The sequence below is a fragment of the Haliotis rubra genome, unplaced genomic scaffold (assembly GCF_003918875.1).
Source record: "Haliotis rubra isolate DU_JTF1 unplaced genomic scaffold, ASM391887v1 Scf160, whole genome shotgun sequence".
Taxonomy (NCBI): domain Eukaryota; kingdom Metazoa; phylum Mollusca; class Gastropoda; order Lepetellida; family Haliotidae; genus Haliotis; species Haliotis rubra.
The window spans coordinates 1263444-1324939 of record NW_025765559.1 but is presented as its reverse complement, the minus strand read 5'-3'; the positions used below and the strand labels follow the sequence as shown (position 1 = coordinate 1324939).

Here is a 61496-nt window from a genome sequence, read left to right as displayed (position 1 = left end):
TTATGATTTCAATGTACAGCTGTTTTTATTTAATGCTTTAACTTATGTTTATGTTTACACTGGTGGTGTATATGTATTGTACATACTCATGGACAAAATTAAGGGAACAGCTAGCAGTTTGGTGGAAAGGTGTGAGTGATGGGTTTACTGTCAGTTGGCGGTCTTCCAGGCATATCAATGAAGGGGACAATGAGAGCAGGATTCACATAGTGTACCCATTGGGGATTGAACCATGTCCTTGTGTGATGAGCAAATGCTTCAACCACTGGGATAACTCACCACCCACTGAAGTTTTCCTACCTGTTACATGTAACTAATATCAGGTTCTCAAGGCAACCACTTACCGTCACATAATGGTGCAGTCACAATACTCCAGCTGTGACAAGGTCAAGGCCAGGCAACCTGGTGGTTGATAGCATGACCATCAACCTATGCTGTTGAGGTTATCTGATACTCAAACACACAGGTCAAATCTCTCAAATCTTTATTGATCAGAATCTTACATGAGATTAAATCTACTTTCAGATTCATATGTTCCCTTATTTAGTTCCATGAGTATATGTTACTTGCTTGAAGGTTACTATTATTTGCTTGAAGAGAAAGCGGCTTGTATGTTTGCATTAATTCCTTGTGTACATTATTGTTTGCATGTCAAAGTTTCAATGAAAACATCTACACATGTATTTTGACCATATTAATCAATTTTCTCCCAGGAAAAAAAAGAAAAATACAAACAGATTTTTTAAAATACAGTGGTATTTTCATTTTCAGTTATTAACCTTTGCTAAACTCACTCCCTCACTCAAACTTCAGTGTAGTTTGACACTGATTCTTGAAGAAGCACTATTTAGGAAGTGAGGTTTGTAGGAAAATATATTTTTGTCACGAAGTATAAACTGGATTTCTTAATAAGAAGTCAACTTCATATCATTTGCGTTTTTTAAATATGGACATGTTTGTTGATAAAGGCAAAGACTCATGACAGTCAATGTCTGTTCTCAGCTTAGGATAAGTTTTTGAATTGTTTTAATTTCGATTTGATTTATTTTATCTTGATTTTCAACACAAAGGCAGAGTCAAGTTTATGAAGCAATATATACCAGATGTGAGAAATCTGGCAGTGGTTATCATCGCAGGGAGGGATACTGAAACATATGGCACTGGAAGCATGGCCTGACAGCCAATGAGAATTGAGCTTTACTGATATTGTTGTGCTAAACCATCTTTCAGGGATGGCAATTTTCCTCTGATCCACAGATTTTTCCGATTTTATTTCAGATTGATCAATTCAACCCCCCATTCAATGACACAATACCAAGTTTTCAGCTGAAAATAGATTTTCCTGTTGCCATCCCTGATCTTTGAATATTGGTTTAGAACCAGATGTAGTACTCAGAAGAAGTTAAGGAACACCCTCTTTTCATGTCACAAGCTAATCAGTCAAGACTTCTGGGTATTGCAGCCTCCCTAGGTATTCTTAACTTGTTTTGAGCAGTATATACATCTGTGTTTGCTCATTCATCACTGGACACAAAAATATTCATGGCAGCATATATTTTATTTAGTATATCTCAAACGTTTTATGCAAGCAGCTTCGGAAAATAAATGTTTGTGGAAGCTTACAGAAATCCAAGAAAGGTCTCACTCAACTCTTTAATAACTCAACGTTTTGTTGTTTTTGAACCAGAAGGAAATGTTTCTTATGGTTCCAGTACAATTTTTTCATTGCCTCTTTGCATGTTGTGATTTATAAAATATGTGAGACAATATATCAAATGACAAGAACTAATAATTTGATGACTGCCCTGATGTGCTGCAGAATGTCTTCTCTTGCCTCTACAGCTGGTGTACATGTCGTAGTGATGGAAGTACTACCAGTTGTTACATCGATCACGTGTCCTAATATATCCCATGGTGCACTAGGACTCTAGATTTCACCAATTCTAGCAGGCCGTGGCATTTTGAACTGTCAGGCTATTCTCTCGAATGATAGCACGAATACCAGACTGTATATTGTGTATTTATGTATCTGTTAGTTCTTTGTCCATGGTCAGATAGACGTGAAGTTCCTATAATCCCTCTCACTAAGCGTGACACAGACAATATTCACTTTATCAATAACCATAATCCTCTCCCAGCTGTATCTCCTCTGCTGCTGGCTTCGCTCAACCCTTGCAATGAGATCTCTGTGCCTGTGACCGCTAAGCGTACCTACGTGTTGAATATCGTTCTCATGTCACAGCCAGCAAGGATACTCAAGGGAAGTAACTCTGTATTGTCATCACTGAGTAAAACATCACCTCAAGGGTGTAGAGTGTGTAGTCTGTACGAAAGTGATGCAAACATATTCACCAAACATGGTGCAACAAACATGAATTGTTCTTTACAGCTTGTTTGTTAGAGGATAGTTCTGACTGGTTCACATTTGGACAAAAAAATATGCTTAACACGGGAGTAAGCAGTATTTTTTTCAGATTATTTATTCAAAATTAACAATTTGAAAATGTATTGAACCTATTTAGTTCCATAAAAACTGTATTGCTGTCCACATGTGCTCATTACCAAGATGCAGGAATTATTTTCTTAATCAGATCAACATACACTTTCTTCATTTTCATACACAAAGTGACGTGTTTTTCTTCTGTGAACCAGAATGATTTTTTGGGGTAGTAAACCAGAACAATACATTACTTCCTTAATATCTTTGGAGCAAGGCTAGATTGCAGTCAGTAGCAGGACTATGGCATGTACGGTGAACTTCTGAGAATCACCCTACCTTAGCACTGTGGTTTGTATTATTGGTGAGGGGCAGTGGGGTAGCTTAGTGGTTAAAGCGTTGGCTCGTCACGCCGAAGACCTGGGTTCGAATCCCCACATGGGCACAATGTGTGAAGCCCATTTCTGGTGTCCCCCGCCGTGATGTTGCTGGAATATTGCTAAAAGCAGCGTAAAACCAAACTCAGTCAGTCAGTGTATTATTGGTGTAGGCGTCACCAGACAATGGCAGACCTCTGCAGAAAGCAAGCTTAAAATACCACTGTGAACAGTACCAATTCTATTGATATATGAATATTGTTGATTGTAACAAACAGCATCCCTTATTCTTCCTCTTGGACTCTAATCATTTAGGCTCAAGGATGTGTTGATCACTGCTAGTAAACTGAATCAGAGAATGGTGCGTGATGATCAGTTAGTCAGTCACACTGTCTGGTTTTATCTAGACTAATACTTACATGTATAATTTTGTTGGAAACAAATACTTTCTTTGAAATTGGAAAGGAGCCCCAGTGAGATGGGAGATCGAGAACCTGAGCAAATCATTTAATGCTTCATTTAATGCTTTAGCATTGCAGAAAGGGCTGGGCAGAAGGAAAATACTGCAGTTCAGAGACTGTAAGACAGATTCGGTCTACCAGACATCTCTTCCCATGGTCGCTGTAAACAGTGGGTAGTCCTACCACCCTTAGCTCTCAAACAAGGCTAGATAATGCTGCAAAACTGCTTTGGGGATCACAGCCATTTAATAGTGTTGGAAGTTAATGCAAGACACAGAGTGGAGTAGTTGATGGCAGGGAGCCCTCCGGACTTGTATGAATATTTGGATTAAACCACTTCTTTAAACTCCTATTTACCACAAAGATAAAGCAGTGTGTCAAAAAGTAATGTTGATTCGGTTTACTCTCTACTTTCCACAAATTTCATGTTTTATTGTTATATGTGCTATCACATTTCCAAAATGTAATGAATCTATGATTGTCATTTTTACAAACTTTTCGAACCTACTTGTTACTTTCATATCTTGGACTCATGTGTTCTTATTTCACTTTTTTCAACCATACATAAGAGATCATTTTAGATGAAACCAGAGCATTAACTGTTAAAGACAAGTATCTTTAAACCAAATAAGGCCGTCCTGTTTTACCACATTTATTGTAAAATATCCAGGTTGTAAACAATCCTTTGTAAGATCTTCAGTCTGATAACAAATGAAATGTTCTCCCAGTACAGAGTTAAAGCCCCTAGTCATGCCAGGATCTGCAGGCATTGGCGTTGTATCCAAGATTTCATCTTTAATACAGAGAATGGCTGGTTTGACCAACCTTGTGCAGCCTGACCTCTGGGACTTGTGGCTCAGGTCTGTCAAAAAGCTGACTGATGTAACTAGAATGGAAAAACATTTAAATCACATTAAACAAACCTACATACTCTAGAAAAGGAGGAAGGACATGTCAGTGTATTCCAAGTCTGCCACATTTTGTGACTTGTGTGTTAACTTCCAACACTGGTTGAGTAGCGGCCTGTAGAGGGCTGGGTTTGCAGCTTCAGATTGCCACAAGGTGTTGGTGTATGTATGACTGTGTTTATATGTTTGTTACCTTGTGTGGAAGTGCTCTGTATGGTCTGTAAATAAACCTCTCACACATTGCTAACATGCTCTTCTGTGCTGTTTTGGAAAGAATAGGACTTTATTCTAGACAAATCTCACCTAGGGAATATCGAATGAATACCTCCCTATACCAATGCTGGCGTTATTAAATATGTGACCTTGAAGATGGTCCTTGGCCAAAACGACTCGTGAAGATCCTCGTTAGAATTGGTCTTCAGTATCCCATGCTTGTTGTAAGAGGTGACTTACAGGATCATGTGGTAAGGCTCGCTGAATTGGTTGACACATGTCATAGTATCCCAATTGCATAGATCAATGCTCATGCTGATGATCCCTGGATTAATCCAGACTTGATTATTTACAGACCGACGCCATATAGCTGGAATATTGCTGAGTTGGGTGTTAAACAACAACCAACCAACCAATGTTGGTCATCGGAAATAAGGATCACGTCATTAACTATGTAACCTGGATGATGGTCCTTGGCCCCAACAGGTGCTCATCAACTTCTGTTCGCAGGACAACCTGATGTCCACAGCTGATATTTTGCTGATCCATAATGTGTTTACTTAATGTCAGTCTGCCAAAAAAAATAATATTTTTTTTATCACCAATGCAGCCAGATTACATACAGGCTGATGTGATATGTTCAGCTGTATTTTTTTTTATCAGATGGGGTCATTTACAGGCTGGCCTATTTAACATCAGGTGTGTTCGTTCCTCAATCAGCACAAACGGACTGGGTCATCCTGCACCAAATCCTATGCACCATTGCAGCATATTATCAGATGATGGATTATATCAACTATGTGATAAACCAATCTAGTATCATGACCCTATAAAAACACATGGGTTCACCTAGCAGAAACTAAATTGAGTGAACTCTGCGCGGGTCTCTGCTTGTTCAAGTCAACAGTATATATGTCCCATAATGTTTAGATAGGGGTTTCCACAGGTGAGATTGCTTATATGAACAAACATTAGTGCAAATCATTTAACAGTCTGCATTCTTAAGAGACTACAATGAATAGAAATTTAGATTAAACTTCAAATATTTTTCATCACCCTGGTCTGTTTTATAATATGTGGTGGTGGGGTAGCTTAGTGGTTAAAGTGTTCGCTCATCGCTCTGAAGACCCAGTTTCGATTCCCCACATAGGTACAATGTGTGAAGCCCATTTCTGGTGCCGCCTATAGTGATATTGCTGGAATATTGCTAAACGTCATGTAAAACCAAACTCACTTCTTATATATTGGGAATAAAACTCACTCAACAACAGCTTCCATAACCCAAGTTTTATTTCTTATACAGTATACTAGTGATACATAAACACACTTGACTAATAATCTCTGTTTGTGTTCAATATGGTGCAATAAGTCTAAAGGAGAGGTTTGTTTACTTAATCTCATAAATCAGCAGGACTTAAGTACACTCAGAAACACCTGCTTGGACCTTAAGCAAGGGAATTTACAATGTTTACACAACTGTCTGAGCCTTTTTAACTGCTGTGTTCACATGGTGAAAGATGTTCACTATGATTGTAGGCAATGTTCAACATTGTAATGGTTAGGAAAAGCATTATTTGGTAGTGTTTCCACATCAACTAAGGTGTGGTTGTGCAATGAATCCTATTTGTGGCCGATTGATGGGTTCGTAGGACCATGAAGACAGCATATAGGTTGGTTAGTTAGTTGTTCAATGCCGCACTCTGCAATATTCCAGCTATATGACGGCGGTCTGTAAATAATAGAGTCTGGACCAGACAATCCAGTGATCAACAGCACAAGCATCGATCTACATTTTTTGATATGATGACGTGTCAACCAAGTCAGTGAGCCTGACAACCCAATCCGTTTAATAGTGGCCTCTTACAACAAGCATGGGTTGCTGACGACCAATTCTAACCCGGATCTTCACGGGTCAACAACATACAGGAGGAAATGCACCAGTTACCCTACTCTGAAAGGAAACATAAGCAGTTTGCCCTTTCAGATTCAGCATTACTACCTCCCTCTGTCCAGACATTTCCTTACCAAATTTTGCAGATGTTGATGCAGAAACTTCTGGCTTTAATCTACTTTTATATTTGTGGTTGATAAAATCTACCTGGGTTACTTTCCACTGAGATGATGAGCTTGAAGCAGGCATCTATGATGTATGAAATGTATTTTCATACACCACAAGGCATGGTCCCCAACAACCCTATGTGTGTCCTCAAATGGATGGGTGATGGATGGGGTGGTCTTGAGGGGCTTATTGAGTGTTACCTGGAACCTTTCACACTGCCGTGTGTTACACCAGATTCACTCATTCACTACATTATCAGATTTAAGTCTCATCAATATGGTTCTGACAGACTGTTGGATTCGAACCCAGGACCATCCTGGTGGAAGGTTACTTTGTACATTCAGTTTTTGACTCATGGAAGACACTGTCCCCAACTATTATTGCAGAATGTGGCTAGCACCCAGATACTGTTAGCCTTTGATCATTAAACATTTGAGGTGGTTGGGTAGCTAAACTTTCTCCATGTCCATGGCAATACACTGAAAAGAAATAAATCATGAAATAATTGTGATGTCCGCAAGTATCTGTGCAGAAACAGGAGGTGAGCTACAGTACCGATGCCATGTTCCACAACGGCCTTTATCACTGGGAACTCCACACACTGCGGGGCTGAACACAGGTCTCGGTCTGCACCATACATTGCCAGACAGCTCGCCCGATATAAGCTGATCTTTAATCCGACACCGCTGACCGTTATGTTGGATAACACAGTCAGGGTGAAGCCAGTGTGATGTCTATCCAGCCTCTATATGTTCTATTGTGTCCGCCCTTATACAAGGGTTGTATTACTGTCTCAAGCAGTAAGAACGTTGACCCTGTTTTCTTCTCGCTTCGTTGGTTACATATTCTGAAGAATATATTTTTTATTACATTCTTTCCTGTTCCCATTATTTGATTTATACTTGGTAAATGTATACATCTCGCTGACGATGGAATGGAGATGGGTTTGTTTCAGCGTAGAAAACAAAGACTATACTTGTAACCGTACCACTCGCTGAAGAAGTAGGACACGTTTCCAGACATTTTCATCATCGATTAGGTTTGAACTGAGTGACCGATTAATAAATAATTCATGTCATATGGTTGATTTTGCATCGGAACAAAACAGAAAATTGTTAAAAATAATGTTAATCTATGTTGTATGTTAGATAAGAAATACTTTCTGTTGCAGTAGAGAAGGAATTATTAGGACTCCTTCGCCAATGTTTTACTACGACAGTTTACTGGGAGCAAACAGATTGAGGTTGTGACGCTCTAAGCATTTTGTGGAAGCTAAAAAGTCACGTGCTTATTCATCGGTAGCCCTGGTAGGCACGTTAGACCCTCTGGTAGTCAATATGTGCATTAGCGTTTCGAGACAAGGGTGTTATTTACCCCTGTACAGCTGTATCCCGTTCTTAATAATAATCGCTTGGTGGCTGAGTTCTGGTTTATCGAGGTCCACACTAACAGCTAGGAAGCATTACATCTTCACAAAACAAACTCATGCAATCAAGACGTGTGGCAGACATACTGCCTCTATTGATCTATATTTGGACTTACGCCAACAAATCAACGCCGTGTAGCATATGTTATACTCACGGGGATTATACCACTAGGGAAAGTTATGTCCATTGTTCTTGGAAGTGTTTTATTATCATAACTGAATAACTGCCCTAGGGCAATTATTTCTGTTTAAAAACAATAAAATTGTACTTATTTTGATAATCTTCATCATGTCTAAAACATTACACGCGTATTAAATAAGTATGTCCTCGTGGTGTAAGCCGTTTAATCACCCTCACTAGGGTAGTTATTTAAGTAAACTCTGCTCGGGCTAAAGCCAATCGCAGAGTTTATTTAAATACTTAACTCTGAGAGAGTAAGCTGGGACTCCCCTCAAACAGTACTGGAATCTGTACTTTACTGAGAAAGTGTAATCCCAAGTATAACATATGCTACATTTGAATGTCATTGCGTTTTCGAATCAAAGCTAGTTTCCGAAAGTAAGGGGCGGTACATGAGGGGTGATGATGATTTTAGGGAGGCACCCATTTTGTTCGTGTGTGTGTCTGGGGGTGTGTGTGTGTGTGTGTGTGTGTGTCATCAGGTTTGTACACATGTACTAGGGGGGTCGTCATTGATTTTGTACATGACATGCAGGGGGCGGAGGGGGTCGCTTTGTACATAAATTTTAGGGAGGGGCTCATCACATTGTACATACTTCTCCATTAAAATCATCATCACACCAAATTCACATTTTCGAAACGATTCCTCTCACGAGTCGGTAGATGATGCTGAGGAATTCAATAAGAAAAAACAATGCTTCCTGGGATACAGCCATTTCAAGCACCTTGCAAAGTTACAGGACAATATTCCCATGTAGATCCGGATTAGAATTTGTCTTCAGCAACCCATGCTTCTTGTAGGAGATGACTCCGGGATCGGGTGGTCAGGTTCTCTTCCAGACTCGATTATTTACAGGCCGCCGCTACATAGTTGGAATATTGCTGAGTGGGGCGTTAAACAACAAACAACACAATGGCAGGACACTGAAATACGTTACCCGTAAAGATCCGGGTTAGAATTGATCTTCAGTTATCCATGCTTGTCGTAAGAGGCGACTAACGGGATCGGGTGGTCAGGCTCGCTGACTTGGTTGACATATGTCATTGGTTCTCAATTGCACAGATCGATGCTCATGCTGTCGATCACTTGATTGTCTGGTTCAGACTCGATTATTTACAGACCATATATCTGAAATATTGCTGAGTGCGGCGTAAAACAATAAACAAACCAACCAACCAGCATCGGCTTCCAGTCATGCGAGTCCCCCTAATGCCTGCAGTTATATTTTGGACGTGATATGGGAAAGTAAATGATAGACACCTTTACGCGAAGTAGAAAAGTTTCCTGTCAATACGTAGGTGCAACTAGATTTAGTGATAACAGAATGCACTACCTACCGACAACTCTTTGCAGCGTGTCAATAACTAGGTTAGAGCATGGTGTCCTTGGGCTGATTACTTGTCCGAGTTCATTGTGTAAACATTGTTTCCAAGTGGCCATAAGCACTGTGACGTCATATTTCAATGCATTCTCTTAAATCGAGAAAACCTTTATTATCCTTCGCCATGTCACAGGTATTAGATATGACGTCAATTCGAAAATAAATGCTTTGAGTCGGTCTACGTATATCATACAAAATGGCATGGGTAATCGATACACCAATCCGATCAACTTGTAATAGCGATCCGACAAAATATGCACATCAGGTCACTCCCTACTCGAAACAAATTCTATCATAAATGGACACAATGCCTGCTTTCTTGCATGGTCAGTAAGTTTGAAAAGGCGTTTCATTAAGTATGTTGCTGGGATTTTTTTGTGCAGAAGTAGTATAGTAGTGGGGAGAAAAGGTAGCATAGGTGCACCCTGCCTAGAAGCTTCCATACTGGCTAATTCCGCTCCCACAGCCACCCAAAATGAGTGTTTTGCACAAAACTTCGATAAGACCACTTTTCGTCTCCCGACGCAAGTGCACTCCAATTAGAGGTATGCGGGTGCATGGATATAGAAGAAATATGCCAGGAACCAAGCTCTCGCGCGAAGCCTATACCGAGATCCGATCGGGTCGTTTGTCCCTTCTGGAAGCGAAGTGGAAGTACCACATATCGCAAGCCAGATATACACGAATCCGAGATGGAATAGACCCCGAGCCACAGACGACGATAACTCCCAACATGGCAGAAGTCTTCGAGACCTTCCTCGAGACCCTGCTGGAGAAATGTCGCCCTATGTTGCTTTCCGACCGAGAGAAACAAATCCTGGAGCAATCGGGACACACCTTCTACGAGCGCTACCAGATCCCTCGCCAGTTTCTCGAACTCTATTTGCTGTGCTTTCGCCCACTCGTAGAAGACGGCAAAATAGTCGATATCGTCTACATCCACCCACCCCACCAATTTCGACCCGCAGCAGGCAAACTCCGAATAGTTCTCGCCGACGACTACTACCCGGAACCCAAGGACAGACACAACCGATGCACCGACTGCCTCGCCACTCTATCGGAACTCCCCGCTCTCTTCGGACCAAACATCTCTACATGCAAGTGTGGCGCCATCGACCACTACGTCGACAGCAAGAAATGCATTCTCTGGAAAAAGAAAGCGATAGACTACACACCCCAGGAGCGACTCCCACTCGAGGTTCCGGAAGGAATCGCGATCGATGGCTGTTTCTCGAACATAGAGAACCTGTACGACGACGCCTGCGCTTTCTGGAGCATACGGTACACACTCCTCCTCGACAAATTGGTGGACCATTGTCCGTGCAAGAAGAAAGAATCTTGTGTCTTCCGACAGCCATTGGGAAAAGCAGAGCAAGGATATGGAAGTGGAAGTCCCTCCGTGCAGCGAACACCGAAAAGCCGCAGACGTTCCGGAAGGAATCTACACGTGCAAAAAGTTTGCCGTAGCGAAATACGAATGGAAGAACCGACTGTTGCTGCTTCTCGATTCGCCGACTGGGGAAACGATTCCAGTCTATGGCTACAAGATACGAGAAACAATTCGAGACGCCGGCGGAATAGAACGCCTACGGTTGGTGGGGGGACCGTTTCTGTGCAGGCTCGGCAAAATCTGCCACTCGCCCATATCGAAAAGGAAAGACGATCGAGAAGTCGAGTTGCTGCTCCCAGACCTCGGGCGGGAATAGCTTCTATCGCAAACCTCGATCTTCCCCAGACGATCGTAGAAGTCCTGGACAGTTGGATTTGAACTGTCTCCTAGCGGGCAAGATGGTCGACGGTTCTGCAGCAGACAATACGGCTGTGCTGGAGGGCGGAGATATCTCGTCGGCAGGCAAGAGGGTCGAAGGTTCTGCAGCAGGATCTCGCCATAGCTCGTACAGCCTTGTGGACCCAATACCAAAGCGCTTTTTGACCTCGTTTGCTGGGAGCAAACCGCAAAGGGAGCGTATTTCTTGGATCTGGTCCGAAGACAAATCTCTTTTTGGTTGCATGGTTGTTTTTCCCTTGGTATGTATATCCCGTACTTCCCATATGTCTATATGGAAATCCCAATCCTCTCCCCTCTCCCAGGAAAAATGGAATTGTTCACTCATTAAGTCACCTGTTACAGTGCTGTTGCTCTATATTTGGAAGATATACGTCTATAAACCTCTAGACATGTCCTTAATAATGCCGCACTGAACTCACATACAGTGTATACATTATCAGTTAATACAATCCATTTTTATGTATTTACAATATTTGGTACACCTACAGAATACCGGATACCTACCAGCCATATTGTTTAGTGTCACATCACCCGAACCCAAACGCTAACCCTAACCCTAAACCTTACCCTAACCCTTTTACCCCTTACCCTAACCCTAAGCAAACTCGCCTGCTTTCAAAGATGGCGGAAGGTATCCGGTATTCTGTAGTCTTACCCAATATTTAATATTTGTGTAATATGGTAACACACGATGGAAACAATTGCTTAATCAAATCGTGTTATTCTCACATTGTCCCGTGAAGATCCGGGTTAGAACTGGTCTTAGGCAATCCGTACTTGTCAGAAGCGGCGACTAAACTGGATGAGGCGGTCAGGCGAGATGGTGAATCGGTCATTGTATCCTGACAGCGTAGTTCGTCGATCTGCTCATGATGTCAGCCCATTTTAATGTAGCAGCAGTACACATCTGTGTAAAACATAAGAACTGATATTTGTATCTCCTTTGTATTTAAACATAACTCCACAGTTTCGGTTTACCCACTAAAGCAGGACAGTCTGCGTTACCAGCATCATTCATTGCACGTTTCCGACATCCTCGCGCGATTTTATAAATGCTTATTCTTCAACACATAAACATTAATAAGCAAATTCAGTACATTCAGTGTATTTCCACCATCGAAGTTTATCAGTGTGCTGAATAATGTTGATTGAATACACGTGGAAGGCTGCTAATTCGAGGGGAATAATCGCCAAGCGATCTTACCTGCCGCCATGTTGGTAGTGATTTTGCAAGGTGTTGCCCACGAAAATTAAAACGACCGCGTTGTGTAGGTTGATAACGTCAGCGTTTCAGCAACCACACGTTTCGCATTGAAATCACGTGCAGCACGGATCCCTTTCAATAGAGACGACGTCTCCCATTGGCCAAGTGACACCAGACATACACGTTCTGATTGCCTGCTGCACGTGCACTTCGTGCAGGGTGTGACGTACCACCTGTTACAAGTCATACGATATAGCACATAATATTGGCGCTCGAACACATAACATCAATACTGTTGTTGGACCACCATTCGGCCCAGGTTATAATATATCATTAAAATAGTCTGTAATCGTTACCCGTGGTCAATCTTATGACCCAGACAGCCAGACATAGATAATCTGGAAATACGCTGACTTTATGTGAAGCATGCCCATAAATGTTGTCTGGTTGACAGGTCAGGGAAACAAGGGTATATTTCTCAAGTTTGTTTGTTATTTAACACCGCACTCAGCAATATCCCAGCTATATGGCGGTGGTCTCTAAATAATAGTCCAGCTATATGGCGGTGGTCTGTAAATAATTGAGTCTGGACCATACATATTTTTCAAGTACCGACAAGCATTTATACGAAATAGCTAAGAAGCAAACCTAGTTTCAACCAAGCCAGATCCAAAAATGAGCTACTTGAGGGATTATGTTTGGTGCATGGCCGTAAAATTGGGCACACTCTTAACATGTACCCTCCGGTTATGAGATCACATTTTTTAACTGGCGTGTTTGTATGGCATGGAGAAATAACGACTGAGTGGATATTTGCAATGAAATACTTGTTGCCTGACATTGCGATTGTTTCGCTGCAGTCAGCAAAAATCAAGCTCGACCCAGACGGTATGCGAGAAATTGATAACTGTCAGCTCCAGTGAGTAGGCCTAATTATTCCCTTGTTCCCAATCACATTGGTTATTTATAGTTCTCTTTGAATATTAAATATATTTCTACTAACCTGATCCGTTCTGTTGGGTAATAATAAACCAATAACACATTTTAAAACTATTTTGATTAAAACGCCGTTTGAGCATCATTCACAGTGGCAGAAATCATGAAGAGTGAGTATGGTATAACGCCGCTTTTAGCAATATTCCAGCAATATCATGCACGGCGGGGATTCATAAAGATATGATGCCAGCGTTCGATCGACACATTAATATGAGTTCAGAAATCATTAGCACGCAAACAGAAAAGGCTACTTTAAATACATACACACAATAGTAAAATAATTCTAATTCAACTTAGTATGTAACACGAGTTCTGATTGGTCAATGCTATAAATTTCAGCATATAATAATCAGCATTTTTAAAACCGATTCACCAAAACATTTGAATGTATCCCTACACTATAGGGGCAACGCTGTTTTCAGGACATTGTCATTTGCAGAAGCCCTAGGTCAATTAACTCCCCTATTTTAGCGAAATGGATGGAATTTGTGCTATAAAAGTCAAAACAGTATCACTGCGACTCTGAGGGTGTGGGTTCGAACCCCAGATGGGACTCAACCCACTTTTAAAATGGCATTGTGTAATCATAGCTTTCGGCCGTGGGAGCCGTGCCAATTTACATTTATCAGAGGGGTACACAAAGTCCACAGTCTAGACTATCAGTTGTCCGACTTCCATTTTTGTGGAAGCCGCGGTGGCTGAGCGGGTAGCTGACTTTGTGTGCTGGCGATTTGGTGCCTGACTCTGAGGATGTGGGTTCGAAACCCGGATGGGACTTAACCCCAAAAGAATTCTAGGATTTGTACTTTACTAAGAAATTGTAATCCCAAATATAACGTATGTCACATTTGACCACTTTCTTCATGGCATTGTGTAATCATTATTTAAGTGGTTAAATAAAACTGAACGATTATCACAGTATACAGGGCAGTGAAGTAAAACATGTGACTCATCCTCGACGGCAGTCGACGCAGTGCGGGCAGTTGAAACACGTCCTCTCTTCTACCGGTGTGTTGGTGTATCGATCAGTCTCAATACGTAGAGGGGCGGTGCCGCAGCAGAATCTACCAAGTGCTCTCCGGGGACTCCTAGGTACATTCTCAGTGATGTATTTCTCTGTTTTAAAAGTCCATCACGTTCGATAAAATTTAAGTTCATTGCCGCCATCCCCTCGTTTGCTGTGTTGCCGTGATAAGTCACTCGTTCAGTCCATGATGTACTTGTCCATCACTTTGGTTCGAATCCCCCTGGATATAATACTGGCATGAAAGGCATTCTCAATATGGATAACATGTTGCGGGGTAAGAGTGTTGACACTTCTGTTATGGACTCTCCTGTTCCAATTGTTCTTTTTTCTTTCCGCTTTTGTGTTTGCCCACTTAAAAACCTTGAATAAAAATCTGTCCGGGTTAATACACATGCGTTTATAAAATCTGCCGATGGTGTCCCACTGTCGTCCAGCCCATGTCCCCGGCTACAGCTGAGTTTCGAGAATATTTATATAGTCCAATAAACAAGCCCATAGCTCTATTCTGAAGCGTGTTGACAGCCGGAAGTGCATACGGTCCTCAGATTGCTGCTCCATATGAAATAGTTGGCGAAACCACGCAGTCGTGTAATTTAGTGAAAATTTCACAGCCCATTCCTCCGAGGATCTTGAACTTGGCGATGAGTACTCCTAGAGCCCGACTAGCAGAGTTAGCAGCAGCTTTCCCATTCTGGTGTAGTCGAGCGACTCTGTGAGTAGAAGTCCAAGATATGTGTACGAGTCTACTATATCAAGCTCCATGTCTTCCAACTTGAAACTACTGATTGTCTGATCTCCACTAGTCTTCCGAAAATGCACTATTTTGGATTTGGTTGGGTTTACCGACATCTTATTAGCTGGACACCAACAGTTCAAAGTCTCCAATAAAATATTCAAATCTTCTTCCGTGTCAGCCAGAAGTATATATAAAGGACAACGTCGTCGGCATATGCAAGGATGCTTATCTTCAGATCGTCTACTTGAACGCCGATGTTGAGGGCATTTACTCCCCGCATAAGGTCGTTTAAGAATAAGTTAAAAAGAAGGGGTGATAAAAGACATCCTTGTTTCAAACCACAATTCACGTCAAACCATTCTGTTGTGAGACCATTAAGTCGAACACAGCACCGCACAGAGTGATACAGAGACATCAAAGCCCTGAACATGTTAACACTAACGCCAATATCTTCAAGCTTGTTCCACATAATCCCTCTGTCGATACAATCATAGGCTTTTTTAAAATCGATAAAAGCAGTAAAAGTCCCCTTGCCTATAATGTTCCCGGTCTTAATAACAGAAGTAAGGGTGCAAATATGTTCTGTTGTTGATCTTTTCTTTCGGAAGCCATTCTGTTCGTCCGCTAAGAGATTGTTAAGTTCAGCATAATAACTAAGCCTGGCGTACACTGCAATACAACTTGTAAGTGGAATTTGTAAGTGTTATTCCTCTAGTGTGTAAGTCGGAGCGTCTCTTGGGTCATCATTGGATGTAAGCCCTGGTGTGGACTTAACAGTCATAAAAAGGACTGTAAATGAAATGACAAATCTAACGAATGAAAAACTTAGATACAAATTCATGTTAATAAATCGCTTAATATATTAATATATTAAATACTGTTATTAATATAGCGATTAAAAAAATCAGTGAACGCGCTTTCGTGTCATAGGCCGCCCTCCTGTAGCAGGAGTGCTAGAAATACGATCAATGGAATCTGTTTGGACAGGGACCCTTTTCCACCTCTGTTCTGACCAGTACGATCAATGGAATCTGTTTGGACAGGGACCCATTTCCACCTCTATTTGACCAGTACGATCAATAGAATCTGTTTGGACAGGGACCCATTTCCATCTCTATTTGACCAGTACTATCAATAGAATCTGTTTGGGCAGGGACCCATTTCCACCTCTGTTCTGACCAGTACGATCAATAGAATCTGTTTGGACAGGGACCCATTTCCACCTCTGTTCTGACCATTACGATCAATGGAATCTGTTTGGACAGGGACCCATTTCCACCTCTATTTGACCAGTACGATCAATGGAATCTGTTTGGACAGGGACCCATTTCCACCTCTATTTTGACTATACGACCATTACGATCAATAGAATCTGTTTGGACAGGGACCCATTTCCACCTCTATTTGACCAGTACGATCAATGGAATCTGTTTGGACAGGGACCCATTTCCACCTCTATTTGACCAGTACGATCAATGGAATCTGTTTGGACAGGGACCCATTTCCACCTCTGTTCTGACCATTACGATCAATGGAATCTGTTTGGACAGGGACCCATTTCCACCTCTATTTGACCATTACGATCAATGGAATCTGTTTGGACAGGGACCCATTTCCACCTCTATTTTGACCAGTACGATCAATGGAATCTGTTTGGACAGGGACCCATTTCCACCTCTATTCTGACCAGTACGATCAATAGAATCTGTTTGGACAGGGACCCATTTCCACCTCTATTTGACCAGTACGATCAATGGAATCTGTTTGGACAGGGACCCATTTCCACCTCTATTTGACCAGTTTGGACGATCAATAGAATCTGTTTGGACAGGGACCCATTTCCACCTCTATTTGACCATTACGATCAATAGAATCTGTTTGGACAGGGACCCATTTCCACCTCTATTTGACCATTACGATCAATGGAATCTGTTTGGACAGGGACCCATTTCCACCTCTGTTCTGACCATTACGATCAATGGAATCTGTTTGGACAGGGACCCATTTCCACCTCTATTTGACCAGTACGATCAATAGAATCTGTTTGGACAGGGACCCATTTCCACCTCTATTTGACCAGTACGATCAATAGAATCTGTTTGGACAGGGACCCATTTCCACCTCTATTTGACCAGTACTATCAATAGAATCTGTTTGGACAGGGACCCATTTCCACCTCTGTTCTGACCAGTACGATCAATAGAATCTGTTTGGACAGGGACCCATTTCCACCTCTGTTCTGACCATTACGATCGATGGAATCTGTTTGGACAGGGACCCATTTCCACCTCTATTTGACCATTACGATCCATAGAATCTGTTTGGACAGGGACCCATTTCCACCTCTGTTCTGACCAGTACGATCAATAGAATCTGTTTGGACAGGGACCCATTTCCACCTCTATTTTGACTATTATACGATCAATAGAATCTGTTTGGACAGGGACCCATTTCCACCTCTGTTCTGACCATTACGATCAATGGAATCTGTTTGGACAGGGGCCCATTTCCACCTCTATTTGACCAGTACTATCAATGGAATCTGTTTGGACAGGGACCCATTTCCATCTCTATTTTGACTATTATGCGATCACTGGAATCTGTTTGGGCAGGGACCCATTTCCACCTCTATTTTGACTATTATACGATCAATGGAATCTGTTTGGGCAGGGACCCATTTCCACCTCTATTTTGACTATTATACGATCAATAGAATCTGTTTGGACAGGGACCCATTTCCACCTCTATTTTGACTATTATACGATCAATAGAATCTGTTTGGACAGGGACCCATTTCCACCTCTGTTCTGACCAGTACGATCAATGGAATCTGTTTGGACAGGGGCCCATTTCCACCTCTATTTGACCAGTACTATCAATGGAATCTGTTTGGACAGGGACCCATTTCCATCTCTATTTTGACTATTATGCGATCACTGGAATCTGTTTGGGCAGGGACCCATTTCCACCTCTATTTTGACTATTATACGATCAATGGAATCTGTTTGGACAGGGACCCATTTCCATCTCTATTTTGACTATTATACGATCAATGGAATCTGTTTGGGCAGGGACCCATTTCCACCTCTATTTGACCAGTACGATCAATGGAATCTGTTTGGACAGGGACCCATTTCCATCTCTATTTTGACTATTATGCGATCACTGGAATCTGTTTGGGCAGGGACCCATTTCCATCTCTATTTTGACTATTATACGATCAATAGAATCTGTTTGGGCAGGGACCCATTTCTACCTCTATTTGACCATTACGATCAATGGAATCTGTTTGGACAGGGACCCATTTCCATCTCTATTTTGACTATTATACAATCACTGGAATCTGTTTGGGCAGGGACCCATTTCCATCTCTATTTTGACTATTATACGATCAATGGAATCTGTTTGGGCAGGGACCCATTTCCACCTCTATTTGACCATTACGATCAATGGAATCTGTTTGGACAGGGACCTATTTCCACCTCTATTTGACCGTTACTATCACTGGAATCTGTTTTGACAGGGACCCATTTCCACCTCTATTTTGACTATTACGATCAATAGAATCTGTTTGGGCAGGGACCAATTTCCACCTCTATTTTGACTATTACGATCAATGGAATCTGTATGGGCAGGTTATCGAGATAATTCGTTATCGTCGGCGTTCTATATTTACATGGTGAGCTAACAAAATAGGCCAGATAGTTAATGCCAGTTAACGACCTTGCGTTACGAGCCTGGCACCTGTCAACACAGTCCTGTCGTGACGCTGACAAACAGAGTCGGGGAAAACTATGTAAAACAATCATCTGTAGTCTGCAGTGGAATGTGTCGTCTCGCGTGTCGGTACTAGGTGTTTGTGTTCAGCCATTCTACCATGTGTCCACGCTCTGGGAATAACGTTTAGGGACCGTTCATAATTTATGGCGGGCAGGAGGAAGGGGGTGGAGGTGGGGTTGGTTTGATGATTTTAAAGGGGTGTCACCCATTTTGTTCTGGGGAGGTGGGGGGTCATCAATTTTGTACACGTTTCTAGCTAAGGGGTGTGTGTGTCAGCATTTCTGTATATACAAATAGTTTAAAATTATGCTTAAAATATTGGAAGGGGAGTCATTGGTTTTGTACATGACATGCAGGGGGGGCACTTACTTTGTACATTTTTTTTTTGGGGGGGGGGTAATTCACATTGTACATGCTTTTCCATCAAAATCATCATCATCCCCCCCCCACTTCTTGGCCATAAATTATGAACGGTCCCTCAGCACCTAATCTCCTTTTGATGTTTCACACGTTGAAACAGTTTTGGGTTTAATTTTCAATATCATTTACATATAATGCATACGGATAGGCCCCGACATAATATGAATGGCCACAGAGCTTAATTTAGGGTAATGGTGCCAACACGCATCACATAAAGAGTGAGTGAGTGAGTTTAGTTTTACGCCCCTTTTAGCAATATTCCAGCAATATCACGGCGGGGAACACCAGAAATGGGCTTCACACATTATACCCATATGAGGAATCGAACCCGGGTCTTCGGTCTGACGAGCGAACACTTTAACCATTAGGCCTCTCCGCCGCCCCATCACTTAAAGAGACGTTGATTCATAAAGTGATTAAGGCAGACGTGAATACAGACACGTGAATTCGGGAAAATATATACATACACAATATACTAGTATACTTATATAGACGAATCGTCTGAAAAGCAACGACATCGGAGTTGGCAATGTGAGTTCGGATAGCCTCTCATCTCAAATGGAGAGCCAAGGCTGTTGATATCTCTTTTAAACAAATTTTAACCCCATAACACGGATTAGCATTTAAACTAACAAACATGTATTTCGTTATATTTAACACAGTATTCAGCAATATTAAGTCCTTGAAATATTATTTTCCGCCAATAGTGTTACGAATTCCATCGTCACTGATTGCTTGTTGACTACAGAACAATATTAAAACACCTAATATAGCCTTGCTGACGTATGCTGGTTGAAACTTTGCCAAGCCATGACTCCAACCTGTTTCACTTCAGATCAACCTTAGACTAGTGTATCGCTGTTGACAGTTCGGGTCTGTGTTCACACACAAGTCGACGCGGTCCACGGGCATATATACATAGATTGTAATAGTCTGTCTCACAGTCCCTGAACCACATTATTTTCCCTACTGCCTAGCCTAGTCTCTCGTACAGACCCTGAAGCAAATATATCCAAGAAAGCCCACACAAGTCTAGAAAATGTGGCAAGTCTAGATTTCCTCAGTCTCAGGGCTCCTTTTCATTATGTTTTATATTTTTTTACTATGAACTTTTTTCACTAAAATATGTTCATTTCAGAGACTAGTTGTTAGTCTATGCCTAGCCCTGCAATGCTAAAGCCCTAAATGAGGCAAGTCTAGATTTCCTCAGGTCTGAATCTCTCATCTCACTGGGGCTCCTTTTCAATATAAATGGGTTTGTTTGTTACTATGAGAGTTATATATATTCAGAGACTAGGCGTTAGTCTAAGATTGTGACTTTGTGTCCGGTTTTTGCTAATTAATTCTCGAAACTGAGACTAAAAAACATCTGCCCTGTGAGATGAAATGCCGATTTCTATGTCCAGTTACGCAGTGCTGTACTTGTCAACGAGGTCACAGTTTATAGATGTGGACCACATCTATCACTGTGGACAAAAAGAATTTGTATATGCTGTTAGACTTTAGGTTGTTTTGTTTGTTGTTTAACGCCAATATCAGGAATATTCCAGCTATATGGTTGTCAACCAAGTTTCTGACCACTCGATTCCGTCGATTCTTATAACAAGCATGGGTTACTGAAGACCAATTCTAACCCGGATCTTCACGGGTAGACGTTGGGTTGATGACATAAAGATGAAGATGATGATCAGGAAAATGCTGAAGAGATGACATTACAGTGTTCATGTCGGGTATAAAAGACACAGTGTGTGGCAGTAACACTGTCATTTCACCAAGGATGTGTGTATACATGATATCATAGTACCTGTGAAGATCCGGGTTAGAATATTGATCTTCAGTAACCCATGCTTGTCGTAAAAGGCGACTAACGGCATCGGGTGGTCAGGCTCGCTGACTTGGTTGACACATGTCATCGGTTCCCAATTGCGCAGATCGATGCTCATGCTGTTGATCACTGGATTGTCTGGTCCAGACTCGATTGTTTACAGACCGCCGCCATATAGCTAGAATATTGCTGAGTGCAGCGTAAATCTAAACTCACTCACTCATGATATCACAGTGGCACGACATTTAGTTCATCTGTTCAGCACATGCTGTATCGCACACACACAGGCGACCCAGGTGAGCTATGGTACCCAAGGAGACGTCCCACCTCTAGGGTCATGAGAAGTACCTCTGGTATGGTCTCACTTGAAACACCGTGAATGACCTACACAGGTATACGATACCGACACTTATATATTGTTACACTCGTGGGACGCGACTGGAGGATGAGACGGTTTCAGTGAATGAATGTATTGTGTTACACGATAAAACACTCCCATAGTTCTCGACAGCGATGACTTGCATATCGTCACTGAGCGTGTCAGCAATTTACATCTGGTGCTAGACTAATGCTTAGGTTCTGAATATATATAATTTTGATAGTAACAAACAAGCCAATTTAAATTGAAAAGGAGCCCCGGGGAGACCAGAGATTCAGAACCTGAGGAAATCTAGACTTGCTTTATTTAGGGCTTTAGCACTGCAGAGAGGGCTTGACAGTAGGGAAAATAATGTGGTTCATGGACTGGGAGACAGACTAATCTGGTGCCTGCTGCAGGTTGGGTGGGTAGCAGAGTAGAGAGGAAAAAAGTGTGGCAGTGCACTGAAATAGATGGATGGATCTATCAATGGATGGGGATAGATGCAGACAGACCTGGGCCCCGTTTCACAAAGCTATTGTAGCGCTACGACTGTCGTACCTCTTATACTGTAACATAGACTTACTACAGTCGTAGTGCTACGATAGCTTTGTGAAACGGGGCTCAGGGGCGTAGCAAGTCATATTTTTTCGTGTAAGCCCGATAGGTTGCAAAGCATTATATTTAGATAGTATTGAGGGCTTGTTTAACTTTCACAGTAAAAATCATGTGTAAGCCAGGGTGTTTTTGATAATGGCAGCTACGCCCCTGCAGGCGGACAGGGTGGGAAACGAAGGAGACAAGTTGGCGTTGAGGGTGATATGTTTACAAGGAGAGCTGCTGACCCTCTATGTTTTCTAATATCTAGAACTGGACGCGACCAAACGTTATGTGACAGGACACTATATCTCGGACAGCATGTGTTCTTTAGCTGAACTCACGCGATTTGTTGTAGAATCAGCGTTCGAAATAAACGTTGATCCTTAGGCCCAGGCCGACTGAAAACCAATCGGACCCACAGCTTTTGTTTTCTGCAGGTCCTTATGGCCGATAGCTTTTTCAACCCCAATGACTAAGATTATTTTTTCCATATTAAAATATAGGGCCTACACATTCTGATCAGGACCCCCTACTGTATATGGTTCTGGGTCTTAGAACCTGGGCCTAGATGTTCGAGGCTCTCTTAGGCGCTAAGATAGTCGTAAGTTGATGTTAATGTATGGCACTTACGGCTATCTTAGCGCAAAGAGAGCTTCGAAAATCTAGTCCCTGCAGCTTTTCAGGGTTAAGGGCAAACACTGTGTAGAGCCGGTGTGTTCTCACTTTGAGATAAGTCCACACACACCTTAGCTAGGATCTTGTTCAGAAGATTCATAGATAAATATACATTCGACCATATATTTGCTTCTGACGTCAGATGACCATGGATTTTGTCAGATTATTGGCCAAAGCGCCCTACGTCCATCACGTGATGTATACTGCGAGTCAAACCCATCAATATCGCGGGAATCCCCACTATTCTAAAGACGGTGCCAGATTCGACGAGACATACTCCCAATGTCAGCTGGGTTCACTCCCCTCCCATTCTTCTTGCAGGACAACGCCAAGTTCGTTGACAGTAGTCGGCGGTTGTTCACGGTGACGTACGCACCATCCAGGTATATTCCAGTCATGTTCGACATGTGCCACTTGTCTGGACACTCACAATATGTACAACCCACGCGTTCATCCGTGTTCTGTAATGAATATATAATAAGCAACACACTAATGTTTTATGCGGGAACATGTGTCCCATTAATAGGACACTGGTGAAAATTATTTTAACCTTTTATTCTTTAAAAACTGTCTCTGACCTGTGAACCAACCAAATCTGGTCTGTGGTTAAACTGGCGTGACGTTGCATATAGTTGATACTACAATTACAGACATGGGTGGGATATCTTTGGTGATTTTTTAATCTTTACGTTACATTATAATGATAATAATAATAATTCAGTTATATAGCGCCTAGTATCCATCTGACTAGTTGCTCACTGGACGCTGTAATCGGAATCTGATCATTATTACCCCGGATAACCCAAAGTGCCTGTGAGGCGCAAGAAGGTTAATAGTCACGTGACTTATCTCACCGGGTACCCATTTTCTGCTTTGTGAACAGAGGTAATTTTGAACAAACTCACTTTGCCTAAGGTGAGACCACATGTATCACATGTGCTTCGTCGTGGGGCAGGACTGTAGTCCTAGAAACTCTCGGCTGCCAAACACGGTCATCCATCCAAAGACTCTCGATCCGCGCTCGATGTTTGCTTAACGGACCGCCTCCGTGGTGTAGTGGTTAGAGCGTCCTCCCGGAGAGCGGAAGGTCGCGGAATCGATCCCCGACCGCGTCATACCAAAAGACGTTAAAATATGGTACTTGTTGGTCCCTGCCTGGCGCTCGGCATTAATGGGCACAACAAGGACTGGTCGGCTCGAAGTCAGTATAATGTGTCTGAGTTGGGTATTCATGCTTCACTGCGGCATGGTATCTCAGTGGGCTAGCACTATAAAACCAGCTTACGTCTGGGCTAGTACAAACAGCCGCACATACACATACACACGCATGCATGTCGTCATATGAGCGAAATATTCTCAAGCACGACGTAAATCCCAATTTCACCTCACCCGTTTGCTTAACTCAACTGATTTGTGACCTGAGCTCTACGCACAGGACCACGCACCACCAAAAACACACTGGATAATATTCGTCGATGATAAAACTGCACGAGGATCACATACAACCTGTCCAATACGTCGGTGAAAACTGTCGGTGAATAAAAATTTTCTAAGTTGATGAAAACTGCATGAGGATCACATACGACCTGTCCAATACGTCGGTGATAAAACTGCACGAGGATCACATACAACCTGTACGACCGTTCTCATACAACCTGTCCAATACGTCGGTGATTAAAGTGCACGAGGATCACATACAACCTGTCCAATAAGAAACGTTCACCACCACATATTCCTTGTCACCTCAGGTTCCCCACCCAGTTTTTGCAAATTGTGAGAGGACGTCTTCATCCTTGCTACCGTCACAAATCTGTATTTGTGCACTTGTGACCTCTTGCGAATTTCCGAAATTATATTTAAGTGAAATGAGTAAGTGTGGATAAGGTTTTACACCACCTTTAGCAATATTCCAGCAATATCAAGGCGCGGGACAACAGAAATGGGCTTCAAACATTATACCCATGTGGGGAATCGAGCCCGTGTCTTCGCCATGACGAGCGAACGCTGGACGTGTTTTTAGATATTTTTTGCGCATTACTTAGAGACACCGACATACGTTGCTTTGTCCCACCAAATAGAGAATGCTGTGCTGAGGATCAGTACGTACCGTACACAATATAGAACACAACACATGACTACGCCTATAGTCTGCCTCATAGTCCCTGAACTGCATTTTCCCCACTACTGCCTAGCCCTTTCTGCAATGATAAAGCTTTGAATGAAGCAAGTCTAGATTCACTCAGATTCTCAATCTTCCTTCCCACACGGGCTCCATTTTGTTAAAGGGGATTATTAGTTTCTATCAAAATTATACACGTGCAGAGACTAAGCCTTAGTCTATATATTGGCTACTCGATGAGAAAAAGACACACGGATAAATTTTGCAGATCGTTCAGTTAATGTTTTAGTTTTTATCTGATATACAACTTTCACTTTATAACTTTATAACTTTCACAGATGAAAACTAAAACATTGACTGAACGATCTGCAAAGTTATAACAGATCGGATGACTATATCGGTGAAACGTACAATGAAAGCAATCTGTCACGGTAATCCTGTGTGTACAATACGTAGCAAGCCAATTGTTTCGTGTAAGCCAGATATGTTTCAAAGCTTTATATTTAGATAGTATTGAGGGCTTGCCCAGCCTTTTTATCAACAATCATGTGTAAGCCCGGGCTTTTTTTTTATAACGGTAGCTACGCCCCTGCGTGATCAACAGCATGACCATCGATCTATGCAGTTGGGATACGATGGCATATGTCAGCCAAGTCAGCGAGCCGACCACCCGACCCCGTTAGTCGCCTTTTACGACAAGCATGGGTTACTGAAGACCAATATTCTAACCCGGATCTTCACAGGTACTATGATATCATGTATACACACATCCTTGGTGAAATGACAGTGTTACTGCCACACACTGTGTCTTTTATACCCGACATGAACACTGTAATGTCATCTCTTCAGCATTTTCCTGATCATCATCTTCATCTTTATGTCATCAACCCAACGTCTACCCGTGAAGATCCGGGTTAGAATTGGTCTTCAGTAACCCATGCTTGTTATAAGAATCGACGGGATCGGGTGGTCAGAAACTTGGTTGACAACCATATAGCTGGAATATTCCTGATTTTGACGTTAAACAACAAACAAAACAACCTAAAGTCTAACAGCATATACAAATTCTAACCCGGATCTTCACACTTTCCCAACATTTGGTCAGCTATTGTGCGTTTTTTGGAAAGTGCGGAATCTGACTGACGTAACGACTGCTTTCAAAAGTCTTGGAATCCTGAAGCTTTTTCTTTACTGATGGAGTCGGCTTTAACGGGTATGTCACCTACGGGTATACTGGATACAGAAACCACACCATATACTCGGTGACTTTGTAAATACATGTTTTATATGGACAACTTTGTAATTATACTCTTCAAATACACAGGGCAGGTTTACAGCGCTCCTTTACTTATAGGTGCGGTGATGTCGGTAGCGATATTCCAAATAAAATAAAATGATATTATAGGTAATACGGTGTGATCTACGCCTCTTTGCTGCAGTGTTACCTTGTGTGTGTGTGTGTGTGTGTGTGAGAGAGAGAGAGAGAGAGAGAGAGAGAGAGAGAAATAAGGTAGTGGGGGTAGCCTTGTGGTTAAAGCGTTCGCTCGTCACGCCGAAGACCCTTACTCACTCACTTTTACTTATACTTGCTTCACTACGACAAACGCAACACTACCGCTATACAGTACAAGTGACCTGATGGCTGAATATTATTATTACTCCATTATTCTACATTAGTCACATTATAACATAACATGATTTTACATAAATTGCTACTCTCCTAGTTTACATGTCCTCACTCCAATCCTATCACCCAGTAAACATACATTATATGATTGTGATCTTGACATGGTGAAAGATACACTTTAATGACACCTGAGTAATTAACAATTGTGCTGTGATGGCCGAAATTATTAATTTGCATGATCACCATTTAAAAAAAATAAAATTATGCTTGATATGACGTTTCCGAAGACCAAAGACCATGTGATCTCTGCCGAAATACACGCCACTATAGTGTTGCTAACAAATCTTTGTCCCTGAGAAGATTTACCCAATTTGACCTCCGAGTGAAAGAGTTTAGTTTTACGCCGTACTCAGCAATATTCCAGCTATATGGCGGCGGTCTGCAAATAATCGTGTCTGGACCAGACAACCCAGTGATCAACAACATGAGCATCGATCTGCGCAGTTGGGAACCGATGACATGTGTCAACCAAGTCAGTGAGCCTGACCACCCGATCCCGTTAGTCGCCTCTTACAACAAGCATAGTCGCCTTTTGTGCCAAGCATGGGTTGCTGAAGACCTATTCTACCCCGGATCTTCACGGGTCTTTGACCCACGATTTCTTTAATAATTCATACTTTAACTTTCGGCATTTACAGCTAACACGCGGTTTGCCTGAAGGCTCATGAATATCTGTGTTACAATCAAACCGAAACATGAGTCTCATTAACCTATTCAGACAATGACCTACTTTAAAGGCGATCCGAATTTTCTCGTTTGAAAGTGAAAATAGACATCGTAAACAACTATGGTTACACTGAATTCCAATTCCTTGTTCCATAAGAAAATGGTATTTACAAATGAATTTTAATTTTAAAGTTTAATAACATCGTATTTCTATATTGTATGGCGAAGTGTAGGCAGCATGACCTTATCTAAGACGTCACAGACTGCCCCTGTTTGATGAGGTCGTAAAATGATTCACAATTCATCTGGCACACTGGTTACACATGTTATGTATTATTTGTGCTTATTCAGTGCGGTTCTGTAACGCACAATGTGATTGATATAATATCAAGTCCGTACCAGACCGTCAAACTTTTTAGCGGGAGCGCCTCGTTTTGAGATTTCCAGGTTTCCGTTTGTTTGAGCTCGCTGTACGACAGAGCACGCTGCACGAGGTGTTTGCAAGGATTAGAAGGAGCGTAGTGTTGCAATATACAAGTGCTTAGATGTATGAAAAAATACTGATTAATAGTTATGTATCCAGTTAAATGAATTGGTCCCAAAATTCTGGACTAGTTATTGTACTAAGTTGCGCAATAAGACGGGACCCAGTCAACAGGAAACGAGACTGTTGTGTAAACAATGTTTTGACTTGGGTCTTTAATGCTTGTCGTAAGAGGCGACTGATGTGACAGGGAGGTCAGACTTGCTAACTTATATTAACACATCGTATCGCAGATAGATGCTCATCTTGTTGACCACTGGATTGTCTGGTCCAGACTCGATTATTTACAGACCGCCATCATATAGCTGGAATATTGTTGACTGCGGCGTAACACAACAAACAAACAAAACATTTCTTGAGGCGAAATACCAACCCTTCCTAACACGTATTTCAGGTAGCAGGGACAAGGGAGGAAGGGACGAAATGTCTGTTTACATGTGAGAGGTATGGATCGCTTCACCACAGTGCTGTACACTAGTGATTGATAATGAGATTAAGATAAGAGAGAAGCAGAGTGTGTGAACGGAATGGAGACGAGTGGAGCAGAGATAGAGAGGTAGCATACAGAAAACTAACCAGGAAATTAACATTCTATTATGTTGACTAAATCAATCAGTGGGCATATAACGGGGGAAGTGGTGTATGTCAGTTTCGCATATGTCACGGTGACCTAATAACACGACGATACATACATGTATTTATAACCACAACCTTCACATGTCAATAAAACAACAATGGAATATTTTCATTGCAGAATTCATAGTATCTGCCCAGCTGTTCAACCAATATCACTGTGCGATCTGCGCTCACACCCCACTGTTTCGCGTACAGTAATGAAAACCGAGGCCATTAATATACGTACAACTTTTATTTGATTGTCTGTTCGTCCCGACTGGACCAGGACTCGTGCAAATGAACGACACTAATTTACATTTTTAGAGTAAGATACGTCAATATCTGCTTCCTGTATACCCTTAAAAATAGGAGTTCCTTGGAATTTATTCCAAATTTCAAAAACATGTAATAGATGTTAGCTCCTAGTTGCATGATGATAATGGAGGAACTGGAGCGGCAGGACACGTTGCCGTCATGCATGGAGATAAAGTGCACGTACAGTAGACGATTTCTAATTGATTAACTCGTATAGTATGTTTGCGGTGAAAACGTACCGATGAATTTCACTTTAAACAAAAATGTAAATCAAATAAAGAGAAATTAAGATTGCGAATCCTCATAATTTGTGCTCTCTGTTTTTAATTGGTTTGTTAATTTCGAGAACACTGGGGGTGAAGTCACTCACGTAGAACATCATCTCCCTTTCCCCGGACTGTCGACAAGTAATTTGGACGGATTATTTGTTGTTGTCGACAGTCCGGGTATAAACCATTTCACACAACATATGGTTCGTTTTCTAGCCGGCCGTGGTTCCCCGCGGTCACAGGTGGAGCAGAGGGTAGTGTTCCTCGGTGAATGTGACATTCGCCTCCAGTATCAACTGACACCAGTATCAACTGACACCATCTCAAACTCGATCAGTCGTCGCAAAGTCAATGTTTTTATCCCTTTTCTATTTGGCTAGCCAGGGTTTAAAAATCTCTTATATGTAAGTGTGCAAAATATACCAGTTTACGATAATAAGAACAGTTAATCCCACTACATACTTCCAGTTTACTGTCTCATCATCAGTGTTTATAGTTTTCAGATTAGATAATTGTTCGATCAGGCGGCGACCCGTGAAGATCCGGGTTAAAATAGGTCTTCAGCAACCCATGCTTGTTGAAAGAGGCGACTAACGGCATCGGGTCGTCAGGCTCGCTGACTTGGTTGACACATGTCATCGGTTCCCAATTGCGTAGATCGATGCTCATGCTGTTGATCACTGGATTGTCTGGTCCAGACTCGATTATTTACAGACCACCGCCATTACAGCTGGAATATTGCTGAGTACGGCGTAAAGCTAAACTCACTCACTCACTCACTCGATCAGGTGGCCCATGGGAATGATCCCTGTTTGTATTAATTTTGAGGGTTGTTTCTTTAGATCCAAGTTTCTCACAGTCTACATGAAAGGTTCTCATAGTAAAATACAGAAAACATTTGGCTGACTAAGTGTAGAAAATTATCCTCGAACGTATATTCAGTTTTATTACAGTATTTCGGAAATAAGGATAAGTGATTGTTCGAAACGAGCATGAGGCGTTTAGTCTGGTTATCCCTGAAGGTGGAAAGCCGTTAAAGCCCGGGAATATGTGTTATCTTCTCCCACAGGACAATCTAATCTGGTATCTGTAGTAACTATATCATTTTAGTCAAATAGATAGGATAGATAGCCTGATCCTGTGACCAGATGTTAAATATTCTGTAATAGTCATAATGGGCATCCCTTCTGTTTGACCTGCCTGCTGGACCTGCCTGCTGGACCTTATCTTCAGTGTTCACAACTAGAGCTGACAAGTTGATTGGGTACATTGGACTGGCGGTAATCTTTTAAAGGCTGGGTACATGTTTCGACCTCCGAATTCTTCAATAATGCATACTTAATAGTACCTTTGGCATTTACAAACACCAGTTCACCAAACTGTACTTAGTGACCCCGGCGCTCATTTCTTGGTGGCTGTTAAACGATGCTTGAGTCACGGGCAAGGACTGATGAACATGATGCCTTTCAGACTTTCCGTTTATATCTAACAGAGGATGAGAGTAATGTTTCAAAAGTTATCATCATCCCATTCCGTGGTACACGTCAACCTTTTATAGCAATGATAATCCCTTTACTTTTCCTCAGGTTTTCCAGCCAAGTTAAAATTTGTTGGCAAATGGACTTTAGCCTCGTTTAGAAGGGTCGATAAATGGTTAATAGTGAGTGTGTCATGAGTTTAGTTTTACGCCGCACTCAGCAATATTCCAGCTATATGGCGGCGGTCTGTAAATAATCCAGTCTGGACCAGACAATCCAGTGATCAACTGCAGGAGCATCGATCTACGCAATTGGGTACCGATGACATGTGTCAACTAAGACAGCGAGCCTGACCACCTGATCCCGTTATTCGCCTCTTATGACAAGCATGCATGGGTTACTGAAGACCAATTCTAACCCGGATCTTCACGGGTCTAAATGGTTAATAATAATAGTGCTTAGAGACAGTAGCGTAGCGTGTCGCAAGAACGCATTTATTTCGTCTCGTTTAGCATTTTTGACATGTGCAGCGACAATCAAATGCATGCATTTTCCATTTTGTCCATCCTTAATAAGATACTATATCAAAACCAAATGTATTTCACACTCAACCGTTAAAAAGAACAGTGCACATGGTTTGAATATATAAACTCCATAGAGGCGTTGGTATTGTGGTGCTACTATCCGGATGAGATTAAACTGCAGCGGGGAATCACTTTGAATGTCACGTTTCTTCCACTACCAGGCAATAACAGACAGGTAGTGCCAAAGATCTCATCGTAGATTTTAGAAGCAACAAAATTTACACTATGCCTGTTGCAATCAAGGGTGAAACTGTCAACATTGTAACACAGTACAAATATCTTGGACTATCATCGACAGTTAACTACAGTGAGGTCCAAAAACTGACTTATTGTTATGAAATGCCAGCAAAGATTGTATTTTATACGCAAACTGAGATCTTTTTAACGTTAGCATAAAGGTGATGCTGTTGTTTTATCGTTGTGTTGTTGAATGCAGTTTAGCCTTTTCAATTCAATGCTGGTATGGCTCTCTTAATATCCATTTCTGGTGTCCCCCGCCGTGATATTGCTGGAATATTGCTAAAAGCGGAGTAAAACTAAACTCACTCACTCAGTCTCTTACTATCAAAAGCAAATATTTATCTTGACAAAAAATTTTTATTCGCCCCCCAAAAATAAACTTAATTCTGTCCTACATGGGGGTTAAGCCTCCAGACTAATACATCAGCAGTATCAGATAACTTTACTTAAGTGGGAAATTAAACTAGAACCAGATTGTGATGGGTGAATTCATGCTTTATCTATTAGACTATACATCAGTTCGACATGCCTTGTAAATATTCAAATCTACTTGCCAAAATTATATTGCTTGATGATGGCACTTTTTTCATTTTCACATATTATTTCAAAATGAACGTTGACAAATACCAAACAATAGTTGATGATATTTTTCTGTCATTATTGTGATTCATTTTCAGACATTACACCCCTCAGAAACAATTATTGTCTCTTCCGGGGGAGTATTTCTCTGTGAGTGTAAACGATGTAGATATTGGCCAATTTTGGAGGCGTGATCCCAATTCTACATTTTCATTGGATAACACCTGTACCAATTTGTCCAATCAGATAAGGTATTACATAGCCTCTCCGTCATTTCGCACAACATCGCAAGTCAGGATGGTAAGCCCCTACAACACCTTGATTTACTTCGATTTTCGACTGAGATATTCTCTAAATATACTTTTACAACTTGATCTTTTACTCTTTTCAGACAACATACACAGATAAAGGTCCTAAGGTAAGTGTCACGTTTGTAGTCTTCCCGAACATCAGTCGCATTTCCATGTCAGATTACTTCGACCTTGACCTAACCCACGTGTCCTCAATATGTTTGTATTTTCAGCCAGAGTCGGGGCGATTTGTCACCTTCGACCATGTCACATTCTGGGTTGGCAACGCTAAACAGGTGCGTGTTTTATTTAGCTAAGATATGTTTGTTGATTGACAAGTGTCATCGATCGATTGAGTTGTGTTGATAAGTGCGATCGAGGCACAAATGGGCGAGTCCATTAAGTCCATACGAGGGGTTGCGAGTTACAATATGCGAAGCGGCTGATGTAAATATTGCGTCATCGGTACGACCGTGTTAGTCGATTTTCGGGCCCTTGCCAAGCCACGTTTTATACGGGCGAATGGTGGTGATTGTTCTCGTTAAAGGGACAGGTCAATATAATAATTATAGCTTGCCAAGGTATAGAGGTCAAATTTTAAGGGTCCGAGTGTTAAATGTATGATGTAACAGCACCTATACTAGGATATATTTCTTGAAAGCTAGCATACTGTATATATATTTAGAGTCTAATTCGACGACTGTGTAATAAATTTACGATATAAGGCCGGTGGGTTGTCATTCACATTGTACATGATTCTCCATGATAATCATCATCACCCCCTCCTAGCCATAAATTATGAACTGTCCCAAACTACACTATTTTACATGCACATAAATTCTTTTAAGACTGTAGACAATGGCATTGGAACTTTTTGGTGATGACATAACAGTACTGATACTTGAAGGTATAATTATAGTATGATTAAAGGGTCAGTCAAATCATCATAGGTTTAATTCCAAAATCTGTCCAGATTACATAATTGCCAGTTTGTTGATCCACAACTTATTAATGAGTTTCATGAAGGTGGTAAATAACAGGCTACTAAATGTTGTATAAATGTGTTGTGGACAAACAGACCTTCACCCAGAAGTGTTACCCTTCTCATCAGAGTACAATGTGCATCAATCCAACTTGGTGCCCATTCTGGATATTTCTGGAATGTTCCAAACATTGGGAATTTCTTTGCTTGCATGCTTTGGGTAATGGAAATCTGATATTTATGGTCACCTCAGATGAGGGGTGGTTGGGTAGCCTAGTGATTAAAAGCATTTCCTTGTCATGCCGAACAACCGGGGTCAACTCCCCACATGGGTACAATGTGTGGAGCCTATTTCTGGGGTAACCTCCCCAAAACTTAGACACTCATATCTTAGACACCTTAAAACAACAACATTTCTGGTTGAGTGCACAACTAATCCTCAAGCTGATACCTATTGTTATAATGGATCAGTCCAGTAAAATCAATAAGAATTTTTTTTATCTTGATACAGAATATTAATTGAGTTCAACATGCACAATAAATAAACAATAAAGATAGTACTATGTCAGTTTGGTAATCATACACCGAGATCATCACATCAATAACAAAAATATATTTAATCTACTTATTTATCATGACCATTTCTCAAGTCCATTAGTACAGAACAGAAGAGGTCCTAAAACGGAACCTTGGGGCACGCCAGCTTCCACAGATTTAATATTTGAACTTTAGCAATGTACATGTATCTTCAAACTTAATCCCTCTTGTAGAGTTGATATCACTTGTTGATCAATACAAGCTAGGCCCACTAAGCAGGGAGCACCAATTAGGAATGTTCCATTTCAGCCATGGGTGTTGTCTTAGTTAATCTCCCTCATTGGTGTCTAAGATATGGGTGTCTAGTTTTGGGAGATAACCATTTCTGGTGTCCCTGCCCTCATGTTGCTGGAGTATTGCTAAAAGCAGAGTAAAACTAAACTCACCTACTCACCGACTCACCCACTCGCCCACCCACTCACTCAGACGAGACAAATGTCTGTGTGTGCCTTTTGAGGTTAAAGTGTTCCAACAAGAAGAATGCTTAAAAAGATAAAAGTGGATGACATGCTTAATCATCACCAGATCTTCATTTATGTCTTAAAGTGATGGGAATCAGAAACCAAATCCACTATTGATTATCGAAGGACTTATGGTGAATGATTATCGATTATAATCGAAATATATAGTTTTTAATGTAATCACCAATCTTAAAGTTTTTCCCCAGATTTTTTTCTAATCAATGTTTGTTTTATAACTAATACTGTCATGCAATGAAATGCATGCAGACAAGAAAGACATGGGAATTGTAATTAAATAATAAAAGAGGTTAAAAATTTACAATGCCAATAGCTTTACGCTGTTGAGCGCACATGTTTGTTCGTGAATATTCGTCAAATTTAATGGTTAGTTTACTTCATTCCAAGTGTGTTAAACTAAAACAACACAATTTCGATTCATCAAAGATGTGTTTTTTACAATCAATAATCATTTTTAATCCTTCTTTCGATCGATGTTCGATCGATTTTCGCTTATTTCGATCATCGGAACACCACTAATGTGTTGTAATCTTTTTCTAGTCATAACATCAGTATTTTAATCCAATGAACTTCCAACAATGGAAGCCATGTGTTTGTTTATGTCATTGTTTCCTTGTTTTCCTTTTTTTCCCCACACAGCAATATTCCTGTTATGTGATATCAGTCGGTAAATAATTCAGTCTTTTTTTTAGCCAACAAGTATTTGGTTACCATGGTAACTCAACAAATATGGTGCTTGATGTGTTTACTAAAGTTGATTTATTGGTAGTAGGTAGCAGCTGTAACCAATATTGCACCATTATCATGACAGGGCACACCAGCTATGGGCTTAACACATTGTACACAGGTTACCAGAGTATTGTGTGTCGCCACTCAATGATTCAACAACTACAGTCAGTTTGATTTCATTTGAGACGACCCGTGAAGATCTGGGGTAGAATAGATCTTCAGCAACCCATGCTTGCAACAAAAGGCGACTATGCTTGTCATAAGAGGCGACTAATGGGATCGGGTGGTCAGGCTCGCTGACTTGGTTGACACATGTCATTGGTTCCCAATTGGGCAGATCGATGCTCATGCTGTTGATCACTGGATTGTCTGGTCCAGACTCAATTATTTACAGATTGCCGCCATATAGCTGGAATATTGCTGAGTGCGGCGTAAAACTAAACTAAACTCACTCACTCACTCATTTGAGACCGATGAATTGCTCACTAGCACAAAATATAATAATTGCAACAAAACCAAATTTCGCACAGTCACAAAAAAATTAACAGACCAACTCTGATGATTTGTCTCATAAGTTTGGGCACCCTAATAAAAATTTGTTTAACAAACAATAATTATTTTATTGTCACATTTTGCTATTTTTACAAGGGGTCCACTTGCTGGTAGGATGCGACTGTGCAAAATTTGGTTTTGTTGGAATTGTTAGCTTTTGTGTCAGTGAGCAATCCATCGGTCTCAAATGAAATCAAATGGACTGTAGGCTACCACAGTGCCTTGTAAATAATGAGTAAGTGAGTTTAGTTTTATGCCACACTCAGCAATATTCCAACTATATGGCGGCAGTCTGTAAATAATCGAGCCTGGACCAGACAATCCCAGGACCAACACCATGGGATTCGATCTACGCAATTGGAATTCGATGACATGTGTCAACCAAGTCAGCGAGGCATGACCACCCGATCCCGTTAGTTGCCTCTTACGACAAGCATGGGTTACCGAACATCAATTCTAACCCGGATCTTCACGGGTCGTAAATATTGAAATCTGGGTTCGAGCAGATGAGTGTTGAGGATTATGAGCAGTAACCCGATGATCAGAGTACTGTTACACTATGTTGCATTGCATATTGTGAACACCCAAATATACATCTCCAGGTTTTTCTACCCAAAGTCATATGTGATTGAATATAATGTATATACCAGGGACAGACACCATTTCCCAGATCCATCTAGTCCACCGCTCATTCAGGACAAGTAGAGTATTTGTAATAAACTAGTCCCTAAACATTTTGACATGTAGCAGACCATCAGACAAGTGACTCTGAGTATCCTGCACTAAACAAGGGACATAATTCAATCGTCTACATGTTGGTGTTAGGGAAAGGGTCAGGGCTAGGTATTGAGCTGTGGAAGCAGTTGACACAAATATTTAGCTTAAGTAATATATTCTGCATATTTTGGTTTCAAGGCAGCATCCTTCTATTGTGCTCGCATGGGCTTTGAGCCGTTCATGTACATGGGACTGGAGACAGGCAACAGAGACATCGCGGCACACGCAATCAAACAGAATAAGGTAAGGGGTCATTGGGGAGACTGGTAGAGTGAGTGAGGGGATAAACAGGATGAGAATTTTCCGCGATCCACGGAATTCGGGGAATTTCATTAGGCCAAGGGTAATTTTTGTGAATCGTCTAAATCCGTGATAATTTGGCCTCATTTGGCCCCCGGCTAGTTTTCAAAGTTTTTCTCAAAACTTCATTCTCATCCCTGGATACGGGTGGAGTGACTGAGGGGATACGGTTTCAACATTTGAATATTTGTGGTTGGTGGATGATTTAGAAAAGTATAGATAGGACGCATCTGTAATATATGGTTTACATTAGTCCGGCCTTGAAAATAGATTGTTTATTTCTTTTTCATTGTTTCTCTCCATCTTTCATTTCAGATCATATTTGTATTCCAGTCCATGTTGGAACCTAACAAGCCGAAAGGTAATCTTGGGAGTTGCTCCAATACCAGGGGTGGTCAACAGGCCACTGGTCCCTGAATGGGCCCTTTCAATCGGCGGAGAATATTAGTCTGAATCAATGGGACATAACTTATCATATTTCCAATATCTAAACAGTTTGTGATTATTTTGGCTTTGTACCGTGGTATAGTTAAGATGAACCTAGTGTATTTTTGACAGAGGTAATTTATTTCTTTTGATACCTGTAAATTAAAACAGATCTAACTGCCTGGCTATCACAATTTTAAGCGGCTGATTACATGTTACAGGTTGTGGTCCCTGACTGATTACATGTTACAGGTTGTAGTCCCTGACTGATTACATGTTACAGGTTGTAGTCCCTGACTGATTACATGTTACAGGTTGTAGTCCCTGACTGATTACATGTTACAGGTTGTAGTCCCTGATTACATGACTGACTGATTACATTACATGTTACATGGTCACAGGTTGTTGTAATCCCTGACTGATTACATGTTACAGGTTGTAGTCCCTGACTGATTACATGTTTGTACAGGTTTGTAGTCCCTGACTCCCTGACTGATTACATGTTACAGGTTGTAGTCCCTGACTGATTACATGATTACATTACATGTTACAGGTTGTAGTCCCTGACTGATTACATGTCACAGGTTGTACACTGGTTACAGGTTGTAGTCCCTGACTGATTACATGTTACAGGTTGTAGTCCCTGACTGATTACATGTTACAGGTTGTAGACTCCCAGGTTGTAGACCCTGACTGATTACATGTTGCAGGTTGTAGTCCCTGACTGATTACATGTTACAGGTTGTATGACTGATTACATGTTACAGGTTGTAGTCCCTGACTGATTACATGTTGCAGGTTGTAGTCCCTGACTGATTACATGTTACAGGTTGTAATCCCTGACTGATTACATGTTACAGGTTGTAGTCCCTGACTGATTACATGTTACAGGTTGTCGTGATTGCTTGTGTGTGTTTTAGAGTTTGGTGACCATTTAGTGAAACATGGAGACGGTGTCAAGGATGTTGCTTTTGAAGTGGAAGATCTTGATGCCATCTTTAAGGTGGGTTATGGAAATGAACCTTCTTCTATGGTCTGGGGCGGTGGGGTAGCCTAGTGGTTAAGGCGTTAGCCCATCATGCCGAAGATCCGGGTTCGATTCCCCACATGGGTACAATGTGTGAAGCCAATTTCTGTACTTATAATCGAGTTTATACTTGATTTATAGAGAAAAAACACAACAAATTCACTATGCTTAATTAAGCTTTAATAAAAACCTTTAATCATGACAAAATAAAAATGTCAATAATGTTTGTCACCAATGGAACAAGGAAAAGAATAATTTAACCTCAATTATTGCTAGTTTGAACTAGTTTCTCCACTCTCAAGAATGCCCTAAGATTTTAGACAACAACTTGACCTGGTCAGGACATATCAGAGATCACTGGTCATTGAATTGAATACGTAAATATTTAAAACATTCCGATTCAAAGCATTGCGAAACACTTGAACCACAATTGAGAACACAACTTCAAATTGAACTTAACAATCCATTTAAATGTAATTTTCACCACGATCATTCCCACCACTGTTACCACAATTGCCCCAATCATCAACATCTTCATCACCATCATCACCACACCTTTACATTCGCCATTTTACAACAAACGCATACCTTCCGGTGTGAAAAACGGAAATATCCGAATATTTCCGAGTGTTACGAAGTTTTCCGAATGCATGTCAAAATACCAGAGTGGCCCCCTGTCTATTACGTAACAACCAACTTCAGGGGCCACTACGGGACAACTCGTTAAGGTGTGAACGTGGGGGCCAGTGTGGGACAACTTGTTAGTTGTCAAAACAAAGAGTTGATCTACTACTGTGAGTAGAAGACAGTAGTAATAATCTGCTACTGTGAGTAGAAGAGCCATGGCTCTGAAGGGATAGATTGTTCCTGGTAGACAAAATGGACTTGATATTTTGATGGAGGGCTTCAGGTATAACAAGAAGAAGGAAAGCAAGAATGGCACAGTAGCGTGGCGTTGTCGTCAGACAAGTTGTCAGGCAGCTATCACTACTGATGTTGATGGTTGTCTTCATAGAAGAGAGAAGGGCCACACCCATCAGTCAGATACAGGAATGACTGCTGCCCATGTCATCACAACTTCTATGAAGAAAAGAGCCTGAGAGGAGCCACCATCCCACAGATATCTACAGACAATGTTCGGCGCTGGTTTCGGATGTTTATTGGACTTGCCTTCTTGCCAGTATCACAAGTCTCAGCAGGATATGACCTGGTCGTTTCATTTACTGCTGATCTCCCTCAGTGCTACAAGTACTTTAGAGACACATGGATTTGGACATTATCCCATCTCTGTTTGGTGCCACTTCCGTCATGAGATTCCCAGAACAAACAACACCCACTGCGAGGGATACAACAACCGACTTTCTAAACGGGCATTGAAACCACAACTGAACATTTATGAATTGATCCTAATCTACTGTAAAGAAAAACAGTAGTCAAACCTCTTGGTAGAAGACATAGTAATAATCTCCAACTCGTGGGTGAAGGTGGACATGAGTAACCAGCTAAACGCCGAGGTGTTGCAGGGAGTGAAGACAATCGTAATAATTTACTGCTTGAAAGACTTGAAATGTATGATGTGAGAAGAGGGACATGGCTACTGTATTTGTTAATCTGCTTGTGGGTCATTAGTAATAATCTCAACTGAACATGGTAATTCTGACGTGGTGATATGAATAATCTGCTTATATTGACTTGTAATGCTACCCGGAGTAGAAGACTCAAAGCTACTGAGGATGTAATAATGATACTGTGAATGTAATAATCTGCCAACTGTCCTTTACTGTGAGTAGGGGCAGTAGAATAATGCTAAATAGTAGCATAAAACACTTTTGGTAGAAGACAGTGTTGGTTTTGGGTTTGACAGTAGTAATTCTCTACTGTGGAAAGCAGTGACGCTAACCTATACTGTGAGTAGAGACAGTAGTAATAATCCAGATATGACCTGGTCGTTTCATTTACTGCTGATCTCCCTCAGTGCTACAAGTACTTTAGAGACACATGGATCTCAGGACATTATCCCATCTCTGTTTGGTGCCACTTCCATCATGAGATTCCCAGAACAAACAACAGCTGCGAGGGATACAACGGCCGACTTTCTAAACAGGCATTGAAACCACAACTGAACATTTATGAATTGATCCTAATCTTTAAAGAAAAACACTCAAACCTCTTGGTATATCTTCTCCAACATGAAGGTGGACATGAACCAGCTAAACGTCGAGGTGTTGCAGGGGTGAACAATCGGACTTGCCAGCTTGGACTTGAATGTATGATGTGCAAGAGGGACATGGCTTCCTATTTGTTAGCTTGTGGGTCATTGCTCAACTGAACATGTGTTTTTGACGTGTGATATGACTTTTATATTGACTTGTTGCTCCCCTCTCAAAGTGAGGATGTATTGATATGTAATGTAAAGCCATGAATAATGTAAATGTAGCATAAAACACTTTTTGGTTTGTTGGTTTTGGGTTTGAGCTCTTTCAAAGCATCACGCCTCCCTAATTAGTCCAACACAGTTGGTAATTAAGCTGATTGGATTAAGAGAGGCCAGAGTGGGAACACATAAGTGTTCAGGGGCCGCTCTGGGAAGGGTCGTTAACAAGGCGTGAAACCTCAGGGGCCACTGTGGGAAGGGGCACTCCGGGAATAAATCGTTTATCAACATTGCACATGAATGTACAAGAAGTCATTAATAATTGTCATTCAGGTTGTCAGCCCTGACCTATATATGATATCACCAAGGTATACTTTGGCACCAACTGCTAGCCAAGGATAGAAAAAATAACTGAGTCAACATTATTCTGAAAAATATTAATCAGTACAATATATAATAGATGCAATATGCATAACCGATATTCTGCATTCCTTGTCAAGAAAAAATATCCACATACAGTGAAATAATCCAAGCAGTTTCAAACCAATCTGAGGTGGCAGACATGCTCATTCTGTTATCTTTATCATCAAGTTATTCTATATAGTCCTATGTTGGCTGGTTGGTTTGTTGTTTAACATGGCACTCAGCAATATTCCAGCTATATGACGGTGGTCTGCAAATAATCGAGTCTGGACCAGACAATATAGTGATCAACAGCATGAGCATCGATCTACGCAACTTGGGATGTGATGACCTGTGTCAACCAAACCAGCGCCTGACCACCTGGGGGGCTCGGCAGCTTTACTCCTGAATCTCTAGGGTTTGGGACCGGTGTTCGAAATAGCCACTGGCCCACTAGACTGTGGCTAGTAAAAATCCAGTCAGGCCAGTAAATCTCCACAGTCACTGACCAGAATTTTCATGGGGCCTGCCCTACAGGTGTTATAACACACTGTGCCTCAGGTTGCTCAGTGAATAGGTACCTGGTAGGATGTAGCTTTAATGTGACTCAACCTTCAAACACCTCACAGGCAGCTTGGGGAGTGTACTTCCCAGGGAGCTGAGAATGAACAAATTCTGATTCTTTGACGAGATTGCATGTGAAATGTTATAGATATGCACATTATTGTAACTATTGCAATATGAAGCTAATGTTTCATGTAAACCTGTCCGTGTGGGATAGGTCCTTTCTATGAAAGCTTTGCATTTTGAAAAGGGGGTCGGGTCATCTTCTTTAGTAAGGATGTCATCATACCATCTGGTATGGTGTTAATGCTATCAACCACTTGGTTGACCTTTGAGGCTGTTGTAAACTTGTACACCTAGCTGTAGTACTCAGAGGTTATAGTGTAATACAGCTGTAATATTGATTATATTGCTGTATTATGTCATTAACTTGCTGTTATGTTACAGTGACATATTACACAACTCAGCTGATCTCGGACAGTCATGATTCAGACATATGTATTTTGAGCTATCAGTTAGGGGATCGGTTGTTCACAATGGCTGCTTCATATGAACAGTACGTGGAATTATCGTTCTACCGATTGACAGCTGTTGTATATATCTAGATCGTGTAACTGTTGACAGTGGAGACAGGAGGGCTGATCTTGTTCTTTTCCTTGTAAACAATTATATTTTTCCCCCAGAGAGCTGTGCAGCGTGGTGCCATGGTGGTGAAAGAACCCTGGGAGGAGAGTGATGAGAATGGAACTCTGAGAATGGCACTGATCCAGACGTATGGGGACACGACTCATACACTGATCGACAGGTCCGACTACAAGGGCCCCTTCCTCCCTGGCTACAGGCCTGTCTCTAACGGCGATCCACTCACCTCGCTCCTGTAAGTAAACAATCAAGCTAGCTCAAGTCATATCTGCTTCTGAATTTCTGATACAATACCACTCAGTGAGATAGGACCCATGCGTAGAAGATTACTTCAGGTGAACTTTAAGATCAGACAATCAGCATCAAGGCTTCTAAAGTCACTGTATGAATTTGCACCACATTCACATCATTACCCCTGATTTCTGTATCTCAAAACTGATGTTAATTGACCTGTACCAAATATGCACGATAAAGACTGTGACATTTTATTGGTTTTGATATTTGATATACCATGTTATTTTATGAGGGTGTACTACCACAAGGGCATACCACCGAAAGCATATTGGTGTATTTTGTTGGTTTCTTTTGTCAAAAATAAAAAGTTAAAATAAGGCAAAAAATTCAGCCAAATTGCTTTAGACATGTGTCACCCTTCATTTAGACTGACCAGGGTGCCGTTGTACAAAGCGATCTTAGCGCTAAGGTGACCGTAACTCCCATACTTTAACATAGACTTAAGGTAGCCTTAGCTCTAAGGTTGTTTTGTACAACGGCACCCAGTTAGATTTGGTTGTGGATTCACTGTACAAGACCTCCTTTGGATGAGTTACCAGATAACAATCATGTCTCATGTCATCTGTTTCAGTCCTAAAATTGACCTGCAGATTATTGATCATATCGTGGGGAACCAACCGGACAGCACCATGACCAATGTGGCTGAATGGTAGGTCAGATGGGTTTGTTTGTCGATTAACGTCACACACAGCAATATTCAGCTACATGGGAGTGATCTGCAAATACTCGAGTCTGGACCAGATAATCCAGTGATCTATGTAATTCTTTTAAAACGCAATGAAATGCATCTAATACATCAGTATGACAGTTAAGATCAAGGAAACAACACAGTGCGGAATGGAATCGTATGCGTTTCTGTATTTTGATTTGGCTAGGATATGTTTCTGTATAGAGAAATGACAAACATAGGTGGGGGCCAGTCAGAGTAGTAGCTTGTAGGACCTCTTTATGACGGTGAAAATATGTAAGTACAGAAACGTACGATTCCATTCCGCACTGTGTTGTTTCCTTGATCTTAAATGTCATACTGATGTATTAGATGCATTTCATTGCGTTTTAAAAGAAACAACCATAGACAGTAACGGATATTTCACTGTGCACAGTACCACTCGCATTCAGCCGAACGTGAACAACTACATACGGTTTCTGTTTTGGGTTATGGAATGTTGACTCATCCGCCATGCAGGGCACCAATTATATTCCTGTATTTTGACTTTGTGTAAGGTACATTTCTGTATACAGAAACTTACCTGGGGTAATCTTTATTTGTTATACAGCAGGATATGTGTTACATTCACACACACTTAAAGGGCTGTTCATGTAATAAAGTTTCAGCATTTGATGCTTAAGAAAGTACAATCAAACATATTCAGTATACCTTGATCTAGGTTTCCCTTGGAAAGTTGTGTTTCTGCATCAATGCTTTCACAGGCAATTCAATGTAAGTTATACCAGAATCACTGGGAAAAAACCCTCTTAAGTATGCTTTCTAAATTTTATCTTCTCTTTCTTAACAAAGCTAAGATATCATTCATAGCTGTTAATAAATGGTGTTATTTGTCAAACAACTAAAACATGTTTCAAGTAGTTAAAGACAAGTCTTTTACAGTTCACAGAGTTTGAAAAATGTTCACACTCTTTCACTGATACACCAACTCCTTTGTTCATGTAACAAAGATGGCAGACACAAACAAATTCCTATAAGGTTCAGGGTTTTTTAAATTTAGAAGTATTTCAAAGAGACTCCCTTCCTATTCCTAATGCAATATTCCTTACAACTTTAAGTAGTATTTAAGTAGTATCGGGATATATCGTCTCTTGTGGCGATACATCGATGTATCATGGACCCTCGCGATATAAATACTGTGTATTACTGTGTAGGTATGAGAAGAATCTGATGTTCCACCGCTTCTGGTCCGTGGACGACTCCCAGATCCACACCAACTACTCCTCCCTCCGCTCCATCGTTGTCACCAACTACGAGGAGACCATCAAGATGCCCATCAATGAGCCCGCCCCTGGGAAGAGGAAGAGTCAGATTCAGGTACCTACTCCACACACTGTGCTTAACACACATCTATATTGGACAGAAAAAATACTTTGAAACAAAAACATGATTGCAAAGTTTATTTTGTTATAGTTTGTGACATAATTCATATCCTTTATGAAGTTGATAGATATGATGGAGGTTGAATTTTTATTTATCAAAGAATACATGTTTTAAACCAGACAAAATCCAGTGGCACCACATAGAGAGTAGGAATAGTCCAGGGGAGACAACTGCGGATTCAGATATGACTATGATGTTACAGTGGCATTAAGCCCAATTCAAACTTTACATATAAACAAGCTAATTATTGTACAGGAATATGTCGACTACTACGGTGGAGCGGGGGTCCAGCACATCGCCATGAAATCCACAGACATCATCCAGACGGTCAGTACTGCTGTTACCGTAGATGCTCATGGATTTATCTACATCATCTAACAGGCTGATATCGAAGTCTGCAGTGATTGTCAGTGAAAAATATATAACATGGGGTTATAGATGTGCTCAGTCACATTAATATGGTTCAAACTAGTAGTAGAGCATGATGGAGCTTAAATGTCTTTCCCTGGTAACAGCAGCCAGCCCTGTGCTCCAGTTGACAGAGCCTCCACTGGACAGGGGAAGTCACAGTTTTGATCAAACCAAATGATGTTAATATAAGGGTAATGCTATTTTTGAGGGCATTATCATTTGCAGAAGCCTTAGGTCTTCCATTAACTGCCCGACGAAGGAGAGCAGTTGAAAAAGACCGAGGGCTTCTGCCAATGATAATCCCCTCAAAAATAGGAATTTTGTGTTGAATAGAAAAAGGAAACAATGAAGGAACTTGACTGTAACTTCTGACGGGGTTGATTGACCGAATGCAATTATGCCATCAAACAATTCAAGTGACGTCACAACAGAATGTGATGATATTCGACCTTGGCCTTTGCCAAGACCATAGCCTGCAACATGTCAAACTATGTCAGACACAACATCAGTTTTCAGTGTTCTTTGTCCAACAACAACTTTTATAGTGCAATTGTTAAGGTTAGCACCAGCATGAAAGCCAATATTACCGCTTTTTAAAGCGGGAATTCGGGTTGCTTTGACTTGTTTGCCCCAGAATATCTGCCAGTCCAAAGCCAATGTCGAATGAACCGTAAGCCCACGCACCCACTATGACGTCACTTGACAAAAGAACTGATAGTGGCCCGTCATTAAGGTTGAGCGGTCCAATATCATTTGCAGTGGCCCGCAAATTTCTGATAATAGGAGGGCTGTTTCATGATAATTCCATGTATTTTAGCTATAAAATATGGTACTTTTTGTTAACCTGCCTCGAACTTGGCATAAAACTAAGACTGGTCAGTGCATGGCCCTAATACTGTGTCTGAGTGGAGTTTATAGGTTAATATCTATCATATAGTATTAGGATTCATGGAACAAAGTGTTTTATTTATTTTGTTTAATCATTTATCCAAATTAATTATTTGATTTATATGATTCTCGTTTGTTGTCAGTATGCAGCTGATTAGTTTCAATACTGAATAAGATTCTTGAAAACTGTAAATCAAAAATTTCCTGAAAATCACATGCTGCATGGTGTGATAATGGTAGGCTAGTGCTAGTGGAATAAAAGTAGGTCTTTATGAGTGTACTAATCTTGAACTTCTTAAACGACACCTCTTAAGTTAGGAGACTGTGTTGAATCTAAATATTTCACAGTTTCTCCACTAATGAGTATCATCTGGTTTCATTAATTACATAATGTTTTTCCTGTTGAATATTCAGAAAATTCATGATTGAATTCTGGGGTGAAACACATTGTTGATAAGATGATTCATTTTGGATTTGTGGATTGCAATGGCGTGTTGAGGCTGAAATTATAAACCCCTGCCATATTTGCCTATATTATTACAGCTATCTTCCAATCACATAGAAGGGCAGTAGAGTAGCCTTATACTTACAGAGTTTGTTTATCACGCTGTAGGTCCGAGTTTGAATCTCCTCATGGGTTCAGTGTGTGCAGCCCATATCTGGTGTCCCCCGCAGTAATATTGCTGGAATATTGTTAAAAGCTTTGTAAAACCCAGTGCACTCACTCATTCTAATCTCATAGTAACACTGTGAGTTGAGAGATCTTGTATTTGATTTATCACACCTTGCTTTTACAGTGCAGTTGTGAAAACAGTCTTTTTAATTTGCATTTAATGATGACTTTAGACGGCTTAAAGCTCAAAATTGACATGAATAAATCTGCCAACACAGATATCATGTTTAGTGTTGTAACTCAGTGATCCACCAGATGAAGTGGTGTCCAGTCTCACATGTCCTGAGTTGCATGTCCTGAGTTGCGTGTCATGAGTTGCATGTCCTGAGTTGCGTGTCCTGAGTTGCGTGTCCTGAGTTGCGTGTCCTGAGTTGCATGTCCTGAGTTGCGTGTCCTGAGTTACGTGTCATGAGTTACGTCATAAGTCATAAGTGAGTGACTGTGACTGAGTTTGGTTTTACACCACTTTTAACAATATTCCAGCAACATCACAGCGGGGGACACCAGAACTGGGCTTCACACATTGTACCCATGTGGGGAATAGAACCTGGGCCTTTGGCATAACGAGCGAACGCTTTAACCACTAGGCTACCCCACCGCCCCTACGTGTCATGAGTTACGTGTCATGAGTTACATGTCATGTTACATGTGTAATACTGCTGCTACTGAATTGTGTCACTGTAACCCGTGTCATGGTGATCTGTTTCAGTCTGATATTCCTTGCATTTCGCTGGTTCATAGCTTAGTTAAAACACTCCCCCCCATGGTTTTACATTTTCAACTAAAATTTGTGTTACATGATAACATCAAACAATTTAATTAACTACTTCAAAGCTGTGTAATACTGGGAATATCATACAAACCATAATCCCAAGCTGACTCAGTTTGGCAACATCTGTGTCAAAAACCTCTTTATCCAGAAACTGTTTCCAGTGAAGTTGGATGTGCAAATAAACTGACAATAGATGTGACCAAATTGGAAATAATAACTTCTCAGTTCAAGTAATTATAGTTGTGTAAATTATGTTTGCTGACAGGAAGACAAAAATAGGAGGAAGTACTTTCACATTATAGCAACATATTTACAGCATTACATAACTGGGGCGGTGGGGTAGCCTAGTGGTTAAAGCCTTCACTTGTGTCGCCGAAAACCCGGGTTTGATTCCCCACATGGGCACAATGTATTAAGCCCATTTCTTGTGTTCCCTGCAGTGATATTTCTGGAATGTTGCTACAAGCAGAGTAAAACTAACCTTGCTCACTATTACATAAATTGTATTAAAATTCCTTTTAGAAATTCCATTTTTGAACTTTACAAAGATCTATTTCCAGTTTGCCGACACTAATCGGTAGTTTGGAATGGTAGATAAATGTGTGTATGTCACACTGTTTTATTCAGAATCCCTGTGTGTTTCAGATCAGCAACCTGCGAGCCCGTGGGATGCAGTTCATCCAGGTACCCGACACCTACTACACCAACCTCCGCAAACAGCTGGCCAACTCTAAAGTGAAGATCATTGAAGATCTTGACAAAGTACGTCACCTTTGTTGTGTTCTGGATGTTTATTCGCAAACAGATAAATTGCAATATATTCTAAGCTTTTAGTTAAATCAAGGAATTCTGTCTGTCTGATGGAAACTAGAAAACTGTTGGTTGTTGTGTTGCCAAATTTGGGGACCACCTTCTTTTTCCAAGGGAGAAATTTGGTTATGGTATTTTATTTTTTTAACGAAATACAGAAATTTAAAAATTTGAACTTTTGACGTTTGTTCAACCAATAACTTGAAAACTATTGTTTGGATTATTTTTGAATATCTGGACCACTTTGTTCAACCAATAGGTAACATGAAAAGTATTGGTCAAAACGTTTTCAGATGTGGAAAACAGCTTCTCTGTCTGAACGAGTGCTTATTCTCTGTTGGAGAGAGATTTTGGATCCGATTTTCTGATTTTTGAAAGAGTTGCGTCCACTTTACGTATCCAGTGGTACAGGAGTGGAGCTGAATTATTTGACAACGCTGACATCTGATTGGCTCAAGGACCCACATATCCTGTATTTTAAATGGACAGTCGGAGCGATGGGGTAGCCTAGTGGTTAAATCGTTCACTCGTCATGCTGAAGGGTTGGGTTCGATTCCCCAAATGGGTACAATGTATGAAGCCCATTTCTGGTATTGCTAAAAGCAGCATAAAACTATACTCACTCACTCACTTGAATGGGCAGTCAAAAGTCAGGGTTCACCTGATGCTACCTTACAAGGAGGTGTTGTCCTCTCCATGCAGACTGAGGCTTGTCTAGCCTGGACCACTGAGGTGCAGCTGACTGTGATGTGATGCAGCGTGAATCAGCAACTGTTTGTGTTGAAATATTTCAAGAATATATGACATGTTGGTTTCTGCTTCAGCTCCAGAGTCTGAACATCCTCATAGACTACGATGACAATGGCTACCTGCTCCAGATCTTCACCAAGCTCATGCAAGACAGGCCCACTTTGTTTCTGGAAGTTATCCAGAGACACAATCATCAGGTGTGTATAGTTGTACCTGGTAGTGTGGTTTTATATCCATAGTCACAAGGTTGGTATAGGGGTACCTGGTAGTGTGTTTTTTATATCCATAGTCACAAGGTTGGTATAGGGGTACCTGGTAGTGTGTTTTTTATATCCATAGTCACAAGGTTGGTATAGGGGTACCTGGTAGTGTGTGTTTTTATATCCATAGTCACAAGGTTGGTATAGGGGTACCTGGTAGTGTGTGTTTGTTTTTTATATCCATAGTCACAAGGTTGGTATAGGGGTACCTGGTAGTGTGTGGTTTTTATATCCATAGTCACAAGGTTGGTACCCTGGTAGTGTGTTTTTATATCCATAGTCACAAGGTTGGTATAGGGGTACCTGGTAGTGTGTGTTTTTATATCCATAGTCACAAGGTTGGTATAGGGGTACCTGGTAGTGTGTTTTTATATCCATAGTCACAAGGTTGGTATAGGGGTACCTGGTAGTGTGGTTTTTATATCCATAGTCACAAGGTTGGTATAGGGGTACCTGGTAGTGTGTTTTTATATCCATAGTCACAAGGTTGGTATAGGGTACCTGGTAGTGTGTGTTTTATATCCATAGTCACAAGGGGGGTTGTGTGTTTTTATATCCATAGTCACAAGGTTGTTATATACCTGGTAGTGTGTTTTTATATCCATAGTCACAAGGTTGGTATAGGGTACCTGGTGTGTGTTTTTTATATCCATAGTCACAAGGTTGGTATAGGGGTACCTGGTAGTGTGTTTTATATCCATAGTCACAAGGTTGGTATAGGGGGTACCTGGTATAGTAGTGTGTGTTTTTATATCCATAGTCACAAGGTTGGTATAGGGGTACCTGGTAGTGTGGTTTTTATATCCATAGTCACAAGGTTGGTATAGGGGTACCTGGTAGTGTGTTTTTTTATATCCATAGTCACAAGGTTGGTATAGGGGTACCTGGTAGTGTGTGTTTTTATATCCATAGTCACAAGGTTGGTATAGGGGTACCTGGTAGTGTGGTTTTTATATCCATAGTCACAAGGTTGGTATAGGGGTACCTGGTAGTGTGGTTTTTATATCCATAGTCACAAGGTTGGTATAGGGGTACCTGGTAGTGTGTTTTTTATATCCATAGTCACAAGGTTGGTATAGGGGTACCTGGTAGTGTGTTTTTTATATCCATAGTCACAAGGTTGGTATAGGGTACCTGGTAGTGTTTGGTTTTTTTATATCCATAGTCACAAGGTTGGTATAGGGGTACCTGGTAGTGTGTTTTTTATATCCATAGTCACAAGGTTGGTATAGGGGTACCTGGTAGTGTGTTTTTATATCCATAGTCACAAGGTTGGTATAGGGGTACCTGGTAGTGTGTTTTTTTATATCCATAGTCACAAGGTTGGTATAGGGTACCTGGTAGTGTGGTTTTTATATCCATAGTCACAAGGTTGGTATAGGGGTACCTGGTAGTGTGTTTTATATCCATAGTCACAAGGTTGGTATAGGGGTACCTGGTAGTGTGTGTTTTTATATCCATAGTCACAAGGTTGGTATAGGGGTACCTGGTAGTGTGTTTTTTATATCCATAGTCGATATCCTGACGTGGAATCAATGTTGAAGTCTGGACATATTATTAACGCTTTTGGAAATGGGTTGTTCCGTGGTTGTGTCTGGGAGGTAATACGCTCCTGTAAATAGACTCGCAAGACTTCATCTTTAAACTACAATAAAGTAGCACCAAACTCCCTGCATCCAGCTAAAATAATTCCCAAAAGCTACCTGCAATACACGGTGTTCAAACAGAAAATTGCAGTAAAATATTTACCTGATAAAATACTTGGTTCAAATTCCACATTCTGATATAATGTTCATTTAAGTTTTATGTCCAGTTGACGTATAATTCCAGTAAGAAGAAAAGAGTATTCTCAAATTAAGAAAAACTATTTACTGTTGTATTGTTACCTTGAAAAAGGTGAAATTGTCCCGTAGAAGACATTTTGTCTGAATTTTAGCTCTTAGACAGACCCTGAATAAACACAATGCACTTACTTTCACCATGAAAGGGATCCAAGATGACCAGGAACTATACCTGAAGACAGCACATAAAACAAGTCACTTTTCATGAAATCTTTATGAACACACACGCACACAGAAAACGGGTTTAATGCATAATGTAAAACATCACACATGACATAGTCTGTAGGTGATCTCTGTTGTGCTAATAACACAATATCATCTGCATATAGCATCAAAGTGACATTTACGCCACCAATTTCAATACCACAGTTCAGATTTTTTTCAACACAGTTACAACTCCAAAACACAATTATCAGCTCCTCTTCGTTTTGCCACCTCCCTGCCTGGCGTCAGGTGGATACTTCAGAAAGCGTTCCTAACTCTTTCTTGAAATTTGTTTCTGATGCATTCCCATCTCATCTCCCTTGAGATAGGACACATTCTGAAATTTTATATCTAAATACATGAATAAGTTATATGGAAGATATATTGTCTTAAATGATTCAAGTATTTGTTTAATCAATCACTTGAAAGGTTCATTTCACTGCTGTAACTTGGCATGTGAACATATGAACAGCATCAATACAAAATATATTTTCAACCGAAGGAATGGAAGTTGTCTTAAACATTTTCAAAGAAAATCCTCAATTGCAAGTTGATTATTTAATTAGACTATGAATTACCGATAGGATGAATTAGACGATGCTTTACTGTCATATATTATTTGCTATGGTCATGATGAAAATGCTGCACTTGGTAATTAACTTACCAGAGATGATTGAATACAACCTTTGTATTCTTAAAAGAAAATCCTGCTGCTTGCCCATCAACATTCATTCTTGACATCAAATTGTTTGACATTGTCCTGCAAAACAATGGAAGATTTGTTGTCATTCTGTCAGATTTAGTTTTCTTTAGAGATTCTCGAAATATTATTATTTCAAATTAATAGGAGTTTAACTGATGTAGCAATTTTGCTAACAGGAGTCATAAATTGTAACAAAAAGCCATTTTACATTAAATGATAAGAAACAAAATGGGTGGTGGTTCACAGGTCAAAGAACAAGTCTATTGTGGGAGGTCTCCAACACCATTTTGTTCCCAAACACAAGGAAGTATGGATCATGGAGTTCTGAAAACAATAATGAGCTCTCATAAGTATGCAATATATTCTATTATCTACTCTCTCTCTCTCTTTGTCATTTGTACACTCATAAAGAGCTCAGATAAATAACTTTTTATAATTCATAAATGTTTACACTTAATCTCTTATAGAACGCTTTAGAAAATCTCTCATATAATGAATTATGTGTAAAGGTATTATCTCATGACGGCCATAACTATGCTTCTCTGAATCATGAACAATAAAATAATGAGATTAAACTCTACATTGCTGTGAAATAATTGATCATACCCTGAATAATAAGACATTGAATAACATATCTTACAACTCAATCTACACTCAAAAGACTTAAATGTACTCAAATAAACAAACATCAGCTGGTATAATTTAAATTCTTGGAAACAGTGCATCCTCTGACTCTCATTCCAAGAAATGGAAGTCCTACTTCTATTTGACCAAAGGTGACAGGTGGCAAAACATATTGAAAATGTAAGGTCATACACTAGAAAAATAACTCTGATTTAAAACACTACAAATATACACCTTCTCTCTAATATACCTGAGCAGATTATCTTAACAAGGAACATGTACATAAAATGCTGATATCTAACAACACCTGTACTTTAAATAATGGACTCTTCAAAATCTCAGTATGTTTCACCTGCACACATATTAGATTGCAAATAATGAAAAACCTACCTTTGGACAATAATAAAACATCATATTCAAATTCCCACAGCTGACCAAATACCTGAAGAGTGTGTTTCCCAGCAATAAACATCTCTATATATCTATAAATGTATGACTTCTCTCTCCCTCACAAGGCTATCTTTGCATCCAGCTGTTTTACTGGCGAAAAACAATGTAAGCCAAGCAAGGGAGTGCTCATTAAACTGAACATCTCCGAGAAATCATTGTCAAGTTTTTCTTTTAAATGATCAACCTTAATATATAAATGAAAAATAAAGACCAACTATTATCACCAAAAAGACCAAACATTATCACAAATATTCAAAACAGGTGGTAATGAAAGAGCATTATCATCTTTCTCTTAAACTTTGTGGTGGATATACTTGGAAACAAGTGAAATGTTAAAACGTGTTACCTTAGCCTTGCTCCTTTTATGTGATCCACAAAATTGCTGCCACCCAGTCTTCTAAGATGATTTCTGCAAATTCCATTAAAATAATCTTATTTCATGATTAAATGTTCCTTACATTAAAAATTACTTCTTTTGTATGTAAGATTTTAACCTTTACGAGACATGAATTATCACCATCCCTTCCAAACAAGTGTAAGAATGAAAGTCTGTGGGTGCAGTTTTGTTAATTGTCCCATCAAAGAATCATTAGTGAAGTTACACTTTTTGTAAATAAATAAAAGTTCAAATAAATTATATACAATTTCATCCTTCAAAGACTTTCACAAGACATTTTAAAGTGAAAATTTTTAGCTTGCATTTCCTTACGCCATTCTCCACCACCCCTCCCAATAATATACATATGTTGACAGGGTTCAGGGCATGCTCAATGCATCATTTACTGATAGATCTATTCAAACCGAAACAAATGTTCATAATAATGGGATACAATATAAAATGTTGATTAATCCTATCCGATCGATTTTGTATAGCACCTTAGGGATCGCTCATAATGTATGGCTTTGGGGTGATGTTGATTTTTATGTACAATGTGAAATACAACCCCTAAAGTGTATGAGTATGTACAGAATAAGAGACGCCCACCCTGCATGTCATGTACAATATCTATGATGCCCTCTCCCTTCCCATAATTTCTAAACATAGTGCGTGTGTACAAAAATGCTGACCCTTAGCTCCCTGAACAAAATGGGTGACACCCCACCCCACCTCCAACCCTTACAATCATCACCCCACCACATAGAGCCATATATTTAATTATGAACGGTTCCTTATATTGATGTACTTCATTGATTATTTGAAAATGTATATTTGCAAAATTCAAATCAGGTGATGGGTACGAAAGGAAATCTTATTCGATTATATAATAAAATGCCAAATATATGCATGCAAATATATTGAAAAATAACAAAACAAGTTCATGGAAAACACGGGCTTCCACTCAATTTTGAGAAACATGTACTGTGACATACCCGGTAACCTTGTGAGATAAAACATGAGCCCTAATTGAGTTTCTTGCTACTGCTAGATTTAAACGGCATTCCTACGCTTTCATTATACATGAAGGACATACTTACCAAATAAACACCAGCATGCCGTGAAGATGGTGAAAATAGAACGATATTGAGTTGAACTTCTCGACAAAGTGAACTGACAACGATCAGCTGCCTTTTGCGCCACGCGATAATTGTGCGCATGTCCCGATATTGCCAAACGAGGCGATCGAAAAGGTCAGCATCTGGCTTGTGTTTGAAAGCAAATTGTCGGAATTATACAATTTTCACAGTTTTGTGGGAAAACAATTAGTTGACAATTTGTTGGTTCCTTACGCTGGAAACAACGCTGACAACTAAACGAATCTCGACTAACTTTCTTTTGGTCGCATGATAAACGCTGAATCAACGCTATGAAAGGTTGATCAACCAAACAACCAAAATTCAACGTTGGTAGTGTGTTTTTTGTTTTATATCCATAGTCATAAGGTGTGTATATGGGCACCTGGTAGGGTGGTCAAAACATCCAGACACAATCAGCTGGTGGCTTCTGGCCCGTACTCGTTAGTGCAGCAGAATATTACAGTTGACAAAAAGAAAGTGAATATTGCTTGGCTGAGTTTAGGCATACAGTGAAATTGCATCTTAGTGCTTTGCAGACCACTATTGTGTCATCTGTTACCATGACATCATTATCAAATCAAATCACAAAATAATCTGCTACTGAAGCTGGTTAGCTGTCCTATTTTCACTCAAGACACAGGGCCTAGATTTTCGAAGCTCTCTTAGAGCTAAGATAGTCGTAAGTTAATGTTAATGTATGGCACTTACGGACATCTTAACACTAGGAGAGCTCCGAAAATCTAGGTGCAGGTGATTACTGTTAACATACCAAATAAGTTTGAAAAATTTATTATGGGTGATAAACAGACGCCCTCTTGTCTTTTGTTATCACTGTAATCCCTGGAAAGAAATTAATTATTACTTCCCTCTTTTTCAGGGATTTGGAGCTGGAAACTTCAAGTCTTTGTTTGAAGCCATTGAGCAGGACCAGGCAGACCGAGGCAACCTTTGATTGGAAAAAGCCAATCCTTGGGTACTGCTGGAATTAGATGCTGCTTATAATATGTTCTATACAAATGTGATCTGCATTTTACCATGATCATCTAATGAATCTCACCAGTGCTGCTGTAAGCTCATTTTTTAATCAGATCTTATACAGAAATTACTAATTACTAAAGATACAAGACTATATGTGACGGCAAATTATTTAAGACATTAGTTGTTTGCTCTCTTGATATCGGGGTAAAGTGTGTGAATATGTATTTTTGCTACAATAGAACAGACATTTTTTCGCTTCCTGCCATGAGTTCAGAGTACAGAGTAGAGAATGGAATTTTTTAAGGATGTAGATCAGCTTGAGGAAGAAAGATAATTTAATAAGTGCCTTGTGAAGGCACTGTTTAAGTGACAGTTAAGTGTGTGAGGTTATTTTTTAAAACATGACCTAATGTGTTGTGCAGAGTTGTGTCCCTTCAGTTGCCTGGATCTACTGATCATGGTATGACTGATGGCAATCCTGTCAGCCTTATGTTTGTAAGTGATGGTCTACTACCAGCATCTCATGTGGCTCTCATCCCTCGTCCAGCCCACATGCAGGTATTAGCTGTGCATAGTGTTCAAGGGGCGTTGGGGTAGCCTAGTGGTTAAAGCGTTCACTTGTCACGCCAAGACCCAGGTTTGATTCCCCACATGGGTACAATGTGTGAAGCCCATTTCTGGTGTCCCCTGCCACAATATTGCTGGAATATTGCTAAAAGTGACGTAAAACAATACTCACTCATGCGTAGTGTTCAAAGTAATATTAAGCCCAACTCTCTCTGTTTGACAGCTATACCAGTCACGCTAGGACTATGAGGTTTTGTAATGATCCCAGTTTTTTAATCCTCCCTGGACAAAAGTTAAATTCACATTTTTGGCATAATGGTGGAATCTGACTACAGGGATCCTTTGTGTGATCTCATATTGGCATGCTAGGGATGTGATGAGGAAGACTTGATCAGCAGTGCTTGTACTACTTGTATCAGTAGGTATCAGGCTACTCAAATATTGACAGAGATATTCTACCCTGTGGGAAACTTACTGATTGCTTAGAGACTGATGATGTCAGACCCATATATATATTTGAATTGGGGTGTACACAGATTGAATTCTCAGCTCCTTTCTGAGTAAACAACTCAAGCTACTAAGACTCAAGAGCGTCAACACTCATGTTACTGTTTCATCCTACCGGGTACCCATTCACTGCTGGGTGAACAGTGGCATCTTTTGAACAAAGCCATTGCCTAAGGTGACACCACATTGTTTCAGTGTGGAGCAGAACCAAAGCCTTAGAAAGTCTCGGGTATCAAGCTGTCACCCTCTGCAATCAACATTGATTTAATCTACACAATTGTAATACCTGACTGTTCGGTCTCAATGGCAATCTGAATCCAGTACGTAGGATTCCGGATTCAGTTGAACTCTCTTAGTAAAACACCCACTGAAGAAAAAGTATTTTTACTTCTTTGATTCGATGAAACTACAGACAACAAAGCAACATAGTGTGTGGTACATCTAGTCTGTCTCACAGTCCCTGAACCATAGTATTTTCCCTACTGCCAAGCCCTCTCTGCAATGCTAAAGCCCTAAATAAAGCAAGTCTAGATTTCCTCAGGTTCTGAATCTCTGGTCTCCCTGGGGCTCCTTTTCAATTTAAATGGGCTTGTTTGTTACTTTCAAAATTATATATATTCAGAGACTAAGCATTAGTCTAGTGGTACATAGTACAGCTGATCTTTATGGAGAGTTATTGCCAGGGAACCAATTGTCTTTGATCATTAGTGGACAAGTATGGCTGCCATGGAAGCCATATTGAAAATACTACTTTGCTATTTTATTAGCCACATACATGTGTACTGTCCGTATTGGTCAGTTTGTGTTTATGATTTAAAACCAAAAAGCAATGATTCCTTGTGCATAAGACGTGGGAGGAAAACAGTTAACTGTAACATACAAGCAAGAAACTAAGCAAAAATTAGCAATATTAAAGTTTTATATAAGAAAGTGCCTTACATGATATATGCAAGAAACAAATGAACTCCTGTGTTATATTAGATAGACACATAGGCTTGCCTTGGATCTGGTCATCTGGTGGCTGGCATTGAGAGAAAGCTGATTGTTATTTGTTGAAGTATTTTAATAGTTTATTTTCTGGAGTTACCTGAAGTATTTTTCTACCTTGATGTTTGACTGGCTACTGGGCATCCTGTATTTAAGCCAGCTCTCTGATCCTCAATGTATTTTGATGCACTTCAGCAGGGTTGATTCTGCTTATACTTGAAAAACAGGTCTGAGTCAATGTTTTATAGGAAATGTCAGATTATTGTGGGGCAGTTACCCTCAAACTGAACTTCCTATCTGGCAGTGTCTGAAAAGGTACTAGGTGAATCTGGGCTGTTTACTACGAGTGTCCCATCTATTTGTTTAGCCCCTTTTTTCAGAGAATAGGAAAGAATTACAGTCAGGCCGCATTAATCCGAACAGTGCCGTTTTTCATACAAAATGTTCGGATAGTGAAACGTACGGTTTGTTGAAACAAGTCCAGTACACCACACTGCAGTGTCATGTTTCTGCCGATGGAATGTCCAAATTCTTGTCCAAATTCTTGACTGATAAGATCAAAACTGGCTATAGGATTTTTTTCTTTAAATTTACAAATTTCGCTTTTTTGGTGCGGCAGTAATTTCATAGCGCTTACGCTTAGGTGCGGGACTTTCTATTGTGATTGGCAGGTGTCAAATGCAGCTGATCTCACTTTGACTCGGTGTGTATTTATATTAAAAAAACCAAACACTATGACAGATTTTGATCAAACTAACACAAAGTGTGACCTGTTAATTATTAAAGTCACAAACTCATGACTTGTTCATCTCGCAATGTATTAATTGCCATTGAAGTTTACCGATAATGAGCCCCGCTATTGTTAGGCAATATGGCCGTCATATGTACAGCCGGATTAATGAAGTAAAAACAAGTACAATTAGCTAATCCATTACCGATAACTGATGTTCGGAGTCGCAGACTAAAACATCAGATTAATGAATCAACAATTGATGTGTTTATATAGTAAACAAGATTGGTTACAGCTTGAGTCTGTTCGGATGGCACGGGAATCGGATTATCGGGGACCGGACTAACGCGGCCTGACTGTATTTCTTTCACTGTTGACTGAAAATATTCTGCCTAACAAAAAGTCCCAGTCCACCCCGAGGATATCAAATGGTCCTTCCCTTACACATGAATAAAAATGTCACCTTAAATTTAACACTTTATTGAAAAATCAAATAGATCGCAAATTTATTTTCTAACATGATTGTCATATTGCAAATGAAAGTAATTTAATGTTTTATGAATGTAATGTCAGCAAATATCAAAATAACCATGAACAATTTGAAACTTGACAATCATTTTACAATTGATTAGATAGAAATGATGACAATCGGATATGTTTTAACGCACAATGTTTGATGTGTGGGGTTTTGTGATGGGTTTCATGAGTGTAATCACATATATAAGTATTAATGTATATTTGTAAGATTAGATGTACCAGTTTGATAAATTAATGAAAGAGGTGTGCACAATTTTCCATATTATATTTCATAGAGGAAGGTTGTTTACAATGATGTCAGCATTCCATTCCACCTTCATCAGCTAATAGACTCTTCCAGTTTCACACAAACACTGACACAGGTCTCTATAACCATCAGAGTTGTTGGAAGTGTAAATTGAAAATATGCACGGAAACGAGCAAAAGAAAAATCATTTTGTCTTCCCTGTAGGATCAAGTTACAGCCTTGTATCTGGTTTGGCTGTACCAACTTAATTTCCTAAAGTGTGCAGTGCATGAAGGTCTAAACATGAACAACAGAGGTACCAGGCAGTGTGCGAAATAGCTTCCAAGTTTTGCTAGCCAGTCGGGCTAGCTATGCCTGAAAGTTACTACCCCATAAAATAATTCATAATCCTGCATGATTTAAAAGTGTATTATAACTTAACAAGTTGGAGGGACTGATATATTTACAAAATGACCCCATGAAAATTCACTAGCCAGTCGGGCCGGTGACTCTGGAGATTTGCTGGCCCGACTGGATATTTACTAGCCACGGGCTAGCGGGCCAGTGGCTATTCAGCACACTGGTACCAGGACTGCTTTGCTTGGTCCACAAGATCTGGCTTATCAACAGTCATATACAGTATTCCATTCAGTACTTTGCTTTTTCAACTTTGTTTATCAAACTGGTACGATCTTTGCAAATTGTGATTTTGTACATAGTTGGTTTTGACTACTGGTTTTTCTTGTCAATATTGTGGATGTGATACTTCCTGATGAACTGAGCCCATTTGGCAGCTGATGCAATGTATAGTATTATGTTTAGTGTGAATGAAGCAAGACGAACCAATGCATAATTGTTTTTCATTAATTTTATCCCCAAACAATCAAAGTCCTGGAAAGAGCAAATCCATAGCACCCATTTTGAATTTATTATTTTCAGGAATTTTGAGAAATGTTTAAAGATGATCTCTGATTTGTGGTCTGACGTTGTTCGGTCAAGGTCATGCCATGGTAGACCAGTGACATGTAATTGTTTGAATGGCATTCTAGATGGTGGTGGTATAACGACAAAATAAAGAATTTGATCATCCATGAAGTTTTGTCATCTCCAGAGACATGTAATTTCAGATATTGTTAAGTGATTGATTGATCTCCATCAGAAACTTACTTTAGATGACAGTGTGTATTTAATCAGTGGAATCTGATATCCCGAATTGTCATTTGGTCCAAGTGTAGTTCCTCTTTAATGAAATTGTCAGTACACATTGGAATGAAATTCCACAATGTAGGGTTCCACAGTTTTACTACCCACTTATGAAATGGGTGAATTTTGCTGTTATGTTTTTATGTAACTGGTTCTTGTGGCTTTTGATGCTTACAGATGACTTGAGTGTATTTCTGAAGGTTGTTCATTTATAAGTGGAGTGATTATTGGGGGATTTCGCTATTTCAGTTCATAATTTAGCCTGTAATTGTTGCTCTTAAAGGAATAAGGTAAGAAAAAATGGATTGGAGAGCAGAGATTTGGAAGCTTTGCAGCTCAGGCTGAGGGTTGACTATGAAGGATGTTTCTTAAAACTTGGTTCAGCTTCTTTGAGAGGCATTTACAAGTTAGAGTAATGAGGAAGGATAAGATATACCGATGGACAACTTCTTTATTACAATAAGAGCGGCATTTTTGTGTTGGTCTAATACTTTTGTCAAGCATGTGATGATCTTTCGGCATATCAGTGTTAAACAGGGAGCCTAATGTACCTGGCTAGCTATTCTTGAAACGTTCATAGCCCTAAGAACTTCTTAAGCCCATTCTTAACACATTGGCTACGATCAAAGTTAAGAATTCTTAGGGCTACGAAGGTTTCAAGTATAAGGGCCCTGGCTTCGCATGAGAGTGAAGGGTCTCAATCACAAGCAGGTGCTTGCATATTCAATACACCAAAATGTATCTTTCTACATATTTTAGTTAAAGACAAGTAATTTTCTGGTACTTTGTATGGTATACATTGTATGTCATAATAATAAGGGAAGACTTAAGAATATACTGAAGTTGGTTATTGTCAGAGTCAACTTCATTTGAACAAAACCAGATCAGACATATACTTTAGGAGTTTGTGATCACTGAGCTGCTGAACACTGAGCTTCTGATCTCCGTATCAATGATCATCTTAAGTGATGGATATATCTATCTCTCAAACAAAGCAAATGGCCTACATGTACTACTTATCAGACTACTTATTTCAACACATTTCATACTTAATTTCAGTTACTTGTGTATTATATTGGAGTGAATAATATACTGGACAAAATACGTTGGGGATATTGGTATTTTTATGATTGATATTTTATCAGTGTGTCAATGAATAAATAGATTATTATTCATAATTTCAAAATTTACATATATCCCTAACTATTTTTGGCCAGTATATTAATGCAACAATATCCTTCTTTTTTTTAAGCTTCAACCTCTTTTCCAGAAACAAATAGTATATATTTTTTTTTTCTGCACGCTGATATGTGTTATTGCTGTTAATTTCGAATGATATAATTTGTTGACAAGTTTTGTTTTGCT

At 40.2% G+C, this 61496-nt stretch overlaps 1 protein-coding gene across 1 annotated transcript; it reads left to right on the top strand.

Annotated features, from left to right (window-relative positions):
* Positions 1–32216: 32216 nt before the first annotated feature.
* On the top strand, positions 32217–59995 carry LOC124271463 (4-hydroxyphenylpyruvate dioxygenase-like). The gene is made up of 13 exons (XM_046706620.1): positions 32217–32250; positions 32342–32368; positions 32474–32536; positions 36495–36599; positions 36972–37017; positions 38003–38085; positions 42133–42326; positions 42957–43034; positions 44267–44429; positions 44751–44822; positions 47885–48001; positions 48874–48996; positions 55274–59995. Exons 1-13 carry the CDS (start codon positions 32248–32250, stop codon positions 55346–55348), a joined length of 1149 nt encoding a protein of 382 aa, XP_046562576.1. The 5' UTR covers positions 32217–32247; the 3' UTR covers positions 55349–59995.
* Positions 59996–61496: the final 1501 nt, after the last annotated feature.

Bases quoted from the DNA above. Each gene is read 5' to 3' on its own strand.
- LOC124271463 (XM_046706620.1), top strand. The intron at 32,369-32,473 runs GTAAGTGTCACG...TTGTATTTTCAG, and splicing joins ACACAGATAAAGGTCCTAAG to CCAGAGTCGGGGCGATTTGT. The intron at 44,430-44,750 runs GTACCTACTCCA...ATTATTGTACAG, and splicing joins AGAGGAAGAGTCAGATTCAG to GAATATGTCGACTACTACGG.